The sequence below is a fragment of the Achroia grisella genome, unplaced genomic scaffold (genome assembly GCF_030625045.1).
Source record: "Achroia grisella isolate CSIRO2021 unplaced genomic scaffold, CSIRO_AGI_Agris_v1 utg842, whole genome shotgun sequence".
Taxonomy (NCBI): domain Eukaryota; kingdom Metazoa; phylum Arthropoda; class Insecta; order Lepidoptera; family Pyralidae; genus Achroia; species Achroia grisella.
The window spans coordinates 80,030-152,118 of record NW_026713040.1 but is presented as its reverse complement, the minus strand read 5'-3'; positions in this window follow the sequence as shown (position 1 = coordinate 152,118).

The following is a 72,089-nucleotide window of genomic DNA, read 5'->3' as shown; positions in this document are numbered from 1 at the left end:
AGCTTTAGCTAGCTTAACTTGGGTCTAGATGGCGCTGTGTGAATTTTCCTGAGATTATTATTTTTATTTTTATAGCAATACTTATCTCTGCTTGTGTGGACTGGTCTGCTCTAATCACTATGACTTATTTTCTCTTATTAATTGTTTAACCAGTTGTTTTTTCTATTTTATTATTTCATCGAATTAGTCCTAATCGGTAGTTTGTATTCACACACTTAAACTTAAAGTGTAAGTAAGAATATCAATTAAATTGTTCTTCTTGTGATGAGACAGCATTCCGAATGAGCGGTAGATTAAAAAAAAATGATATGACTATTCAAAAGTGCTTCAATGTAAGTTTATTTGAATAAATGATTTTCTATTCTATTCTATTCTATTCTTAAATGCATACATAATATACATAAAAAACGAGGACATAATCAAACATCATGAACTCAAATATGAACCCACGACCATCAGAAGAAAGGCGATATGTTAAACCCGTAGATCACTAATGAAAATATCTACCTGTACTTTAGTATCTATACTACAATCTCTACTTAGTTTTAAACGAAATGGCACCATTAATTTCAATATGGCTTTAAAATAAGAGAACCACTCATTTATTTTCAACTATTCATTCATTTCAATAACGTAAAAACCTTTCAAACGACCGCAACAAAATCCCCAGAGTCTGAACAACGCAGAACTGAAATCCTCATGCAACGGGGCATGAAACGACATTGAATAGGTTCTAAACATGTCTAGAAGACCGAACGAGATTAACAGTACCCTACCTCGAGAGTGGTCCTTCTGTACACTGAGCAACTTTTAGTTGCTAACCATCACAACATGCGATACGTGAGTTGTTTAGGTGGTCGATAATCTGGACCTAACTAACGATATGTTGGAATTTCCCTTAAATAAATTCAAAACATCTGTTAAATCATATTTACTGGGCAAAGCCACTTCACTAAACGATTAATTGAATGACGAGTGTGGATGCAATAGTTGTTCATGCACTGGATTTCATTTAATGTTAGACATAGATAAATATACATTGTAAATAAACTGGCTTAAAAAAAAGTAATTCAATTGAGTTTCTTGCCAGTTCTTCTCAATCTCTATAAATCCATATATATCGAACTGGGAAAAAATAAAATTATAATGTAAAAATTTGACGTTCATAAGCGGCTGAAATATCCTACATGCATAAATGATTTTTGAATTTGAATTGAATATCTCAGGATAGTTCACACAGCGCTGTCTATTCCCAAGCTAAGCAGAGCTTGTGTTATGGATACTAGATAACTGATAACTTTTTAAAATATACTTACGTAAGATATATAGAAAACACCCAGAGTTTGTACGGTGCGAGGAATCAACCATCGGACTAAAAGCGGTGTGCTTATGGCGGATTTACCATCATCGTGTGGCAATACCGCTGCTAGCTACGATGGAACAAGAAGAATAACAAACACCAATCTTAAAACTCCGAAAATCCAATGCGTAATTTAAAATTTAAAAATTATCTTTGTTATTGTTATGTGTACCAAATAAACTTATTTTCTTTCTTTCAAACTTGTCATTTTAACTGAATCGTTTTCTTGTGTACGAATGTGTGTATTTTTTCATTAATATAAACATGTACAAGCTAAACTACCGAGCCTGTCAAATGTAGCATTTAATAGTACACAGTACTGTTCATGCTAAGAATATAATAATGTAGTTGCAAGTAAGCGATTATCAGTTGCCGTGAAGTCACTCAGCGTGCGAACAAGTGAAAACTTAGGTAGAAGTGAAAGATAAAGATTAAGTTAAAACTTAAATACAAGTGAGCGATTATCACTCGCCGTGAAGTCGCGCAGCGTGCGAGCAAGTTATAACTTAGGTACTAGTAAGCGATTATCAGTTGCCATGAAGTTGCGGAGTGTGCAAACAAGCTAAATCTAGCCGCATATAGTCAACATAGACGTTAACGCCGTCAGCTTGGCCACCTTTATCACTTTTACGGGGCCGCTCACTCGTTCGTGAAATAGATTTTTTAGAACTGTGAAAGTCGTTCTGTACCCTCTATTTCTTCTATGGGCTTTACGATTATCCCAACTGGTTTATTTCGGGGAACGTAAAGTATATACATTTTAAAAGGTATTTTTGTTTGTATTGCCTCCTTTTAGGATTCAGAACTAAAAAGGTGAAATGGGAAACGCATGAGACGACTTTATCCGTTCGTTCTTTACCATTGTAAATGTAAATAAATAGTAAATTGGGGATGTAAGGGAGCGCAAACACTATCTCAGTGCTCAGGGGCAGATCTACCTAAGGTCGTTTTGGGCTGCAGCCTAGAGCTCCGATGACACAAAGCGCCCCTAGTCCCCGAATCCCCGACTGAAACGATATTTAGAATATAAAAAAATATCTAGAACGTTAAAAAACCTATCATAAGGTTGGCAACCCTGAGATCAATCAACCCATGCAAGTGCGCGTCTATCGAAAGGAATGGGGAATTTCTGGTCGTTTGTTTTTGATCGGCGTATTTTTTTAGTTGAGTAACATAATTAGGTATAGGTAGGCCTCTAAGTAGATTTAGCCCAGGGCCACAAATTGACGATCTGCCCCTGTTAGTTCTCCAAGCCTACTTCATCTACTCGCGGTACATCCTGCTACAACAGACGAGGCTCTGGGGCCCCGTAAATGGCGGTAAAGCCATTCTACTTACACAGTTTCAAATCTCACAGACTGATGATGGGCAGCAAATTCTTCGGTGCGAGAAATTATGTACTACGATCGCCAATCAGCTTGCCCAGCGTGACGATTATGGACACATTCCTCCCATGGCAGGTCCTACACAACCGTGGCCCCTAGTTCCCAGCCTTTCTGCTATTCCTGGCCAAGGTGGTGGTCATGCTAACGGCAGAGCAAGGTGTGCTAATACCCGGGCTATGGTACGCCGACAACACCACTGATCCTGGCTACGTATAACTGGTATAACGGACGCAGACTGCGACATGACGAACAGAATGTTTTAGACACAGAAATTGATTTAAAATAGCTCTACATGCGTACGTTATGCACTGCTATTTCCAATAGAATTGTTGTCTGTAATACTAAACGAATGATTAAAAAAGCCTGAAAAATATTATTATCTAAACATATAAATAAAATTGGAGAAATGAAAATTTTGCAGCAACATTCCACATAGCAATATGTAGATTAGAAACATATTTATTCAAATAAACTTAACATAAGCACATCTGAATAGTCATATTTTTTTATACTACCACTCATTCAGAACGCAGTCATCAAGAAGAACGATCCAGAAACTTCCGTGCTGTCCTAATAAACGAAACGATATAGCTTGTAATATCGCACATGTGCTCACAAATATACTCTCGATTATATATAAGTACTAGCTGTACTCGCGACTTCATCCGCGTGGAATTTAACTTAATTTTCTAAAATAAGAGTAGTCTAAGTTACTCCTTATTACATCAGCTACTTGCTAAAAAAAATCCCGTCAAAATAGGTCTAGCCATTTCAGAGATTAGCCGGAACAAACAGATAGATCGACTGAGAAAAATTGTAAAAAATGTTAGTTTGGTGTATGTACCGTATTTATATTAATATGTAAGTAGTAAAAAATGGTTATTTCAATATTACAAACAGACACTCCAATTTTATTTATATGTATAGACAAGCTGCACCTGCGACTTCGAGTGGAATTTCACTTTATTTTTCTAAAATAATAGATTTTATCTACAATAAATGTAGCATAAGTTACTCCTTATTACATCAGCTACTTGCCAAAAAAAGTTCCGACAAAATTGGTCGAGCGACAAACAAACAGACAGACAGACAGACAAAAATTGAAAACAATGTTATTTTGGTGTATGTACGTATTTATATTCATATGCATGTAGTAAGAAACGGTTATTTCAATATTACAAACAGAGATGATAGACGTAAGCTGACGGATATCTGTTTATTACATGATATAGTAAACAGATTGTCAGATTTAGACATACAATGACAAAAACGTTGACGCAACACTCCAAAAAATGTTATTTATAACGATGTTTTTAGTGATGATATACCTATTCATTTATATTCATATGCTACAAAGTTGTAGTAAAAAACTGGTTATTTCAATATTACACAAACAGACACTCCCTTTAAATACTGAATATTGTAATTGTGAGAAAACCTTTTATATATATATATTATTTATATATGTATATATATAGATGTACAGATAAATGGATCATGAGTTGGATTAACACGCTTCTCAACGAGTTTTGAGCACTGTACATTTCTCCAAAACTTCCGCCATATCGGTTCAGTATGTGACCGAGTTATATTGGGGCTATCCAATAACAATATCCTTCACTGAAACGGTTATGGCCAGGGATACCAACTGTAGTAATATATACATGACATTTTTGGCCTACAGTACAAATATGAAAATAATTGTGAAATAAAGATCTGTACTCCCAAATATATCTTCAAAATAATAATTCTTAAAAAAAAAAATTGTAAAACATCTATGTTAATGAAATAAAATTATTATTATTATTATTATTATAAATAATTCTTCAATTCACAATAGTTACACACAGTACCAAATTTAAATTCAAATTCAAAATATCTTTATTTATGTAGGTCTATAACAGAATCTTATGATATGTCAAATCTACCGTCAGTTCGGAATGATTTCGAGATGATAAGAACTGACAAGAAACTGCTCGTATTTTTTTTAAAATGTTGTACATATTTACAATAATACAGCTTCATTTAAATTCAAATTTGGGAGAATATAGTGACCACCAGCATATGTTATTAAAAAAAAACTAGTCCCTACAAGCAGCACCCGTTCACGAGTATGATGGATGAGCCAGCCATCATTGCACTCAACCATATTAGAGCACATCGACCCGACCCACCACGCCGCCACAAGTTTGAACTTTATAGCGAGCATGACTGTTTATATTATTTACAGCATACGTCATTTATATTATTTACAGCATAAACTGTACCAATCACAGTTTTCACCCATTACAATATGTCATTACTAAATCTATATATATATAACTCAAAGGTGACTGACGTAGTGATCTATCAACTCACAGCCCAAACCACTGGACGGATCGGGCTGAAATTTGGCATGCAGGTAGATGTTATGACGTAGGCATCCGCTAAGAAAGGATTTTGATTAATTCTACCCTCAAGGGGATAAAATAGAGGATCAAAGTTTGTATGAAACTTTGTCAATTTTAAACCGACGAGACTTTGCATGCATAAATCTACTAAGACGTAGGCATCCCCTAAGAAAGGATTTTGATAAATTCCACCCCTAAGGGGATAAATTAACGCGAGCGAAGCCGCGGACAAAAGCTAGTTTACAATAAGTTTCTATAGTGTTTATTACATTATCTATGTCAATGGGAAAATATACATACACACCTCCTAATCATGAATCTTTTGAATTCTTTAATAATTTACCAATACATCTAAAAACTGTTTATAATTTCACATTGTTTAAGACCAGATTGAGGTCATTTTTATTGAATGAGTTCCGTAGATGATTATTATAACGATGTCCATAAAAACATAGAAAGAAAAAAATGTTTGGATAGTAACAAAAAATGTTTATATTGTATTCTCGAATACAGCCCTTCAGCCCCCTTCTTCGTCTCCAGCGTAACAGTACGAAGTTTTAAACCAATATACGACATTTTTGAGCTCCTTTGTGCGAGGCAAAAAGTTAACACTGACAACCCTGTTTAAGACTGCTATCTCGACTGCCGAAATATACTCGAGCTCTCAAAAAGACTTTAGTTCAAAATTTGTGACGTACTAAATAAGATTTTAATTGGCGCCCCTCAAGGCAGTGTGGTGTTACCGCGAAACTGTAGACTGACTAGACCGTTGTGACACTATTAACCTGAACTTTGAGTATTTAACTTTTTCTTTTATACTATGATGGTGGCAATCAAGCATACGGCCCTTCTGATGGTAGACGGTTACCGTAGCCTATGAACGCCTGAAAAACCAGGGGTATCACGTGCGCGTTGCCGACCTTTAAGAAACCTTAATATACCCTTCTTGAAAAACCCCATGCTGTAGTCTCGTGGGAAAACCTCGGCAGGAAGTTTATTCTACAATCTAAGTGTACGCGGGAAGAAACTCCTCTGAAACCGCACTGTTCGGGACCACTTAGGTTCCAGTGTGTGGGGATGAATTCCCTGTCGATGGCGAGCGGTGCGGTGGTAAAAGGTGGCTGTCGGCATCATGTCGAACAATTCCTCAGATCACAGTCCTTTGTATAATCGGTAGAACACACAAAGCGAAGCGAAGTCTCGCCTCAAGCTAAGTGACTCGATACCGCCAGAGATTGGGATCATCGAAATAACTAGTTAGGTAGTTAAAATAACAGAAATAGTGTTTTTTTTTGTAGAGCATACATTTTTAACTCTTAGCTTCTGCGTTTGCGCTTTCGGGATACGCTCGCTTTAGCAGGGTATGTGAAATGCAAAAATAGTGGTAGGTCGACGGCTGCCATTTATTATCATGTTTGTGACTGCAATTTTATAAAAAAACTAGCTAAACCGGTAAACATTATTTTGCCATAGATATAAATTAACTTCCCACGGTTTCTCCCGCTTCAAATAGTTTGTTAATCAATTTTTTATTTTTGATTTTTTTTTTGTTTATAAATTTTGTTATATTAATGTAAACCAACAGTTTCATCAAAATATTTATATTTTCAGTAATTTTTTACATTATTATGTTATTCTGAATAAAATATTTTTCTTATTTATATTGTATTTTTTACATTGCACTGAATAAAATATTTTCCTTTCTTTCTTTCTTTCTTTCTCTCATTCAAAATCCGTTCAGTACTTTTTGCGTGACATAGTAAAAACATGCATCCATACTCACAAACTTTCACGATTATAATATCAATAAGATACTATTATATATTTAATAAATAGATAGAAGTAGGATAGGTTATATAGAAAACAGGTCCCTCGCCTCTGAAGTTACAGGCAACAGTAAGTGTACGAGCTAGCATCGTACATTATTTCACAACATTTACATTTTATTTTACATTTCACATTTCATTAAAATCAGTTCGCATTCGGTCATCAAGGACGCCGCGCGTACTCATTACAATCATTAATCAGTTATATTTTAAGTTTCAATATACAGTTTTAATCAAGTTTCTATCAGTATCAGTTATCAGTTTTACCTATCAGAATCTTTATAGTTTCGGTACAACCCGAACATTGGTCCTTCGAGCCGGATCAAATCAAATTCAAATTTATAGCTGAGTATTGTTTATGTAAGTATATAAAATACAGTAAAAAGGCAATCTCTCTTTAGATAACTCACTTACGAGATAGAGATAGCTGAATAAAAGAGTAACAAACATCCATCCATACTCACAAACTTTCTCGTTTATAATATTAACTAGCTTTTGCCCACGGCTTCGCTCGCGTTATCCCCTTAGGCGTGGAATTTATCAAAATCCTTTCTTAGGGTATGCCTACGTCATAGTACCTTTATGCATGCAAAGTCTCAGCCCGATCGGTTTAAAATTGACAAAGTTTCATACAAACTTTCGTCCCCTATTTTATCCTCTTGGAGGTAGAATTAATCAAAATCCTTTCTTATCGGATGCCTACGTCATAACATCTACCTGCATGCCAAATTTCAGCCCGATCCGTCCAGTGGTTTGGGCTGTGCGTTGATAGATCACTATGTCAGTCAGTCAGTCACCTTTGAGTTATATATATATTAATAAGATTATCGTTCTTGACCTCTAATTAAAAATTATTCAACATCAGTTAGACTCGTCTACTCTTTTTTCTCTTTTAAACTTTAATACGAGATTTAGATCACGCAACCGTAATTACAACACCTTCTATCTTCAGGTTTACTCAAATAATACTTCATATTATAACCCAATATTGTTAACCCAATAATGTAATTGGAAGTCTCACATAGATGCATTATGTAATAACCTTGACCGATTCGTTCATGCAATAAGAAAACTGCGTTTATCAGTTTCCAAACAGGCTGCATTGAACGCATATCATGGATATGTTTCTTCCAAGCTATCCAATAGATTAATAATATGGGGAAACTCTGTAGATGCTACTATGTAGATCGTGCAAAAGAAATGTATAAGAGCTGTGTGTGATGCCAGAGAAAGAGAAAGTTGTCGATCTCTTTTTAAAAAATTAAACATCCTTCCATTGCCATGTATGTATATTAAAGACATTTGTATATTTGTAAGGGAACATCCTGACTATTTTAAGAAATTAACAGACTTAACAGACACAACACTGCGAGTAACGAGACCTAATGATAGACTATACACACCAATGTGTCGATTAGACTTACATAAGAGAAATGTATACTGTATGCCAATCAAAGTGTACAACAATCTTCCAAGAGAGATTAAAGAACTGCGGTCTCATACGTTATTCAAACGCAAACTAAAGAATTGGCTGTCACTTGGTAATTTTTACAGTGTCCAAGAATATTTGAGTGGCACAAGCGCCTTCACGTAATTTGCATGCCTGTATGGTAAATATTGCTGATCAATGGATTTCATGTGGCATCGTATTAATTATAGTACTGTACCAATATTTCGCAAATAAATTATTTCATTTCATTTCAATAGTTCGAATGTGTCGCCAATACAATGAAATTCTTGTCTCGAATACAAATATAGATATTTTCCATTCTACACTGGTCCAGTTTCGGAGACAATTAAATTTCCACCGTAAAGAGACAAATTATATTTAATACTAGCTGTTCCCGAGACTTCGTCCGCGTGGAATTTAACTTTATTTTTCTAAAATAAAAGTAGCCTAAGTTACTCCTTATTACATCAGCTACCTGCCAAAAAAAGTTTTGTCAAAATCGGTCCAGCCATTTCAGAGATCAAACCGGAAACAAACAGACCGACAGACAGATAGACAAAAATTATAAAAAATGTTATTTTGGTATATATACCGTATATATATTATATTCATATGCATGTAGTAAAAAACGGTTATTTCAATATTACAAACACACACTCCAATTTTATTTATATGTATAGATTATACCAATTTTTCTTTCTTTAATATAAATAAATTCTATTAACGTGATAGTTCATTGTATTACGTACGTAGTTACATATTATTTTCTGTTTAGTTTACTTTTCATTATATAACTTTATCTAGCGTATATTGAATACGTCTATATAATTTAGCTTTTAGGCATACATAGTGTTGGATTACAATCCAGTTTTGTACTGAACTACACGCTCCTAGTTATATTATTATATTGACTGTAATCTGTATTGTATGCTAATAAATAAATAAATACAATAAATAAATAAATCTTATACCAAATGTAATATCTTATTTACATACATGTTTCGTAAAAAGAAAATGTCCATTATGGGATATGCTCAAGAAAAGCTACATCCTAGGTCTTACCATCATTTACCATCAGATGAGGTAAGACCCAGCGCAAACCCATTCTTAATAAAAAAAAAATACTGTACGGCACTCCTCTACTCATAATTTGTGCAGTTTCTCATCTCATATGTTAACTCTCTGTGCCAAAATGTTAAAAAATATGTATATATATAGTCAATAATCACGTAACCTGTATGTTTCGGAACGTCTTGAGGCCAGAGTCTCGAAGATATCTATGTTTCATTGACAAGTGGATTAACACAGTTCTATTTATTTTAATTCACAACATATGTTAACTATCGTGTGACGCACCATTAATTAAAAATGGTAAGTCAATAATTCTCTAAAAGGCCAGAGCCAAAAACTGAAACAAAAAAAAAAACGTAGGCAGCGGGAGTTTTGGAGCGAAAAAGTTGGAGTGTTTATATTATTATTAAAACAAATAAGAGATAGGTAATTGTGAATATTGTAGGCATTGAGGTGTTTCTCTCCCTGACCAACAGGCATTACGTCTTAGTCGTCAGGATACTAGTGATTTTAAAACATATTAAGTGAAACTGTACTAAGTTTCTTCTTAGATTCACTCTCAAGGCAAGGCATAGATTATCTAAAGTAAGTCGTTAAATGCATCTAGAGAAAACAGTACGGACTTTGCTGCAATTTGGAAAGATCTAAAGTTCTAAGCAGTAAGCGGATGTCAGGACATTATTCAGCTCTCAGGGTAGTTTATGGGGCGACGCTGAGGTGGAACGAACTGCAAATGGCAAGAAATTCCTAGTTTGCCAACAATTCTTAAATTCTAAGACGGCAACTATGACTGTTGGAGTGAATAGGTTAGAAAGGACAAAGGAGCTCACCGGTGAATTCTTTCTTCGACTTCTCCCGATGATTCTCGGCGCTGGTTCTCATTTCTATTCACTAAGACTAATACTTTTATGTTTTTCTTAAAACTTCTTGATCAACAGACACAACACATTACGGATTTATTCTCACTTTATGCGTTTTATTGTTTAATAGTTTTGGAAAGGCGGATAGAAATTGAGCAGCGTTAGCAATGGCGGCCGGCGTTGAACTTGAACTTGAACTGACTAGGCGGAAGTCGTCTTTCTATTTCTTCTTGTCCTTTGACATATAACATGGTTTCAGGAAGTAGGACAAGGAAGGACATATATGGTATGAGTATGCGTGAGTGAGACAGCTATGCAAATTAAAACGCGTGCTTATGTTTCTATTATATTGGTAGTTAAAAATGAATGAACGAGATGCGTGGCTGCGTGTGAGTGAAATAGAGTATTGGTCGAACTATCGCTGCGTAAGGAAAGTATAGGTAAAATGAAAACTAGCCAAGTTAGACCTTAGGCTACAGTATATTATCCTAAGTTATAAGAAGAAATGATATTTTATATTGTTATAAATACATTACAGGACAGACCATTGAACTTGGCACCCATTTAGATCTCATCTCTTTTGTCGTAGAAGTCAACAATCAAGGCATATATCATAATATTAAACTCGGCTATCATTTCACATTTATGTTTTTGATGGGATATCATTACTTTTTGTACATAAATTATACGAGGTACTTATTTATAACTAAATTAATACCAAATTATTTTTGATAAATTACTGTATTTTCGTATATTTACGGGGTATAATTGTCTTTTTTTGTGTTATTTTCTATATTTTCTTGTAACTTTTAAATGTTCAAGTGCAATGCCAAATCAGTATCAGGAATTTTTGGGTAAATCGGGGCGGTATAACGTCCAGACAACATACTCTGCTAAAGCGAGCGTATCACAAAAGTGCAAACGCAGAAGCTAAGAGTTAAAAAAATATGCTCAATAAAAAAAACACTATTTCTGTTATTTTAACTACCTAACTAGTTATTTCGATAGTATAGGTAAAATGTTACGTTTCGGCGTAAACAATTGTTAAGAGGTTTAGCCAACAATCGCAATGCTTTTGCAAAATAATAGTAATAATAGTCAGTACTCGACAACCATACAAGTAAAATAGAAGTACCTACAATAAAACTATCCACAACAAAAAAGAGTCCATTCTGTATGGCGATACAAATATTTAATAAGCTTCCTGACGATATAAGAACACTCTCTGGAATATTATTTAAAAGAAAACTGCATGAATGGTTAGTTTTCAAATGTTTTTACTCAATTGAGGAGTTTTTGGAATATTAAAATAATAAATTGTTCCTCATGACATTTAGATTTATATACAAATTGACATATACATACATACAATAATTCATAATTATATAAACAATCAATAATTTAATTAACTTAAAATTTTTACGCTTGATATAAGCAGATTTTGCAAGGGCCATGTTTTTGTATAACATCATGTATGTATGTACCCAAAATCTATTGCAAATTAATTTATTATTATTATTATTATTATTAATAAAAACTTTACTTAGCATCATCCAGTTAAGCAACTTATGATACGGATACTGAACAACTGATATAAATATTTATATATTTAGGAGCATTTCACCATATCAATATATGTGTAACCCTTGTTATAGTATTTATGTAGTATAAGTAGTTAAATAATATAATTCAGCACATTATTTACAGTTTATTCATACTTTATATTTTGATAAAAAGTTCGAAGTTAATTATTTATGTAATTTTTTAGTAATAAGTATAGTATAAGTAAGGAGCCAACAGAATATCAGCGCTGCAGAGTTATCTGTAGCATTATGCTGAGTTGGCTGCCTTTTTACTTTTGCGGCACATAAAGTCACCTACATTTCTTTTATTAATTCGTGTTTTTTCTGTATCTCATGTATGTTATGTGTCTGTAATTGTGAATAAAGAACTTATCTATCTATCTATGTATTTATTGTAAACGCATAATATACATATCAAACACTTTGACCAATACAAACAATCGTCGTTAGTAATGCTTGCACCAGGAATCGAACCCGTAATCATCGGCAAGTAAAATTAAACCACTAGACCACTGAACCGGTCAATTGTTTGTTTTTCATTCCGGATAGTTACAATAATCTTTAAGGTTAATAGAAATAGAAATAATGTTTATTCAAATAAACTCATCACAAGAAGAATAGAATAGAATAGAAAATCATTTATTCAAATAAACTTAATTTAAGCACTTTTGAATAGTCATAACAATTTGTTTTTAATCTCCACTCGTTCTCTGTCTCATCACAAGAAGAACGAGCAAGAAACTGTGTGTTGCTCATAATCACAAGAAGAATGAACAAATTACCAACTAATTTTTTGGGGCAAATATAAATATGCAATAAGATTAAATCAGTCGTAGTGATAAGAGCAGACCAGTCCCTACAAGCAGCACTCGTTTCATGAGTATGACGGAACGAAGAATGAACAAAGAAACTTGCGTGTTGCTCTTTTGAGAATATTATTCAGAATTTCATCTATACATATAAATAAAATTAGACTGTCTGTTTGTAATATTGAAATAACCGTTTTTTACTACACGCATATAAATATAAATACGGTACATATAGCAAAATATCATTTTTTACAATTTTTGTCTGTCTGTCTGTTTGTTCTGGCTAATCTTTAAAATGGCTGGACCAATTTTGATGAGACTTTTTTTGGCAGGTAGCTAACGTTATAAGGAGTAATTTAGGCTACTTTTATTTTAGTAAAATCTGACGAAGTAGCGGGTACAGCTATTTTGTAATAATTTTGTGTAAAACCGAGTCATTTCAGAGAGAATATTTCCAAGTGTTTTTGTGTATATTATATCCAAAAACAAATGATATTTTATGTTATAAGCACGGGATCCATTTCTTGCACCAAACACAAAGGAGTCTGTTATTGTTAATGACAGCTTTGCTTGAGCATGTCCCATAATGGACATTTTCTTTTTACGAGCCAAGTATGTAAATAAGATATCACATTTTGTTTTACAAGCTCCGTTGGTGTTGAACAATATTGTTTTCTTTCACATTCTAACACAAGATATGCTGAGAAGTAATGGAGTTGTATACGCTTGCAAAGACAATCTAAACAAAACATACTCAAAACTAGAAACGGATAGCAATTCGATTCGGCCAACCATGTGATAGCCCAGCCCCGGATATCCGGTTTTTTTTCCTTATACTAAGCGGTAGAATAAAAAAACTTGACCATTCAAATGCTTATATTAAGTTTATTTGAATAAAGATTATTTCTATTTCTATTTCTAACACTCATCAGGACGATCACCCATGCGATGGACCGATCAAGATATCCACTTCACGAGTGCACCAGAATGGCAGCGAGTGGATATACGGGATTTTTGTCTCTCACTATGTAATACAAGAACAAAAAGAAGAAGAATACTAACTAAAAATAAAGCAAATAATTACTTTAAAATATATTTTGTTTACTCATATTTTATTTTAATTCGGCCGAATAGTAATTATCCGGTATTCGGCCGGATAGTATTAAGGCCGCCGGATAGTTACCGGATATCCGTTTCATCTCTACTCAAAACCGCCTCAAGAGTCGTTAAGATAGAATATGTATAAAGTCCTTAACATCCTCATTACTATAATAATAATAATAATAATCTCAGGACAATTCACACAGCGCCATCTAGACCCAAGTTAAGCTAGCTAAAGCTTGTGTTATGGGTACTAGAAACTGATACATATACATAGATATTTTTTTTTGTAAATATATACATATTATACATAGAAAACACCCAGACCGATACAAACAATCATACTCATGAATACAAATGTTTGTGCCGTGCGAGGAATCGAACCCGCGACCATCGGTCGTAAAGCGGTGTGCTAGACCGCTAGACCACCGAGGTCGTCGAAAATACTATAGTCAAAAAGCATGTTTTTGCAAGCTATTTCAGTTTAATAACTACTGAAATAAAACAGAGAAATTATAAAGTAAGGTATAGCATATATGGTCGCAGGCAATGTGGACTGATGACCCCATTTCTAGCAATGAACCATGTCAGGTTGAACACCATGCAGGTACTGTTACAGTTTGACAACCACAGTACTTACGAACGGTTCCGAAATATTGTTAGCATTCTGTATTAATATATTGTACTAGCTGCTCCCGCGACTTTGTCCGCTTGGAATTAAAACTTTATTAATCGAAAATAAAACATTTTTTAAAATAAAAGTAGCCTAAGTTACTCCTTGTTACATCAGCTAACTGCCAAAAGAAGTCCCGTCAAAATCGGTCCATCCATTTCAGAGATTAGCAGGAACAAACAGACCGACAGACAGACAAAATTTGTAAAAAATGTTATTTTGATGTATGTACCTATTTATATTCATATGCATGTAGTAAAAAACGGTTATTTCAATATTACATACAGACACTACAATTTTATTTATATGTATAGACTAGCTGCACCCGCGACTTCGTTCGCGTGGATTTTAACTTTATTTTTCTATAATAAAAGATTTTTTCTACAATAAAAATAGCCTAAGGTACTCCTTATTACATCACCTATCTGCCAAAAAAAGTCCCGTCAAAATCGGTCCAGCCATTTCAAAGATTAGCCGGAACAAACCGACCGACAGACAGACAGACAAAAATTATAAATAAATATTTTTTTGCTGTATGTACATTATTTATATTCATGTGTATGTAGTAAAAAACGATTATTACAATATTACAAACAGACACTCCAATTTGATTTATATGTATAGATGTGACTGATAAGAGATACTGAGATTAATAAGATAATAGCAATTCATACATTCCTTTACAATTACTCGCGGTTTCAGTTAAGACGCAAGGATTGAAAAAGTCAAGTCTCTTACCGATCATTCATTGGTAATCAACGTCTATGTGACAGACTCGACCCATTGGCTTTGCGGCGAGATATTGCATCTCTGTGCATTTTCTACCGCATATATCACGGGGAGTGTTCTGAGGAATTGTTCGGATTAATACCAGCTGCTGAGTTTCACCACCGTACCACCCGCCAGAAACTGAAATACCATCCTGATCATCTGGATGAATGGCGGTCTTCCACAGTGTGGTTTTCTAGAAACTTTTTGCCTCGCACAATCAAATTATTGAATCACCTTCCAGCAATGGTATTTCCGAACCGATACGATATTGAAACCTTCAAGAAAAGAGCTTATTCCTTTTTAAAAGGCCGATAACGTACTTGCAATTCCCCTGGTGTTGCGTGTGCTCATGGGTGGCGGTAATCACTTACCATCAGGTGAGCCGCATGCTCGTTTGTCTCCTGTGTTATTAAAAAAAATCTTAGGTCGTGCTTTTCTTTTTAAGATTTAAATAATTGTTTTTTTTTAGTTTTAGACCCACTCCGTTGGAAGTGTGATAAATTCCTAGTGAATTGCTCATGGGTGGCGGTAATCACTTACCATCAGGTGAGCCGCATACTCATTTGTCTCCTGTGTTATTTTAAAAAAAATCTTAGGTCGTGCTTTTCTTTTTAATATTTAAATAATTGGTTTTTTTTTAGTTTTAGACCCACTCCGTTGGAAGTGTTATAAATTCCTAGTGAATTTGTCACGATGGGCTAACTTGCCTGACCTCATGCTCATCTTGTTACCTCCACTGGTGCCCCGCCAATGTAAATCGTTAGCGCAGGCGGATCCACCATTGCATTATCATTACTTAAAAAACAACAAGTATATGGTTTCGCTGGCATCCTACTACATCGGAAACAAATATACCTAAAAATAATGTATAAAAAAACAATCAAATCTTATGAACTAATAAACGAATTACTTAAATATATACATATAAATTATACACCTAAGCAAGAGGTATATCAATATATAATATAAATTTCTATGTATTTGTATCAGTTGTCTAGTACCTATAACACAAACTTAGCTAGCTTAACTTGGGTCTAGATGAAGCTGTGTGAATTGTCCTGTGATTAATATTATTATTATTATAATCTTCCAAAATATCTTCTCTCAATAGAATAGAATAGAATAGAATAGAAAATTATTTATTCAAATTAATTTAATTTAAGCACTTTTGAATAAACAACAATTTTTTTTAAATCTACCGCTTATTCACAAAACCTGTCTCATCACAAGAAGAATAAGCAAGAAACTTGTGTGTTCCTCTTTTAAACAATCCTTGTAAGTTCACATTTTACAAGTCGAAATGTGTGAATACAAACTACCAACCAGCACTAATTTATTTAGGCTCAAATATAAAAACACAATAAGATTAAATCAGTCGTAGTATGATAAGAGCAGACCAGTCCCTACAAGCAGCACTCGTTCACGAGTATGACGGATGAGTTCGGAAGAGATCGTCATAGCTACTTAAATTTATTATATCTAAACTCAAAGGTGACTGACGTAGTGATCTATCAACGCACAGCCCAAACCACTGGACGGATCGGGCTGAAATTTGGCATGCAGGTAGATGTTATGACGTAGGCATCCGCTAAGAAAGGATTTTGATTAATTCTACCCCCAAGGAGATAAAATAGGGGATGAAAGTTTATATGAAACTTCATCAATTTTAAACCAATCGGGCTGAGACTTTGCTTGCATAAAGCTACTATGATATAGCCATCCCCTAAGAAAGGATTTTGATAAATTCCACCCCTAAAGGGATAAATTAACGCGAGCGAAGCCGCGAGCAAAAGCTAGTGGTAGTATAATTTTTCAAATGATATGTATTATAGGATTACAACAGTGTAATGGTGAAATTTAACTTCACACGTGCTCGCAGGTATGCGTCGACCGTGAAATTGGCATTCACTAAATTGCTCCCAGAAAATTTTATATTGCAATCCTTCTACATAAATTTACGACATAAATTTAGTCCGTCTGTACACGCAGCTGTCTTTATTGCAGTCGTACTCATAAATAAGTGTAATAGCGTATTTTTTATTACAATGATACACTCACCTGTATTAATTTATATTTATAAACATTTTTATCTCATCTCTAGCTGTCCCGGCAAACGTTGTTTTGCCTTAAAATAAAATACAAAATTTAGGGGTGGACTACCCCTAACATTTAGGGGGATGAAAAATAGATGTTGGCCGATTCTCAGACCTACTCAATACGCTCACAAAATTTTATGAGAATCGGTCAAGCCGTTTCGGAGGAGTATGGAAACGAAAACTGTGACACGAGAATTTTATATATAAGATTTAAATGTAATATAGAACGTCGTGGAGATCTTTGGGCGAGGTCTTTGTTCAGCAGTGGACGTCTTCCGGGCTGAAATGATGATGATGATGATGATGATGATGATGATGACGATGATGATGATGATGACAGAACATTTATGCCAAATGTGCTATCTTAAATTGACGGTCTCGGTGGTCTAGCAGTTTAGAATACCGTCTTACTTTCATTGGCTCCGGGTTTGAATCCTCGCACGGTACAAATATTTGTATACAGGAGTAGGTGCAAACTTTTTTTGACAAAAAAACATTTTAATAAGTAAAAATAAAGTATTAGTAAATTACAAAAGTATTTTAACTTTTTTTTAATTAAAAACGTATTTTTGTGTGCATTTAACATTTTATCACATTAAATGTCACAACTCACAATTGACATCTAACATTTCGTTCAGTAATTATACATCGTTAAGTACCCCTAATGAGAATTTTGTTTTACGCATCACAGTGAAGGTTGAAAATAAAGTATTTTTGCATACTTTATATAAATGTATAAAGTATAATTACCAAAAATAAAGTAGGATATGTTATTATAAAGTATAGTTGGCTACCCTATTCAGGACTAAGATTATTTGGGCATTTTCTACGTATATTGTGTATGTACTTAGAAATATTGTGAATTTATTTAAATACAAAATAGATCTATTTTGATTAGTTGTCTAGTACACGTAACACAAGCTCTGCTTAGCTTGGGACTAGATGGCGCTGTTACGATTGTCCTGATATATTATTATTATAATACTTGCTACACAACCTGGCTTCGCACGAGTGAACATGTATTACATATATATATAAACCTTCCTCTAGAATCACTCTATCAATTTAAAATTTTGAATTGAATGACGAGTGTGCATGGCAATAGTTGTTCATGCACTGAATTTTCATTTAATGTTAGACATAGACACCTATATAAATATACATTGTAAATAAACTGGCTTTAAAAAAAAAAAGTAATTCAATTGAGTTTCTTGCCAGTTCTTCTCAAGTGGATCTATATACCGAACTGGACGGTAGGGAAAAAAATAAAATTATAATGTAAAAATTTGACGTTCATAAGCGGCTAAAATGTCCTACATGAATAAATGATTTTTGAATTTGAATTTGAATTTGAAAAAAAACCGCCTCTAATAAATAGTAGTTTTAAAGGTTTAAGCACACATAGGGACAGACAGCGACAGTGGATTTTGTTTTATACTTTTTGATGATTAAATGGTATTTTTAAATTATTATGCATGGTGGTTATTTTATTTTATTAGGCGGGGTGGCCGGTCGATGTCGCTCCCTCAAATATGGTTGAGTGCAATGATGGATGACTCATCCGTCATACTTGTGAACGGGTTCTGCTTGTGGGGACTGGTCAGCTCAGGTCTTTGCGACGGCATATGCTGGTGGTCATTCTATTTTCCAAATTTGAATTTTAATGACTGTGTATTATTGTAAACATGTTCAACATTTATTTGAAAAAAATACGAGCTGAGTTTCTTATCAGTTCTTCTCATCTCGAAATCATTCCGAACTGACGGTAGATTTGACATATCATAAGAGTCTGTAATAGACCTACATGAATAAAGATATTTTGAATTTTGAATTATTTTAAGAAATTGCGCATCACTTCTTCGAATTCCATAGCTAACGATAACAGAAATGTGTATCTGTAAATGAATATAAACTAAACGAATTCTGAGTAAAAGAAAATGATTAAAATAATTTTATTAGGCAGTTTAATTTCCAAACAAAGTATTTTCCGAATGAAATAAATTTTTGTTAAAAAAATATGTTAACTTTATATTGATGTTTAAAGGCATTTCTCTAATTTATAGAAATGTATTGTGTCTATATAACTTATACATATATGAAATTCTCGTATTTAGTCTATTATCATCATAAGGAAAATTATTCCTTAGGATGAGATAAGGAATAGACATCGATTATTATTCGGACTACTCTAATGCTGTCGGCCGCAGCTGGCCTTTACAGCTTCACCTGACGACAGGGGGCGAGTGCAGGTGGCACTCCAAATCCACGAGAGGACTTTTGAGCGACTATATACCAACTCCCACCTGACGAATACGACATTAGTCCGAGAGCACCACCTTGGCTCAGGCCGTCGTAAATTCGATCCAGATTTGAATTGGACGGGGGATCGATTGGAGGGCATATCTTATAGTATTTATATATATATATAGATAGTATATCTTATACATATATAAAATTCTCGTGTCACAATTATAGTTACCATACCTCCGAAACGATTTCACCGATATTTATAACGTTTTATGATGATGATGTGATCCCGGCCGATTTCCGGCTACTGTCTTCAACTCCGGTTTTGCCGTATTTTTTTTATTAAGTATTTTACGGCCCTGGAAATTTCATTTCAGCCAAACAATTACAAATCAGCTATTAATTACTAGTTACATCTATAGCGTCCTTATAGTATTGAGTATGACGTCGTATAAAAATGGTTAATGTGCTCGCATGTGACTTATTTAGCCAATTTTGTTTGTGAAAATCCGCGCACATGAGATGCTGGGGGCATGAGAGCACACCGCTCAACATTTTATATGCATGTATGCAGTAGGTCTGAGAATCGGCTACTATCTATTTTTCATACCCCTAAGTGGTAAGGGTAATATTCACCCCTAAATATTTTTTTTTCTTTTTATTCGTTTTATTATTATTTAGGATTGAAAAATACATACAATCCTAAATTTTCACCCATCTATCACCAACCCCTATTTTTTAATAGCGATTTTAATTTATATGGCAAAACAACGTTTGCCGGGACAGCTAGTATATCTATATATATATGTCTACTACTATATAACAGTATAATTATGTTAGTTAATTAATTAATCACTTACATTCTCTACTAGCTGTACCTGTGACTTCGTCCGCGTGGAATTTAACTTTTTTTTTTATACTATGTTGGTGGCAATCAAGCATACGGCCCATCTAATGGTAATCGGTTACCGTAGCCTATGAACGCCTGAAACACCAGGGGTATCACGTGCGCGTTGCCGACCCTTAAGAAACCTTAATATACCCTTCTTGCAAAACCCCATGCTGTAGTCCCGTGGGAAAACCTCGGCAGGAAGTTCATTCCACAATCTAAGTGTACGCGGGATGAAGCTATTCTGAAACCGTACTGTCCGAGACTACTTAGGTTCCAGCGTGTGGGACTGAAGTCCCTGCAGATGGCGAGCGGTGCGATGGTAAATGGTAGCCGTGAATATCTTGACTATGCTATTTTGTAATAACGAATTTATTACAAAATGGCATAGTCAAGATATTACGTTTACGATTTTTTATTATTATTTAACTTAATTTTTCTAAAATAAAAGTAGCCTAAGTTACTCCTTATTATATCCGCTACCTATAAAAAAAAGTTAAAAATAGGTCTGGGTGTTTTCTATGTAGTTAGAAAATCCTTTACGTAGTTTTAAAGATTTAAGAATACTAGCGACAGAACGACAGGGATAGCGACTTTGTTTTATACTAACTAAATACTCGCCCCGGCTTCGTACGGGTTACATATATATATCTTCTTGAATCACTCTATCTATTAAAAAAACCGCTTCAAAATCCGTTGTTAAGTTTTAATGAGTTAAGCATACATAGGGACAGACAGCGACAGCGCCTTTGTCTTATACTATGTAACTAGCTACTCACCCCGGCTTCGTACGGGTTACATATATACCTATATCTTCATGAATCACACTATCTATTAAAAAAACCGCTTGAAATTTCTTTGCGTAGTTTTAAAGATTTAAGCATACATAGCGACAGACAGCGACAGCGACTCTGTCTTATACTATGTAACTAGCTACTCTCCCCGGCTTCGTACGGGTTACATATATACCTATATCTTCATGAATCACACTATCTATTAAAAAAACCGCTTGAAATTTCTTTGCGTAGTTTTAATGAGTTAAGCATACATAGGGACAGACAGCGACAGCGCCTTTGTCTTATACTATGTAACTAGCTACTCACCCCGGCTTCGTACGGGTTACATATATACCTATATCTTCATGAATCACACTATCTATTAAAAAAACCGCTTGAAATTTCTTTGCGTAGTTTTAAAGATTTAAGCATACATAGCGACATTAGCGACAGACAGCGACAGCGACTTTGTCTTATACTATGTCACTAGCTACTCACCCCGGCTTCGTACGGGTTACATATATACCTATATCTTCATGAATCACACTATCTATTAAAAAAACCGCTTGAAATTTCTTTGCGTAGTTTTAATGAGTTAAGCATACATAGGGACAGACAGCGACAGCGCCTTTGTCTTATACTATGTAACTAGCTACTCACCCCGGCTTCGTACGGGTTACATATATACCTATATCTTCATGAATCACACTATCTATTAAAAAAACCGCTTGAAATTTCTTTGCGTAGTTTTAAAGATTTAAGCATACATAGGGATAAACAGCGACAGCGACTTTGTTTTATAGTATGTAATGATAATGATGCCAATGTACAGATCAATAAAGTTATTATCTTTATCTGTGCAACAGTAAAAACGATTTTTGTTTTTATCACGGATCGTTGACAGTAAATGCTGAAGAAGAATCTGCGCTTGACTTCTTCAGGAGTCTTCAGAGTAAATACACAGACGTTGAATGATTTGGAACTGTTATTTGATATTAATATTTGACGGCCTCAGTGGTGTAGCGGTTTAGCAGCGCCTTACTTCCGATGGTCGCTGGTTCGATTCCTCGCACGGCACAAATAGTATTAATGAGTATGATTGTTTGTATCGGTCTAGGTTTTTACTGTGTATATTATTTATATATATATAAATACATATACAATCTTAGTTAAGAAAGGTGTTACATATGAATGTGGATGGTTATAAGGGCAGAGGAAGGCCGAAAAAGAGATGGATGGACTGTGTGAAAGATGATATGGTAAGAAAGGGAGTAAATAACGAGATGACTGCGAACAGAGACGAAGGAAAGAGAAAAACATATTACGACGACCACAAATAAATGGGATAAGGAAGGAGCAGATGTTGATGAATCTGAGTTAAGTCCATTTTGTATCTGTTTTTTGCACAATAAACTTATTAATATTATTATAATCATTTCAATATTTAAAAAAGAAAAAAATTTCATATTTTTTTTCTAAAAGTACATACACAAATTTTATAACACAAATTGTAGCTAGGTTAACTTGAGTTAACTATATATTATATATATATATTTATGTTATGAGACAGCGATACTCGTATATTATACTCGTGTACTCGTTTATTTATTTTTCATACTGCTTTCTTGATATATGATAGCGTAGCGGCTTTTGTATTGATTGCCGCATGCATCCTCATGTAAAGTGCGAATACTGTAACTACCATATAGTAATTTTTGTAGCTGTGACGTGGTCGAGTGGAATGAGTAGTCATGCTCACTAAAATGTCCAGACATGTGGCGGCGTGGTGGGCCGGGTCATTGGGCTCCCTAAAATGTGGTCGAGCGCAGTGATGGCTGGCTCATCCGTCATACTCGTGAACCAGTGCTGCTTGTAGGGACTGGTCTGCTCTTATCACTACGACTGATTTAATCTTAGTGTGTTTTTATATTTGAGCCTAAATAAATTAGTGCTGGTTGGTAGTTTGTATTCACACGTTTCGACTTATAAAATGTGAACTTACAAGGATTGTTTAAAAGAGCAACACACAAGTTTCTTGCTTCTTCTTCTTGTGATGAGACAGCTTTCCGAATAAGCGGTAGATTTAAAAAAATGTTGACTATTCAAAAGTGCTTAAATTAAGTTTATTTGAATAGCTGATTTTCTATTCTATTCTATTGGTTGTGTCTCTTCCATTGCTGTTCAGGTGCGTGTACCCCCGCTATCTCCTCAATACATTTGCTCGCGTATTGTCTCCAGCAGCCACTTTTATTTACCGTCAGAATAGCGGCCATATAAAACGTCATAAATATTTTATCTGGTCGGAGCGAGACAGGGCCTGAACCAACATACAATTATTGGAAACACGTACGCGTGAAGTGGCTCCACCTTTACAATACATTACGTATGTATAGCTTTGTGAATGATGGTTATAATTATAGAATAGAATAGAATAGAAAATCATTTATTAAAAAAAAATTAACATTGAAGCACTTTTGAATAGTAATTACTTTTGTTTTAATCTATCGCTCATTCTGAAAGCTGTCCCATCTCAAGAAGAAAGAGCAAGAAACTTGCGTGTTGCTCTTTTAAATAATTTTATTGTTACTTTACATTTTTAAGTCTATTTTAAGTATTTACCGTACATTATATATAGGTAGCTTTGTGAATAAGCGTTATAATTATAATCCATATATATGTGTTTGTATTAGTATCCTAGTACCCATAACACAAGCTCTGCTTAGCTTTGGTCTAGATGGCGCTGTGTGAATTGTCCTGAGATTATTATTATTATGATATTCTCTCTGTACTATCTCAATTTTAGCTAAATGTGTATTTATGTATATTCATTTATTACATACTAGCTGCACCCGCGATTTCGTCCGCGTGGAATTTAACTTTATTTTTCTAAAATTAAAGTAGCCTAAGTTACTCCTTATTATATCAGTTACCTGCCAATAAAAGTCCCGTCAAAATCGGTCCAGCCATTTCAGAGATTAGCCGGAACAAACAGACAGACAGACAACATTTGTAAAAAATGTTATTTTGGTATATGTACCGTATTTATATTCATATGCATGTAGTAAAAAACGGTTATTTCACTATTACAAACAGACATTCCAATTTTATTGATATGTAAGAAAGATACACAATTGTATAGTGCTACGTGGGCGCTACGGGTACCTACATTATTATAAATAATGATAATTTATGCTGAACGTTTGTTTATCAACTTACGGAAGCCAGCATTGTTTGAGCGCACTTGTAGTCAGCACAAACTGCAAACTTAATGTTTATGTTTGTCGGTATGTTTGTTTGTTTGTACCCCGCTAACTGGCAGCTGCGACCCGCCGCCCGCGGTTCTACACCTGCCTACTTACGTTAAATGAAACTTAACTTAACTATGTTCTGTATGAATAACGATCTCAATAATGATAATAATGTTTTAGATAGATAAATTCTTCAAAATTCATAGCGCTGACAATGTTATCTGATTGAACAAAGATTGAGTGCGTAGCCGTTTCTACATATGTTGATTGTCGCATGCCTAATCCTTGTTAATGAAAATCTATATAGAAGAACACTTATTTAAAAAAACAACATTCAGAAACTTGTATGTTCTTCTATTGCTCATTCTTCTTGTGATGAGTATGCATTCCGCATGAGTGGTAGATTAAAAAAAAATGACTATTCAAAAGTGCTTAGAAGTATTCAGTAGAACATAGAAAACGATGTGAAATCTTGGTTTAATGTAAGTGCTTCGATACCGCTTGACATATTGGGATCATCTACAATATTCATAGCAGGTCTCTGAACTGAGTCATTTACGATAATATCTGCTAAAGAAAAATATTGACAGTTTCATAAAAGTAAGCAATTACACTAATAAAAACTTATGTAATATTATGTTATCTGTGGTAATAACAACAAACTGGTTTTACCTAAGTGCCGTTCGACGAAAGTTAGTAATTCGTTTTATGGGAATTGCGTAAGGTTTTACAACAAACTGCCAGTCTAAATCTGCCAGAAAAAAGATTCAATTGTATTATAAAACACTTTCTTTGTAAAAACAGCTTTTTATAAAATTGAAGAGTTTATAAGTAATAATGTTTTTGTAGAAAATATCTTAATTAATATTCATTTCATCGGTTCGGGACGTCTTCTATGTATGTATTTACAAAAAAATATCTAAGTATTTGTATCAATTGGTTAGTGCCTATAACACAAACTCTGCTTAGCTTGGGACTAGATGTCGCTATGTGAATTTTCCCGTGTTATTATTATTAACTTATTAAATTCTGAAACTTCGACATATCTCAGAAATCCCTTAATATTTCTCGAGCGTATAAGCAGTGGCGTAGTTAGGTAACCAAGGGCCCTGAAGCACTGCTCAGCAGTGAGGCCCAATTTTTCTAATGTAGGGCACATTACAGTTTTATTAAAATGCACATATCGCTATCCGTCAAATTGACAACACTACCAACCCACAGAAAGAATTTAGATAGATTGATAGATAGATAGATATATCGTTTATTTGTTTGTTACTAGTCACACACATAACATGTTCATAAGAATATAAAAATACATAATACAACATAAGATTTATAAAATTGTGTTTTATGTGTGATCTGTAGCAATACAAAAAGGTCGAAGCTCAGTGTGGAATATTGTTCAGGGAACAAAACACTGATTTTCAGCTTCAACCCATTTGAGGGTACGTGAAAATAATAATTAAAATAAATATAAAATAAAAAGGAGCAATATTATTAGTGATTGTCTGTGTGGTGTGTTTATAATAAAAATAATGTAAATAGTTCAGAGTATAATTTGATATAATTTTAACTGTAAGGATCAACAAAAAGATCAACAATTTAAGAGAATTCCGAAGGTATAACTTTTCAATTTCTCTCAACTGAGTTGCCATGATTGAAGTCGGGTTGGGACCTATCATATGTATTTTGAAAATGGGAGAAATTTTCAAAAGTTCAGTCGATCGAGATTTTCTGGTAAGGGTTTGAGAGCCCCCTGAGCTTGAGGTAGGTTACTCCGCCTTGGATAGGCAGCGGAAAGCAATGCCGCGCTCCTTGGCCCGTGCACCCGCGCCGGTCGGCGGAAGTGGAGGGGAGAGGATGGACACGTAGGGTCCATCTAATCCAACTTGGGCCACAGAGCGGCGGATGGGTAGGGCCATCCAAAGCTCCAAGAAGGTCAGTGGCCCGAGCGGAGGCGCCCGGCGTATACCCCGCGGCGCCTTCCGGGAGTGTCCATCCGAACCCAGGGCGGGGAAGCAGAAGAATGTCTCTCTGTTCCCGCGTCCTCGCCCGCCACGGGCTGAGAGGTATACCATCAGGTTTTTAGCCGGTAGGAGTCCGGCAGTACCCATTCGCTCCCTATAGCGAATGGGTCTCCATGACGGATTTTCCTGATGTAAAAAAAAAAAAGGTTACTCCGCCTTAAATTAATCGTAAAACACCCGCAACAATTTCTGGGAAGGTGTAAAAAGTGTATAAAAACAGAACATGTCCCGGGAAGACAGTACAAGTGAGGGTGGAGTGAAAAAAATATTTTATTAGGGCAAAAGAATTGCAGCGCGGTCGGCCGTAAAACACATAAAAATGATTTAGCTAGATGGCGCTGCGGGCGCGTTCGGCCGCCGTGAGTTATTGCTTAATGTGTTTAAGTCACAAAACTTTTAGGTGTACGCGCGTTTCTAAAAATGTATACGTATAGGATGTAGTGGTTTAGCCAGGGGCGGTTTTTGGGCTGCAGCCCAGGGCCCCGAGGTTACAAAGAATCCCAGTCCCAACTGAAACTATATTTAGAATATAAAAAATAATTAGAACGGTAAGAATTTTTTTTTTTTCGCACGCCCCGGGGGAAGCGTGGGGGTACTGCCGGACTCCTACCGGCTAAAACCCCTTGGTGTCCTCCGAGCGCTTTGGTGCTGGGGTTACGGGATCAAATGATATTCAACCGTAAACCCCGACAGCGCGGGCTCTTCAGCCCAACTCCTGAGTGGCACGCGCGGACACCACCCCGCCCCCGCGTCAGCTGCTGCGGGAACGGTAAAAAACCTATCATAAGGTTGGCAACCCTGGTATCAATCAACCATCCAAGTGCACGTCTATCGATAGGAATGGGGAATTTCTGGTCGCTTGTTTTTGGTCGGTGTAATTTTTTAGTTGAGTAATATAATTAGGTAGTAGCTAAGTAGATTCAGCTCAGGGCCCCACAAATTCACGATCCGCCCCTGAGTTTAGTACAGACTTTCACTCTCTGGAGAACTGCGGGATTAATTCTTCAACATTTTTTTTTATTTACTTATTAATTTCATTTAGGCTACATGGCAAATGTTATAAGTATCATACAGACTACCATACATTTTTACGGCTTCTGTGGTCTAACGGTTTAGCACATCGCTTTATTTCCGATGATCGCGGGTTCGATTCCTCGCACAGTGGAAATATTTGTATTCATGAGTAAGTTTGTTTGCACCGGTCTGGGCTTTTTCTATGTATAGTAAGTAAGTAGTTTTGGATTAGATCACGCTGTGTGAATTTTATATTTTTTTTTTAATGCACAATAAAACTTGTACAAAGGTGAGCTTAATGCCATATGGCATTCTCCACCAGCTGACCTTTAGGTATACAGAAAGCGTTGTTGTCAAAAAACAATTACAAGGTTACTAATAAATATTATATAATATATATGAAATGGAAATAAATATATAGTATACCTGATTTTACTGAAATATTATTTTATTTTGCCTCTTTCATGTCTATTACTACTACACCAAATTGGACTAGAGGGAGGCCCTCGCCACTTGGTGGAATAATATTGAGAAGCAGATGGACCAGGACAATCTTACTACTCAGACAACCCAGAACAGGATTCTCTAGCGCAGATGTATAATATTGTTATAAACAAAATGTAAAAAAATTGAGTTTCATAATTCAACGCAATTGATATGAAAATTTTTACACTTTTGTTACCTCTTACCTGCCAAAGGAACCATCTAGGTTTCATGTGTGGGGATTATTCTTACCTGCGTTGGGGATATACATGGAAGCACTTTCACATTTACTAATAAGATGTATGACTGGCCATCATGGGCTTCTGGACTATAATAATAATAATAATAATAATCTCAGGACAATTCACACAGCGCCATCTAGACCCAAGTTAAGCTAGCTAGAGCTTGTGTTATGGGTACTAGATAACTGATACATATACATAGATATTTTTTTTTTACATAAATACATACATATTATACATAGAAAACACCCAGACCGATACAAACAATCATACTCATGAATACAAATGTTTGTGCCGTGCGAGGAATCGAACCCGCGACCATCGGTCGTAAAGCGGTGTGCTTGACCGCTAGACCACCGAGGTCGTCAAGTATAAGTATAAGTATAAGTATAAGGTAACCCGATCCCAGATAGACTGGGTAAGCTTGAGTTTTTTTTATGGATGATAATAAATTTATTGATGCACCCGCCTGCGCTAACGGTTTACGCTGACGGGGCATCAGTGGAGGATGATAAGATGAGCATGACGTCAGGTCAGTTAGCCCATCGTGAGAAATTCACCAGGAAGTTATCACGATGGTTCCCAGGGGCAATCGCGTGACATGGTATATTATTATTGCTAGCAATAAGATCATCAGTCCACATTACTAACAATCCCTTTTCCCCCTGGAACAAGGGTTGGGCACAGAGAGATATCTATCACTACTCTATCTAATATATAAAATTCTCGTGTTGGCCCTCCGAAACGGCTTGACCGATTTTGATAAAACTTTATATGTATATTCAGTCTCGGTCTGAAAAAAGGTTTACAACTAATACTCCTTAGAGTTAAGGGTGGCTCACCGCAATTTTTTTTTTCATTTTTACAATTGTTTTTATTATATGGCATTAAAAAATAAATGCAACCCTAAATTTTCACCCTTCTACCACCAACCCCTATTATACCGTTATTAATTTATGTGGCATAACAACGTTTGCCGGGACAGCTTGTGTCGTATACAACTTAGCACTTTGTTACAGGCGTTTTTCATTACCGGAGAATTAATCTGAGAATAAATTGAGTATCTTAACAAAATTGCAACAAAAGTCATTCAACCAGCAAAATGTACAAGTGTATTGTGTCCGGAAGACGTTTTTAATTGACCCTCCGATCGACTACTAATTGTACCAGCCGGCGTTCCTCGTAATTGCTATCTGGAGAGGCCTCCGCTGCACTTACTATTGTTATACCTCTCTATTGGCTTTTATTAAGCTGACCGAGTTTGAAGCTATGTTTCGTATAGTTCCTATTTATATTTACGAGTGGTCGAATTTTGATCATAATTAATTTAAACAATAAGTTTCAACAATAATCAGGACAATTCACACAGCGCCATCTAGACCCAATTTAAGCTAACTGAAGCTTGTATTATGGGTACTAGATAACTGATACAAATACATAGATTTTTTTTTTTCGTAAATACATACATATTATACATAGATAATATCCAGACCGATATAAACAATCATACTCATGAATACAAATGTTTGTGCCGTGCGAGGAATCGAACCCGCGAACATCGGACGTAAAGCAGTGTGCTAGACCACTAGATCACCGAGGTCTTCAATTTAAACATTGAATAAATGAATGAATGAATGAATGAAATCTTTATTATTACTCTCACAGCAAATACAGTTGTATACACAATCATTATCATTATAATCATCATTATCATTACATAGTATAAAACAAAGTCGCTGTCGCTCTCTGTCCATATGTTTGCTTAAATCTTTAAAACTACGCAACGGATTTTGGAGCGGTTTTTTTAATAGATAGAGTGATTCAAGAGGAAGGTTTACATATATATACTACATGTACCGCGCGAACCCCGGGCGAGTAGCTAGTTACATAGTACAAAATAAAGTCGCTAACGGCGTCTGTCCCTATATATGCTTAAATCTTTAAAACTACGCAACGGATTTTGAAGCGGTTCCTGCGACTTCGTCCGAGTGGCATTTAACATTATTTTTCAAAAATAAAAGTAGCTTAAGTTACTCCCTATTACATCAGCTACCTGCCAAATATAGTCCCGTCAAAATTGGGCCACCCATTTCAGAGATAAGCCGGAACAAACAGACAGACAGACAAAAATTGTAAAAAATGTTATTATGGTATATGTACCGTATTTATATTGATCAGAGTGCTGGCCCGTAAAGGCGACGGATGAAAGACGACTGCATGCAACTGAAATGAGAATGTTGAGGTGGATGTGTGGTGTGACAAGAATGGATAAGATAAAGAATGAATACATTAGAGGAAGTATGAAAGTGGCGCCGGTGTCGGAGAGGTTGAAGAGTAATTGTCTATCATGGTATGGACATGTAATGCGTAGGAACGAGGATAATATTTTAAGAAAGATGTTACAAATGAATGTGGATGGTTATAAGGGCAGAGGAAGGCCAAAAAAGAGATGGATGGACTGTGTGAAAGATGATATGGTAAGAAAGGAAGTAAATAACGCGATGACTGCGAACAGGGATGAATGGAAGCAAAAAACATATTACGCCGACCCCAAATAAATGGGATAAGGAAGAAGCAGATGATGATGTACCGTATTTATATTCATATGTATGTAGTAAAAAACGTTATTTCAATATTACAAACAGACACTCCAATTTTATATATACCTATAAATTTTGCACACCGTGTTCACATGTTCATGTTCCCTTATACTTTTATATTAAAAACTTTAAAACATTTATTTTAAAAGAACCTGTATAGTAAATGTATTAATTATTCACGTGTCTACTATTATTAATTTAATAAATAGGTTTATAATTTTATCTCAAATTTATTGCATATATTAAGATATATAAAATGTATTATACATTACATTTAAAAGTTTAAAACCGAGTATAATGTATGTAAAACTACAAAACCTAGTTTTTCCGTTATAAGCGGATTATACTTATGTTTTTTAGAATAGGGAAAATGGGGTGCAATACTGTCTGTACACTTACCTTCTTCAATTCATGGTTCTGACGTGGCCTGACATGCTCAATTACAATATAAAATGTCATGTTTCGGTTACAAAAATATAACTATATAATAGGAATTGAAATAGAAATAATTTTTACTAAAATAAACTTAATATAAGCACTTTTGAATCGTCATTTTTTTATTCTCTCACTCATTTATGCAGTATTCTTTCTATATGAATTTCTGAATGGATGTTTGTCACTCAAAAGTGCTTCAATGTAAGTTTATTTGAATAAATAATTTCTATTCTATTCTTTAGCGCAAAAACTACGGAACGCATTTTAATGAAACTCTTCAGTAACAGATTATATATATAGGCTATAAAGGTCACGCGGATGAAGTCGCGGGCACAGCTAGTGAGTTAATATAGAAAAGAATCGTAAGTAGAAAGAAAGAAAGAAAGAAAGAAAGAAAGAACGAAAGAAAGAAAAATATTTTATTCAGTGCAATGTAAAAAATACAATATAAACAACAAACGAAAAAAAAGAGCAAATAAAATGTAGCATTGTTAGTTGTCTAGTATACATAAAGCGTACCTTGAAAGTAGAAGCTGTTTATGGTAATTTATGTACACAATCCTTTGATAAACAATTTTTTTAACTAATCTCACCCCGCGGCGAGACTGAAACGCGAGTTCAGTTGGAGTGGACAGTTTTTAATTTCATTCAACAACACAATAAAGTTGATTAAAATGTATTTACAAGTTCTGCAGCTAGCTCGTGCAATCTTGGTAGTGGTACGGACCGAATTACCCAACTAGGGTTATGTTTATCTGGTTATACTCAGTTATTAAACCTTATCTAAGTGCCGTTGAACGAAAGTTAGTAATTCTTTTTATGGAAATTTCGTAAGGTTTTACAACAAACTGCCAGAGACTGTACTCAATTTGCTAGAAAAAATGTCTTATAAAATATTTTCTATGTGAAAAAGATTGTTATAATATTGAAGAATTTATAAATGATGTTTTTGTAGAAAATATCTAACTTAAAATTCATAGCGCTGACAATGTTAAACGGCAATTAAAATTACAACAGTTTGTTGATATTACGTAAGCTTTTATTAGTGAAAATACCTATTTTTTTAAAACTGTTAAGCCTACAAATTAAAACGTTTTTTTTTTTTCTGAAAGCCGATCAAATTAGGAAAGCTCTTTTTTTCGAGGCGGGGGCGTTCAGACAGTTTAGTTTGATGAATATTTTAAGCTGAAATTTTATATTTATACTGTCCAAATATGTGTTAATAAATGATAAAAAACTTGAAGCTCTAAATATTTACTGGTCGTAGAAAAAAATCCTAAAATATCCCTAAAAAACAGTCACATAGGAAGACCCCCTGTTTTTCCTGGCATACATGATATTTTCGTAGATGTATTGAGAAGCAACGGTGAGGATATTTGATTCTTTAAAACACACACGTAACATTTTTATTAATTGAGTTACGAACTTCTTAGCATTTCATTGATTCACGGATTCACGCGGATGGTGGGTCCATCGTATGGCAGAGAGGGAACCTCTGAGCAGTTCCTGGAACTTGTGACCCGGGTGTACTCACCTTCACCGATCGTGTTTTTCTTCCTGCACAGCTAAATCTATCCGGTTTTTTAATATTCCATGCGACCTTTGACTGCAATGACTTATTTATTTGGATTTCTATTAAGTTTCAAATATTTAACTTTTATATTTAACTAGGTACTCGCCCTGGCTTTGCACGGGTGTACATGTATTATATATATAAACCTTCCTCTTGAATCACTCTATCTATTAATGTAAACTGCTACAAAACCCGTTGCTCAGTTTTAAAGTTTTAAGCATACATAGGGACGGGCAGACAGCGACAGCGACTTTGTTTTATACTATGTAATGATTAAGAATAGTTAGTTATAATCAAAACGCAACAGTTCAGTAACATATGCCATGCCTAGGATTAATTATTTTACTCTTCTTTAATACTATTGTATTATAAACAACATTTGTATTCATGAGTATGATTGTTTGTATCGGTCTTCTTTTCGATGTTTTCTATGTAAATTATGTATGTATTTAAAAAAAAGTATATGTGTACATATTATAATCTATGTAATATTTATAATCTGTATATATATCTATATAACTAAGAATATACGTAATATTTAGTTTTTATTATTTATTTATTTAGTATTAGATGGCGCTGTTTGAATTGTCCGATATTAATATTATTACAATTCTCTTATAAAAAAAAAGATATTACTGGTTATTACCAGATATTTGATTGTATGAAATAGGCGTTACCGACCACAAGAGCAATTACTGGAGTATAATGAAAATATTTATTGAATATCGGCATATTTGCCGACTTGCTTTTCGAGACTTTATATTCTGATCTGGCAACCCTACAGTTAACACAATCTCTTTTATTCACCGGTTGGTTAAAATTAAATTGCAAGCTCTGCTCGCGGTTTAGTTTTTTTATTTAGAAAAAATGTTACACGAGTTTATTTAAATGGAACGTGGTTCAACATCTTGAATACTGTAGTGGCTGAGTATTGCTTAAATAAGTCTATTATTAATAGAATAGAATAGAATAGAAAATAATTTATTCAAATAAACTTACATTGAAGCACTTTTGAATAGTCATTACATTTTTTTAATCTACCGCTCATTCGGAAAGCTGTCTCATCACAAGAAGAACGAGCAAGAAACTTGCGTGTTGCTCTTTTAAATAATTTTATTATTACTTTACATTTTTAAGTTTAAGTGTGTGAATACAAACCACCAATTAGCACTATATAATCATCTGAATGGTTCAACATTTTTATCATGTTTATATCTATCTATTCTACAAAGTCATCTATACACATAAACATAATTGGAGTGTCTGTTTGTAATATTGAAATAATCGTTTTTTACTACATGCATATGAATATAAATATGGTACATACACCTAAATATAACATTTTTTGTCTGTCTGTCTGTTTGTTCTAGCTAATGTCAAAAATGGCTGGACCGATTTTGACGGGACTCTTTTTGGCAGGTAGATGTAATAAGGAGTAACTTAGGCTACTTTTATTTTAGAAGAGCGCGTACCTCCCGCGTTTCGGCCAGTATAACCGTGAGGTTGGAATGGCCATGGGTTGGTTGGAGGTTTTGTTCCTGTGTATACTTAAATCTTAAAAACTACCCAACGCTTTTTAAAGATAGAGTGATTCAAGAGGAAGGTTTATATGTAGTATAATACATGTACTCCCGTGCGAAGCCTAACAGCAGAAATATTATAATTCATTCATTCTAGTCATTGTAAAACGTTATTTTTAAACAAACTTTCGAGTAATCCGTCACGTCTCTCCCAGCGGTTTCTCTCAGTTACATCCCTCAAATGATATTAATTCCCCGAAACTCGAGTTAAAGAATACGATATCTACACGAATCAAAAGCACCTCATGCATATTAAACCGTTTATGAACCCCAAGCGGTCTATTCTTAAATGTAAACTTGATTTCGCAATCACCGTTTAAATGTTAGCGAAGTGCAACTAATTAGAAATTGCAGATATTTAACAATAGATCCTATTAGATTTTATTATATATATTCTTTATTGCACAGATAATAAAAAGATATTATAATTTAAAAAAAATCAATCATAAAAACAAAAATAATAATAATAAAAACATAAATAAAATAAGACAAAATATCAAAATAAATAACAAATACTACAAACTAACATTCAAGAAATCTATATCAATCAGTCAACAAATCAACCTATATAACAGTGGGATATGTGGTAAACTGAGTGGGTAATAAAAAAAAAAAAAAAAGTACGGCGGTGCAAACAAAAAAAAAATGTCAAAGGATAGATACTAAATAAATTTCAAAGAACAAATTGTATAATCTAAAACAAAAGTAAAATACATAAATACGAATATACATAAATATTGTATTCTTTGTTTATTTTATTTTATTGTTTGTCATATATTACTAGTATTAATATTATATAAACACTAAATTTTTATATGCACTCTGATCGCCGTACCAATGTAACGTTAACTGTCAAACCTGCATTGATTTCCAAGATACAGGCATAGCCTAGTGTGGGGTCATAGTTACAATGTTACTCAAGTTATATTTTATGAAATAAATGTTATTCTATTCTATTCTATTTATCAACATTATCATTACATAGTATAAAACAAAGTCGCTGTCGCTGTCTGTCCCTATGTATGCATAAATCTTTAAAACTACGCAACGGATTTTGAAGCAGGTTTTTTTAATAGATAGAGTGATTCAAGAGGAAGATTTATGTATGTATATAATACATGTAACCCGTGCAAATACGGGGCGAGTAGCTATATATATATATATATATATATATATATATATATATATATATATAACTGTAGTACTGTGATTAGAGCGGAAACACTCAAATCAACATCAAATATATTTTTTTTGAGATAAATATAGTTATACATATGTCATGATTGTAAAATATAATATCTTATTGGTTTGCCTCATTAAGCTTGCATTAAATTTATTTCATATATAGCTTTACTCGCAACTTCGTCCGCGTGGAATTTAACTTTATTTTACTAAAATAAAAGTTGCCTAAGTTACACCTTGTTACATCAGCTGCCTGCTAAAAAAGTCCCATTGAAATTGGTCTAGACATTTCAGAGATTATCTGGAACAAACAGACAGACAGACACAGAGAAAAATCGGTCCACCCGTGTATTGTATACATAGACATTTCTTTCGAATCCTCTATCTATTGCTGAAAACTGTATTAAAATCCGTTTCGCAATTTAAAAGATCTAAGCTGACAGAAAGCTGAAGCGACTTCATTTTATACTATACTAGCTACTCGTCCCGGCTTCACACGTGTGTACATGTATTATATATATATAAACCTTCCTCTTGAATCACTCTATCCATAAAAAAAACTGCTTCAAAATCCGTTGCGTAGTTTTAAAGATTTAAGTATATAGAGACAGACAGCGACAGTGATTTTGTTTTATACTATGCAATGATGATGATGATAAAGATTACTATATCATCTTATATGTCACATTACATACAGTTCACAAAAAGCATCACTCTTGTGTGTATTTATTTGTTTTAACAATTTTGAGGCGTTTTACTGTATAGATATTTTCTCCTTATGATTGTTTTGTAGCTCCGAGATTTAGATTGGAGTTTATCGAAGCTCAATCTCAGTCCAATTACCGTTGACACAAGCTATCGACATGTGACATAGTCACATTCGATCACATTGAGGCGGGCATGTTGCCGCGCGACCTGGCGACCGGCCGCCGCCCGCCGCGACGAGCGGCATCTTGTCGCTCGGGGCGATGCCATCCAATCAGACAATTTATATCAGCGTTGTATCGAAACATGATGCACTAATCGTTCGGAGGTGGCTCTTGATCTATACATATAAAAAATTGGAGTGTCTGTTTGTAATATTGAAATAGGTTGGTAGTCGTAAGTAAGGTTAGTCGACATCACAGAAGACCGAAGAGCTGGCAGATACCTTGGTCCGGACCAGATCGGTTTAAAATTGACAAAGTTTCATACAAACTTTCATCCCCTATTTTATCCCCTTGGGGGTAGAAGTAATCAAAATCCTTTCTTAGCTTCTTTAAAAATTTCAGCCCGATCCGTCCAGTGGTTTGGGCTGTGCGTTAATAGATCGCTACGTCAATCACCTTTGACTTATATATATTTAGATTGACATATACATATAATAATTCATAATTATATAAAAAATCTATAATTTAATTAACTTTAAGATTTGTACGCTTGATGTAAGCAGATTTTGCAAGGGCCATGTTTTTATATAACATCATATATGTATGTAACCAAAATCTATCACAAATTAATTTATTATTATTATAAATAACCGCTTTTTACTACATGCATACGAATATAAATACGGTATATACACCAAAATAACTTTACTTACAATTTTTGTATATCTGTTTGTAATTAATAGAAACTAATACCTATACTTTATTAATTTTGTCTTCATTCATTTTAAATAAAAACCCACACATTATTTCTGATTATCATATAAAAATGTAATTCATATTAATTTCCTATAGTGTCACAACCCTATTTAAAAAATATAAAAACCTAGGAATATTGGAAATGTCAAATGTGTCTCTGGTATTAAAAAACAGACTATACTATGAATATAACTAGGCCTATGCACGACAAAAATCTGCAGATTCTGCCAAACTGAAGAGGAAACGCCACTACACATCCTATGTGGTTGTAGCCCACTCATGCATGAACGAAATATCTCCTTTGGAAAGTTTACACTCTTTCCCGAGGAGATAAAAACCATCTTTCAATTCTTGTCTCTGACGGGTCTAAGCAACGAACTTTAAAAAGGGCGAGCACATAGATCTATGTAGGTCGCAGTGCTACAGGTGCTACAAACATCTGACAATAGCCCAAACAACCCAATAAAAAAAATGAGTATTAACATATAGTTAGGTGTAATATATCCAGGGCCGGCGGAAATGGGCATGCAACGCATGGGGGCGGGCGCCTCGTCGAAGGGGCGCCATCACAAGATTCGGATATATACTATAATTTTATTAAAATATATAATCTATAGAATACTTAATAAATTATAATAAATAATGTAACTTAACTATGAAAACAGGCGGGCGTCGAGGACACTAGCGTCAGCACTGTATATAACTCAAATGTGACTGACATAGTGATCTATCAACGCACAGCCCAAACCACTGGACGGATCGGGCTGAAATTTGACATGCAGGTAGATGTTATGACGTAGGCATCCGCTAAGAAAGGATTTTGATTAATTCTACCCCCAAGGGGATAAAATAGGGGATGAAAGTTTTTATGAAACTTTGTCAATTTTAAACCGATCGGGCTAAGACTTTGCATGCATAAAGCTACTATGACGTAAGCATCCTCTAAGAAAGGATTTTGATAAATTCCACCCCTTACGGGATAAAATTGGGGATGAAAGTTTGTATAAATCTTCTTAGATTTTCGACTGACTGAACTGAAATTAAAGAATGGAGCTACTATGGTGAAAACGTTCGCTTAAATAGGATATTGATAAATGCAACCCCCATGGGGATAAAATAAGGGATGATGCAGGATGTAAATGTATTAGTTTTATTACTTTTATTTTAGAAAAGTAAAGTTAAATTCCACTCGGACTAATCGCGGAAACATTTTACATTTAGTGTTAGACTAGCTGTCTAACACTAAATGTAAATACTATGCATCAACTATACACGCATACGCACGGCCAGAAAAGCAAATGCCTACTCCATGTGCTCACATAACGCGTTATTCTTGTGCCAAGAAGTTTTGATTTACTAGTAATAGGAGGAGCGCCATGATCTTTATGATTCGCAATCTACGATCGATACAGAACAAGCAGCTGAAGACAAATTTAACTACTTGGTTGACGTAAAGAATTTATGTCTGCTTTCGTCGCGACTACAAAACGAAATTGTTTTTACTTTTTAAACAAGATTGAATAAGGTAGAATAAAAGAAAATGAATACAATTGAACAAGACTAAAAGAATGTTAATACAAAAACTATAATTTTTAAACAAGATTGAACAAGACTAAAAGAATGTTAATACAAAAACTATAATTTTTAAACAAGATTGAACAAGACTAAAAGAATGTTAATACAAAAACTATAATTTTTAAACAAGATTGAACAAGATTAAAAGAATGTTAATACAAAAACTATAATTTTTAAACAAGATTGAACAAGGTAGAATAAAAGAAAATGAATACAAAAACTATAATTTTTAAACAAGATTGAACAAGGTAGAATAAAAGAAAATGAATACAAAAACTATAATTTTTAAACAAGATTGAACAAGGTAGAATAAAAGAATGATAATACAAAACTACAAACTTGAATTTAGGACGATATCATTTCAAAAATACTATTAAATTAACAATATTTCATAGAAATATTATGTTATGTGAACTAAAATTAAACAAAATATTTACCTGTATGTTAATTAAAAAATTGCCTATACATTTAAAGTATGTAAATATATATATGTTATAAATATTTGACCTATAAACTTATAGTAGATATTGGAATATGTAATTGTTATAATATCTAGTCCGAAAACCTTTAGTATTCTTATTTTTAACAATATATAATTTGTATTTTTGTACTGATTACGATTACGCTATTGGTTTTGAAATCAATATAAATAAAAAAAAAAACCACCGAAATTACTTAGCAACCCAGGAAATCCTTACTAATATCATAGCGAAAGAAACTCTGTTTGTCTGTCTATCACTGATAGTCTAAGAAAGGATAGATTACTTTTTAAAGCGAAAAAAGGGTTGTAAGGGGTTGAAAGGTCATATTTAAGCATCGTAATTTTAAAAGCTAGAATCTTTAAGTTAGTTTAGTAAAGTTATTTTTTAGACTGTTAATTATATATAAATATAACATTGAAAGTTTGTAAAAATGTTACCTTTGAAATAAAATAATAGGCGATGAAAGTTCGTATTGTCGCGTTTGTTAAAAGGCAAATTAAGTTTATTAAAAAAAATGTATTCATAGTTAAAAAAATAAAAGAAGGGTTGTCTAAAGTCAGGGTTGGGTAAGCCTAGGGTCACAAAACATCAATCCGAAGCTCACCGGGGAGGCATTAGGGTCTGGAGGTGGCGTGCAGAGACTGTTCCCTGCACGCCTAGATGGAGGTCCCTTCGATGGGAACCATGCCGGTGGTCTTGGTGAATGCTTTGCGTAAACTCTCATATTTGTATATTAAGCGATGCTACAGTATGGAAATTAGTCATTTTTTAAGATAGAACAATGATAGTTTCTTCTGTGGCTTTTGGTTAAGATTATTAACTATTTTAACCTATCTAATTATATGTATTATATCTAATTATCATCATCTGCTTCTTCCTTATCCCATTTATTTGGGGTCGGCGTAACATAGTTAATTAATATTTGTATGTTACATCATCTATACATATAAATAAAATTGTAGTATCTGTTTGTAATATTGAAATAACTGTTTTTTACTACATTCATATGAATATAAATACGGTAGATACACCAAAATAATATTTTTTACAATTTTTGTCTGTCTGTCTGTCTGTTTGTTCCGGCTAATCTCTGAAATGGCTGGACCGATTTTGACTGGACTTTTCTTGGTAGGTCTTTTTTTTTCTTGGTAGGCTCTACCTGATTATCTAATGTAATAAGGCTACTTTTATTTTAGAAAAATAAAGTTAAATTCCACGCGGACGAAGTCGCGGGAACAGCTAGTTCAGAAATATATTTCCTGGAGTATTAAGTTCTTTTAGTATTTTTTCAGAAACTAAACAATCTTCTACAATAGACGGTCTGTCGATCCGAATTGGTCCGTTTCCTTTCCAGTTAATTGCAATCTGCGAAGATGTATCCGGAAATCGTTGGAATTTGAATCTCGGAGAGTTGCCTTCATTGTTTTTATTGGATATTATGGTTACGAGTTCAGTTGTTGACTTATTGTAGACAACTTCCAATGTAACTTCCAACGGTTGCTTGGTTAGATTATAATAACAAGTTGTTATAGAAGAGTCTATGAAAGTCAGACGTACGTACAGTGGACCAAAAATACTCTTATCTTACTCGGCATACCCTGTACGGATTACAGGATTACGTGGTTTATTATTTGTCAGACGTACCTTGACGTACGTACAGTGGACCAAAAATACAGCTCTTATCTTACTCGGCATACCCTGTACGGATTACAGGATTACGTGGTTTATTATTTGTCAGACGTACCTTGACGTACGTACAGTGGACCAAAAATACAGCTCTTATCTTACTCGGCATACCCTGTACGGATTACAGGATTACGTGGTTTATTATTTGTCAGACGTACCTTGACGTACGTACAGTGGACCAAAAATACAGCTCTTATCTTACTCGGCATACCCTGTACTGATTACAGGATTACATGGTGTACTATTTATTTATTTTTAATTAAAAGCACAGAACATTGACAATTAACCAGTAAAGTGATATTTTAGACCGCTTAAATCGTAACGAATGTTGTAGTAGTTAACATACATTATGAAGTATGGTTTGTACTTTAGAGTGTATATACACAGAGTGCATATACACAGTCATATATATATGTTATGGAAACTACTCTCTGCTACCAAAATGTTAGGGAATTTACTATGTATATATATAGGGAAAAGCGTCTGTCACGTACCTGTATGGTTCTGCGGATTGCTTCAGGGTCTCGAAGGTATCTTCGCTAGCTTTCCAGTTTCACAGTAGGTTTAACACAGTTCTAATTTATTTTAATTCACAACAAATGCGCGCGCGCTTCAAGGCCGCTGTACGGTCCGTTTGTTACTAGGTAAGGGAGGGGAAGGAAACGCGCGGGAACAGAAACTAACGGACTGTGTAACTAATAATCTGTGCTTACGATGATACAGGGTATATTTTGAACAATATAAATTCAAATACAAATTCAAAAATCATTTATTCATGTAGGACATTTTAGCCGCTTATGAACGTCAAATTTTGACATTCTAATTTTATTTTTTTCCCTACTGTCCAATTCGGTATATACATCCAATTGAGAAGAACTGGCAAGAAACTCAATTGAATTACTTTTTTTTTTAAAGCCAGTTTATTTTAAATGTATATTTATATAGGTGTCTATGTCTAACATTAAATGAAAATTCAGTGCATGAAGAACTATTGCCATGCACACTCGTCATTCAAGTAATCGTTTAGTGAGTAATAGGCTTTGCTCAGTAAATATGATTTAACAGATGTTTTGAATTTATTTAAGGGTAATTCCAACATATCCTTTGGTATCTTATTGTAAATTTTTATACCTATTCCCATAAAATACCTATTAACTTTTTCTAAACGATACTTGGGGACAGCAAGTTTGTCTTTAAATCTAGTATTAATATTATGAATATTATTGTTTTTTGGAAATAAGTCAAGATTTTTATGAACATATAGGATATTTGAATATATAAATTGAGAAGCAACGGTGAGAATATTTGCCTCTTTGAATTTCTCTCTTAATGAGTCACAACTCTTCATACAGTAGATCGCTCGAACGGCACGTTATATACATATATATGTATATACAAACATACAGTCACATATGTATATATATGGATGTTATGGATATGAAATTTTGGATACGGATAGGTTTTGAATATAGAAATGGTCATTATACCAGATACGGATGCGGATATGAAATTATTTCGGATTATCCGTTAGTTTCGGATAATTTCGGTTACGGATAATATTTTTTTAAGGAATTTCAAAAGTAAAATACAAATAGCTAATAAAATGGTTACATAACGTGTCTCAATTACGCTCCGCCCCTATCCGATATTATCCGAAACTTTTATTTCGGATTCGGTTACGGTTACGGATATTTTTTATATCGGATATCCGATAGTTTCGGTTACGGTTACGGATATCCTTAACATCCCTGATATATAACATATAAAATCTTATTATTGGATCTGTAATTTGCCGGATTACAAGAAACTCGTTTGCAAAAATCCGGACTATAGGGTCTCAGGCAGTACTCTATAATCCGACAGATTTCATAGACCGACACTGCCCTGCAAAATGTTTGTCGGATTACTGGGGGTCCACTGTGTAACTAATAGTAAATGACGACCTCGGTGGTAGAGTGGTTTAGCACACCGATGGTCGCGGGTTCGATTCCTCGCACGGCACAAACATTTGTATTCATGAGTATAATTGTTTGTGTCGGTCTGGGTGTTTTCTATATATAATATGTATGTATTTACGAAAAAAATCTATGTATTTGTATCAGTTGTCTAGTACCCATAACACAAGCTTTAGCTAGCTTAACTTGGCGCTGTGTGAATTGTCCTGAGATTGTTATTATTATTATTAACTCTGTCTGTCAGTTTGTCTGTCTGTCGGTCTGCTGCGCGTTCACACCAAAAGCACTGATTGAAATGAAATTAACTGGTAGTTTGTCTGTCTGTCGGTCCTGCGCGTACATAGCTACGTTAAAACATAGCTATGTACTTTTTTACTTTCAGCATTAAAATGGGAAAAGAGTTGTAAGATGTTGAAAGAGGAGACGAACTGTTGTATTGATGTATCGTTATTTTTAAAGCTACGAGCTTGAAGGTTATTTTTTAGGCCGTTGTTTAAATATATATAATAATAAAGAAAAAATGATTGTAAGGGGTTGAGAGTTGAAATGAAAGTTTGTATGGAAATTCGTCCTTTTTTTAAATTATTGTAGTTCGATGAATATTTTTTATGCGTTTTTATTTATAGTCCAAATAATTAAAAATACTGTCCAAGGTCATTATACCACTCGAACGATGTCGCGGGTACAGCTATGTGTATCAAGAATATAGTCTATACATATAAATAAAATTGAAGTGTCTGTTTGTAATATTGAAATAACCGTTTTTACTACAAGTACATACATACTTTCCTTTGCAAAAAAGCATATTTTCCTTTGCAAAAAAGCATACTATAAAATTGAAGAATTCGTAAACGATAATAATGTTTTTGTAGAAAAAATTTAAATACATAGCACTGACAATATTATCTAATTACACTAATAATGAGTGCGTAGCGATTTCTATGTTGATTATCGCATGCCTCTTACTTGTTACACTGTAATTATTTATATAAAAAGACATCTATTAAAAAGAGCAACACACAAGTTTCTTGCTCATTCTTCTTGTGATGAATCTGCATTCCGAATGAGTGGTAGAATCAAAATATGACTATTCAAAAGTGCTTGTAAAGAGTTTATTTGAATAAAGATTATTTCTATTTCTATTTCTATTTCTAACAAGTATATGAATATATGTATACGGTACATACAGCAAAATAACAGTTTTTACTATTTTTGTCTGTGTCTGTCTGTCCGGCTAATCTCTGAAATGATTTTAACGGGACTTTTTTTGGCAGGTAGCTGATATAAAAAGGAGTAACTTAGGTTACTTTTATTTTAGAAAAATAAGGTTAAATTCCACGCGGACGAAGTCGCGGGAACAGCTAGTTTTATATATATATCGAACCCGCGACTATCGTAATGTAAGGCTTAGTTTATCACTACGTCGTTATCTTTACAAAGTATAAAATAAATAAATAATCCTGGACAATTAACACAGCGCCATCTAGTCCCACTGTAAGCAGATCTTGTGTTATGTGTACTAGATAACTGATTAAAATACTTAGATATATTTTTTTGTTAGTACATGCATAATATACATAGAAATACTAATATAATATTTATATATATATATATATACTTAGATACATATATAATTTAAAAATGATAATAGACTATTAGTCAAAACGGGCACAAATAATCTGTCAAATTCGTTGCTAAGAGTTTCCTGGATGGTATTCGTAAGTTCGGAGTTTACGAGCAGCGGAGTTTACGGGCCGCTCGTGGACCCAATAAAATGTATTATTACGTACAGCTATAAAAGGTAATTTGATGGAATGTAGCAATTCATTAGATGTGAACGCTCTCGATGTTTGTTTACTGGTCCATTTTTTTTCACTGTCGATAGCTCTACACACCTATATAGAGAGTGTATATCCCTCTAATCGACCCCCCGTCCGATCAAATGGGGACCGAAATTACGACGGTCCGAGCCGAGGTTCGAACCCCTTTTTTTTTTTTATCGTGTGGAAAAATCTTCAAAAGACCGTCACCCCGCCGGAGGGATGGCGAGGTGGTGTGTGGGACTCGTACCCACTAAAAAACCACACGGTATACCTCGAGGTGCCGCGGGCCGAAGTCCGGGGATCGCACTTGGCACTCAACCCAGACTTCGGCGGCTTGGCCTGTCCTGTAGATCTTGTAGGACAGGCCCCCTCTCTCCGGTTAGGGTGCTATGACTTGCACCCTACCATCTCGTGGAGGCGCTAGACTAGGCGAGGACACGCGCGCGCCTAAGGGGCCTGATTGTGGGGTGATGCCTCCCTCAAGGCATGCACCCCGGCCCCCGTTGGGGGTAGGCTCGGGACGGAGTTGGGTGCGTCCCGACGCCTACGCCTGGTTCTCCGGCGGTTCGAACCCCTAGCGGTGCCCTCAACTAAAGTCGTAACCAGCGGGATTTGGCCTTTGGTCGCTTCATAAGTTATTCTGCGGGTTTGGAGTTCCATCTGCACTCGCCCCCTATTGTTCGGAGAAGCTGTAAAGGCCAGCTACGGTCAACAGCATTAGAGTAGTCCGAGTAGTTGGCTTTTAGCCGCTCCGTAAGTCATCTGTGCGTGTTTGGAGTACCATCTGCACTCGCCCCCTATTGTTCGGTGAAGCTGTAAAGGCCAGCTATGGCCGTAGCTGGCCTTTACAGCATTAGGGTAGTCCGAAATTAACCGTCAGGTGGGAGTTGGCCTTCAGCCGCTCCATAAGTCCTTCTGCGGGTTTGGAGTGCCATCTGCACTCAACCCCTATCGTTAGGTGAAGTTATAAAGGCCAGCTGCGGCCACAACATTAGAGTAGTCCGAAAGAGCCGTCAAACGGGAGTTGGCCTTTAGCCGTTCCGTAAGTCCTTCCGCGGGTTTGGAGTGCCATCTGCAGTCGCCCCCTATCGTTCGGTGAAGCTGTAAAGGCCAGCTATGGCCTTTACAGCATTAGGGTAGTCCGAAATTAACCGAAGTTGGTCTTTAGTCACTCCATAAGCTGGCCTTTACAGCTTCACCAGATGATAGAGGGCGAGTGCAGATGGTACTCCAAACCCGCAGAAGGACTTATGGAGTGATTAAAGACCAACTCCCACCTGACGGTTAATTTCGGACTACGAAAAAAACATTTTGTTTGAATGAATGATAAAATGGTGCACCCGCCTTCGCTGATGGTATACAGTAGATGGTACCCTTGATAGAGATATTCAGTGGATTACGTATACAGTTGTAAATATAATTTATTTCGTTCCAATTGCAGTTGCACGTTACACACAAACTGTTACTTAGCAACAATACTTATTTTAAATGTGATGGATTATACTTTTTCTACTTCAATCAATGTGCCTAATACGGTCCCTTAATCCATTACATTTAAGACATTCTACATCTCTACATTTAAATAACATACATAATATAAAACAATATACAGAAGAGTAAACAATAGAACTACTAGCAAAAAACATATTCAAAATTAAATCTGTTAAAATACTAATAATTTCTGTTGGACCTATACTGACACTTGAAGCACTTAAAAGTCATCTGCTTACGATCGGTTGGTTTTTTATATGATCCCGCAGATTTTCGTGCTTTATTTACAGATAGAGCTTGTACTTCACTTGAGTTTCCTTCCGACTGTCTATTCGATTCCTGTAGCAGTTTGGTTTTTATTTGCTCAAGAGTAATTGTTTTGCCACAATTATCCACAGCCATTATGAGCGGGTTATATTCCGCAGTCAAACCACTTAACATGATGGAAATAATCCAATCATCTGATATTTCTGCATCAATATCAGCTAACTGCTGCGATAAGTATATTATTTGCGATATATACTTATTCATAGAGTCGAAATTTTCAAGTTTGCATTGCCAAAGCTGTCGCTGTAACGTGATGCGTCTTCCCCAACCTTTATCCTCAAATGCTCTGCAGAGTCTCAACCATACTTCTCTAGCAGTCTTCGCATTATATACATGAGTAAAACATGAGGAATCTAATAATAAACAAATCGTAGTACGGGCTTTACGGTCGTCATCTTTGAATTTGTCATCAAAGTGTTCCAACTCTATTATCTTCCATAAATCCTTATTTTCAAGATAATTACGTACTTGAAATTTCCAGTTGGGAAAGTCCGAAGCACCCTTTAGTTTCATGATACCGTACATTCCATGACTCGACGTATCGTCATCTGCCATTTTCAGAATTTTGATTTGTTTTCACCACTATATTCTAGAATTCACTAAATTATATTCACTTTAGTGCTAGTCCATAACCTGATAGAGATATTCAGTGGATTACGTATACAGTTGTAAATATAATTTATTTCGTTCCAATTGCAGTTGCACGTTACACACAAACTGTTACTTAGCAACAATACTTATTTTAAATGTGATGGATTATACTTTTTCTACTTCAATCAATGTGCCTAATAACCCTGACGAGGTACAGTAGAGGATGATAGGATGAGAATGAGGGCAGTTAATATCGGAACATAGACATCAGAAATTTATCACGATGGTGGTCAGGCGGATCCGCGTGAAGGTCAACCTCCGTCGACCCTTGTTTCACTTATTTCAAACACCAAGCAGCATGCTTTGTAAGATGTCTTTCGGTTCAAGGATGAAATAAGGCAAAAGATTTAATCATACATTGGGATTTAATTAGACAGCGACAGCGACTTTGTTTTACATTATGTAACTAGTTACTCTACTTATTATTTAATGAAGACTTCTTGAATAAGTGTATAAATTGCGTTAATTCACAATAAGGCGGCATATGAATCACGGCCGAGCGTAATTAAACCCAATCAAACGGGGCCACGGTAATTGAATGAAAACAAATCAAGCTACACCTCTAGCCTACTCTCCCTACCCTACCCTCTCCCGCCTACCTTCATCGCTAATCAAGTACAAATCAAAAAGTAGAGAAAAAGTTAATTTAACCCCAGTATATAAGGTTGTAAATACGTCCGCACATATTTATTAAATTGTCTTATCATTACAATTAATTAGGATATTTGCGTTTTGCTTAGCCATCTGTTTGGTAATACTGCCGACATGTGGAAACATTGGCACATGGCTCCAATTATTTGTTATCTCCACGTATTTATTATTTACTAGCTGTTCCCGCTACTTCGTCCGCGTGGAATTCAACTTTATTTTACTAAAATAAAAGAATTTTCTAAAATATAAGTAACCTAAGTTACTCCTTATTATATTAGCTACCTGCCAATTAAAGTCCCGTTAAAATCGGTCCAGCCATTTCAGAGATTAGCCGGAACAAACAGACAGACAGACAAAAATTGTAAAAAATGTTATTTTGGTATATGTTCCCTATTTATATCATTCATGCAAACAAGATTGAAGACACTGAAATATACGCAAGCAAGGGATAGCGAGGTATGTTCGGAGTCTGATATGCTCGTCGCGGGTGGGTTCGGAAATTGACCACGTTTTAGCCGAACCCACGTTGACGCGCGACAGGCCACCCTGAACTTATTACGCCTATTCAGAGTCCCACGATAAGCACCGAACTCAAGAAACTTAGCTCCAGTTCTAAATTGCATCTGTCGGGGTTGCTACAGTCATCGTCCACAGTTAGGGCACGTAGGTTGACTGCAGAGGTACAGTTAGCTCGACAATCTGGCTGGCTCATCCGTCATACTCGTGAACGAGTGCTGCTTGTAGGGACTGGTCTGCTCTTATCACTACGACTGATTTAATCTTATTGCATGATTATATTTGACCCAAAAAATTAGTGCTTGTTGGTAGTTTGTATTCACACGTTTCGACTTGTAAATGTAAACTTACAAGGATTATTTAAAAGAGCAACACACAAGTTTCTTGCTCGTTCTTCTTGTGATGAGACAGCTTTCCGAACGAGTGGTAGATAAAAAACAAATTGTTATGACTATTCAAAAGTGCTTAAATTAAGTTTATTTGAATAAATGATTTTCTATTCTATTCTAATCCATGGAACAGGAGCAATTCGAGCTTGAGCACCAGTTCGCCATGCAGCTCGCTCATCGAAAATTTCAGTACGAATGCAAGCTCATTCATCAAGCTAGACACGTAGAAGAACTGGAGATGAAAGCAAAGCTAGCAACACAAAAATGTAAACGACGCTCTATTTGATTGGTTATTTCATCTTCCCATTCATGTGCTGGGTCCCAGATAAATAATCTTCTGCTTCTTCCTTATCCCATTTATTTGCGGCGTAATATGTTTTTCTCTTCCATTCATCTCTGTTCGCAGTCATCCCGTTATTTACTCCCTTTCTCACCTTATCATCTTTCTCACAGTCCATCCATCTCTTTTCTGGTCTTCCTCTACCCTTATAACCATCCACATTCATATGTAACACCGTCCTTAGGATATGATCTTCATTCTTACGCGTTACATGCCCATACCACGATAGATGATTACTCTTTAACCCTCCGACATCGGTGCCACTTTCATACTTCCTCTGATGTATTCATTCTTTATCTTGTCTATCCTCGTCACACCACACATCCATGTCAACATTCGCATTTCAGTTGTATGCAGTCGTCTCTCGTCCGTCGCCTTTATGGGCCAGCACTCTGATCCATACAAAACAGCAGCCCGGATCATGGTCTTGTAAATTTTGCCCTTAAGTTTAATGGGAACTCGTGAGTCGCACGTCGTCGCCGTAACTTGCCGCCACTTCATCCAACCTGAGTTAATCCTGTGCTTTATGGGTCCCAGATAAATGAAGCTCATAATAATTTTAGTTGTCCGTTTATAGACAACTGTGTAACTGTAGTTCCGAAACCTACGACAAATGATAGTGGTCGTGATTTTCCGACTGATTCGATTCCGAAATCTATTTGCGAAGAACTTAGTTACGTCAGTGACTCACAATCATTTCATCGCACATCGGAACATTGTAATTTTATCTGAAAATGCATACTATTATAATCACGCTAAAAATCTGTCTGTCTGTCTGTTTGGTCCGGCTAATCTCTGATATGGCTGGGCCGATTTTGAAGGGACTTTTTCTGGCTGGTAGTTGATGTAATAAGGAGGAACTTTGGCTACTTTTATATTTAAAAAAATCTTTTATTCTGGGACAGCTAGTTATTTGAATAAAGATTGATATGAGATATGAAAAAGTCATTACTATGACGTACAGTACAACGTTTAGTTGCTGGTGTAGGTGTCACTGGCTCGGTTACTAAATCACTTGTCAACAGATAAGTTACGAAGTCATTGCTCTTTATATACAAACTGCCTAGGAAGAATGGCGGCTTATCTAGTGGACATTTTTCACCTAGCCGACGTTATGGGCATAGTTAACATTTTTTTTTCAATTTCATCATTTTGTATGTTTCTGTAGTACAGTATTATATTATATACTAGAGGTACTCGCGACTTCGTCCGCGTGGATTTTAACTTTATTTTTCTAAAGTAATATTTCTAAAATAAAAGTAGCCTAAGTCACTCCTTATTACATCGCAGCGCTGGTCAGGTTTCCACACCGAATATTCGTAGTCTCAAACATGTTAATTGTAGCGGAATTAAACAAAATAATACAAATCCATCGAGTATATATATATGTTTCAAAATTAGTTAACGTGTCTTGGATGTCGCGTGGGATTATTTTCGGTTTCTTGTAAATGTTCAGTAGATATAAATATATATAACTCAAAGGTGACTGACGTAGTGATCTATCAACGCACAGCCCAAACTACTGGACGGATCGAGCTGAAATTTGGCATGCAGGTAGATGTTATGACATAGGCATCCGCTAAGAAAGGGTTTTGATTAATTCTACCCCCAAGGGTATAAAATAGGGAATGAAAGTTTGTATGAAACTTTGTCAATTTTAAACCGATCGGGCTGAGACTTTGCATGCATAAAGCTACTATGACGTAGCCATCCCATAAGAATGGATTTTGGTAAATTCCACCCCAAAGGGATAAATTAACGCGAGCGAAGGCTCGGGTAAAAGCTAGTTATCAATAAAGACCAAGCGAGACAAAGACATAAAATGTCTTCTTAGTCCCTGAGCCACAGATTACATACTGTAGTTACACCTCTTCCGTGTAGACAAGTACGGCGCTCGATTTAAACTGTAGCGAGGTATACCTGCACATACAGCTATAAACTAGTCCAAAATCTATTTTCCGTTAATTTTTCACATCACATCCATATCATTTGCTTTAGAATTCAGTGAAATGCCTCTTTTTAATTGGTATTACATTTTTAATTAAACAAGAGATTATTTGTAGCTTTGCGTAGCCAATTATTTCGCGGGTTTTTTATTTTTTACATGGATTATCTTATATATAAAATTCTCGTGTCACAATGTTAGTTACCATACTCCTCTGAAACGGTTGTACCGATTTTTATGAAATTTTATATGCATATTCAGTAGGTCTGATAATCGGTTACTATCTATTTTTCATACTCCTAAGTGATAATGGTTGTCCATCCCTAACATTATTTTTTTATTTATAATTTTTTATTATGTGTTATTAAAAATACATACAACCCTAAATTTCCACCCTTCTATCACCAACTCCTATATTTTAGCTGTCCCGGCACACGTTGTTTTACCTTAAAATAAAAAAAAATTAGGGGTGTACTACCTCTAACATTTAGGGGGATGAAAAATAGATGTTGGCCGATTCTCAGACCTACTCAATACGCTCACAGAATTTCATGAGATCGGTTAAGCCGTTTCGGAGGAGTATGGGAACGAAAACTGTGACACGAGAATTTTATATATATAAGATTAATATATATAGCAAAACAACGTTTGCCGGGACAGCTAAAATATAGGGGTTGGTGATAGAAGGGTGGAAATTTAGGGTTGTATGTATTTTTAATGACACATAATAAAAAATTATAAATAAAAAAATAATATTAGGGGTGGACAACCCTTATCACTTAGGGGTATGAAAAATAGATAGTAGCCGATTATCAGACCTACTGAATATGCATATAAAATAGAAATAGAAATAGAAATAATCTTTATTCAAATAAACTCATTACAAGCACTTTTGAATAGTCATATTTTGATTCTACCACTCATTCGGAATGCAGATTCATCACAAGAAGAATGAGCAAGAAACTTGTGTGTTGCTCTTTTTAATAGATGTTTTTTTTTTTTTATATAAATAATTACAGTGTAACAAGTAAGAGGCATGTGACAATCAACAACAAACGTTATATTATAACGAATTCTTCAAATAGTAATGCATAAGCGTGTCAGCCTGTCATACTGTCAGTCGTAGTATAAAAAAACAACTGTTTAACGTTCATAATTCAAATTTCTCTTATTCGTTTAACATTCAGTCGTAATTTTTCAGTATTCGCGTCCTTCAAAACGCATTAGAGAGGGCCCAATAAAGTACGCTGTGAAAGTCGAGCATAAAGAGCGACGCAAGAAAATCGCCTCGTGGCGTGGTTTATAGCGTCATCTGAACAAAGAGAATTAAACCTTACACATGCATTGTTAAGGTTGGATATCGCTGTATATGTTCATACGGATGCGTACAACATTTGGCATTTGGTAGGAAGTACTAGAGAAGCGTCTTCCGTGGGATGTGTTAACGACTCAGCGTCCCGACTTCGCTCCGCAAATATAAGGGAAATATCACCTTCATTTCGGGCCACATTGAAAAATCTGCGCGGGAATATTTTAAGGTTTTCAACATTTTTATACATTGTCTAGAAACTGTTACGGCGTCTCGCGTGTGGTAAAAACAATTTATGTGTAATTTCATTTCAATGGAGATATTCTTAAGGCCTCCAGCAAGGTGGACCGACGATCTGGTCAAGATCGCGGGAAGGCATTGGATGCGAGCAGCGCAGGACCGAACGTCGTGGAGATCTTTGGGGGAGGCCTATGTCCAGCAGTGGATGTCTTCCGGGCTGCGATGATGATGATGGAGATATTCTTAACCGACTGTCAAAGTAAAAAGTGTATTGTATTTCCCTATGTAAGAATACACTTTTTACGCAATATATACTTGGTGAGCGGCTTTATTTAAATGTAGAGTTACACTTTCTGAAAAGCTATTGAAAATTGTATCACTACATAGTATAAAACAAAGTCGCTGGCGCTATCTGTCCGTACGTATGTATGCTTAAATCTTTAAAACTACGCAACGGATTTTGAAGCGGATTCAATTCGTCACACGTTACATGTATTAGCATTACATATATATAAAATTGGAATGTCTGTTTGTAATATTGAAATAACAGTTTTTTACTACATGCATTTGAATATAAATACACCAAAATAATATTTTTTACTATTTTTGTCTATTTGTCTGTCTGTCTGTTTGTTTCGGTTAATCTCTGAAATGCCTGGACCGATTTCGACGGGACTTTTTCTGGCAGGTAGCTGATGTAATAAGGAGTAACTTAGGCTACTTTTATTTTAGAAAAATAAAATAAAATTCCACGCAGACGAAGTCGCGGGAACAGCTAGTTCGGAATGTAAGGCTTAGTTTATCACTACATCGTTATCTTTACAAAGTATAAAATAAGTAAATAACCCTGGACAATTAACACAGCGCCATCTAGTATAACTGATTACTATAGTACTGAATACTATAACTGATTTAAATACTTAGATATATTTTTTTGTAAATACTTAGAAAAAAAAATATCTTTTATTTAAAAAAAGTAATTTTATTTCATTAAACATTAATTGTACCTACAATTTGAAATTTTGCACACCTCTTACGAGGTTAATGTACGGATCTCAACCACATATTTTTAACACCTTATTGTTTACCTACATTTAGCAAAATAAGTATTATTATATTATTAAAAAAAAAAAAGTTAATTTCTATATATATATTCTATATATATAATAGCTAGTCTAAGAACATGACTGAGGCTAGACGGTGTCACCTTTTTCTAACCTTTTCCAAATGTAATATTGCTATAGTCCAATTTAATTTTCAAAGAGTCAGCATTGTTTCAAAATAACTCTCGTGGTATTTTATGAAGGAGTTACAGTTCAATGGGAGACTACAGACGCGTTTGTATATTTAATAACGTTTCTTTAAAAACAAAATAAACCTAAATATTTTTACTTTCTCACAGACGGGTGTACAAATATATTTTTTATACTACCAACTATGTAGTGGTAAACTAGCGTACGGCCAATCGGATGGTAAACGGTTACAGTAGCTTATGGACGCCTGAAACGTCAGAGGTGTCACCTGCACGTTGCCAACGCTATTATTGTCACAATCGCCTTTGTGCAGAGTATGTACATGAGTCGTTACAGAATATAAAACATCATTACATAGTATAAAACAAAGTCGCTGTCGCTGTCTGTCCCTATGTATGTTTAAATATTTAAAACTACGCAACGGATTTTGTAGCGATTTTTTTTAATAGATAGAGGGATTCAAGATGTAGGTGTATATATACCTTCCTCTTGAATCCCTCTATTCATGAAAGAGGACTACTGGCCGAAAGGTGTGGTATATCGGCGCTACAATGGCAGATTGCCGTCTTCAGTGCCGTAATCACACAGACAATATCATTGTATTAGTTTTTAAATATTATATTATATGTATGTTAGTCTACAAGGTATATATAATATGGGCCTATTTGCTTGAATAAATGAATAAATAAAATAAAATAAATATATATATATATATTATATACATGTACACCCGTGCGAAGCCGGGGCAAGTAGCTAGTATAATAATAATATTTTATATATTATCAAACTTTTTTGCTTATGTTTAGTAGTAGTAGTAGTAGTAGTTAGTATTACAGCTTTCTTAGTTTTACGGCTACTATCTATTTTTCATACCCCTAAGTGATGAGGGATATCCACCCCTAAATACCTATATATTTTTAAAATTTTTGACATAATATTTTATTTTCATTTTATTATTATTTAGGATTGAAAAATACATACAACCCTAAAATTTCACCCTTATAACATCAACTCCTATTTTTTATAGCTATTCTAATTTATATGGCAAAACAACGTTTGCTGGGAAAGCTAGTATATGTATAAGATTACTAAAAAATCTGTCTTCCCCTCTAGTAGGTATTGTAATATTTACCTACCTACCTACCTTTTAAAATGTAAACTAAAAATGTTATTCTTTAGAAGGCTCGGGCAGAAATAATATGAACGGAAAATTTTGGAAAAGACGAGTACAAATAATATAGACGGAATATTTTGGAAAAGACGAGTACAAATAATATGGACGGAAAATTTTGGAAAAGACGAGTACAAATAATATGGACGGAAAATTTTGGAAAAGACGAGTACAAATAATACGGACGGAAAATTTTGGAAAAGACGAGTACAAATAATAGGGACGAAAAATTTTGGAAAAGACGAGTACAAATAATATGGACGGAAAATTTTGGAAAAGACGAGTACAAATAATATGGACGGAAAATTTTGGAAAAGACGAGTACAAATAATATGGACGGAAAATTTTGGAAAAGACGAGTACAAATAATATGGACGGAAAATTTTGGAAAAGACGAGTACAAATAATATGGACGGAAAATTTTGGAAAAGACGAGTACAAATAATATGGACGGAAAATTTTGGAAAAGACGAGTACAAATAATATGGACGGAAAATTTTGGAAAAGACGAGTACAAATAATAGGGACGAAAAATTTTGGAAAAGACGAGTACAAATAATATGGACGGAAAATTTTGGAAAAGACGAGTACAAATAATAGGGACGAAAAATTTTGGAAAAGACGAGTACAAATAATATGGACGGAAAATTTTGGAAAAGACGAGTACAAATAATATGGACGGAAAATTTTGGAAAAGACGAGTACAAATAATAGGGACGAAAAATTTTGGAAAAGACGAGTACAAATAATATGGACGGAAAATTTTGGAAAAGACGAGTACAAATAATATGGACGAAAAATGTTGCTAAATATGAAGACTTGATTTTCACTCCTCGCCAAAACAAACAATATCTTTAAGTACATTAAAAATGTGCTATACGTTGAACATATAAATGTAACATTCAAAACTCTTCCAGATTCCATATAGTTACGAAGGAAAGTGCATTTCCATGTACCTATTAACATTATCTGTAAGCGTATTTTCATTTACAACATTATATATTGCTGTTCATAACTGGAGCAAACTCGTTTGATTTCATTTAGCAGACAGGTCGATGGGTGCATGTGGCTAAGAATCTTTCCTTGTGGAAGTCCAAAAACTGCAGATTTTGCCAAACTGAAGAGGTAACGCCACTACACATCCTATGTGGTTGTAGCCTGTGTATATCTGCTTTGGTAAGTTTACACTCTATCCTGAGGAGATAAAAACCATCGCTCCTAAGAATATCCTTCAATTCTTGTCCCTGACGGGTCTAGGTGGCCAACTTTGAAAAAGGGTAAGCACAATAGATCTATGTAGGTCGCAGTGCTACAGGTACCAAGCACCTGACCCAATAAACAAAAATAGGCAAATTAATATAAAGAAATCTTCTGTAGTTGTTTAGGAGTCTCTGTGTTGATGGTGATGAGGATGAAGTCACATATAAATGGATAAGATTCAGTATTTGGTAGGATATTTGCTGTTTCAGAGGAGCTTCCTCCCGCGTACACTTAGATTGTGGAATGAACTTCCTGCCGAGGTTTTCTCACGAGACTACATCATGGGGGTTTTCAAGAAGGGTATATTAAGGTTTCTTAAGGGTTGGCAACGCGTACGTGATACCCCTGGTGCTTCAGGCGTCCATAGACTACGGTAACTATTTACCATCAGATGGGCCGTATGCTAGCTTGCCAACATAGTAGTATAAAAAAAATGTATATTCTTTAGTTTACACTCTCTCCTGCCACCCTCAGTAATCGCTACTCGATGAGCACGCATTGTAAACAAACATTAATATTGACATTGATAATTTGCTGTGCTGAGTGCAGAGTGCTGTTTGTAGGGACTGGTCTGCTCTTATCACTACGACTGATTTAATCTTATTGTTATATATACGTTTTTTGATAATTCACACAGCGCCATCTAGACCCAAGTTAAGCTAGCTAAAGCTTGTGTTATGGGTAATAGATAACTGATACATATACATAGATATTTTGTTTTGTAATTACATACATATTTTACATAGAAAACACCCAGACCGATACAAACAATCATATTCATGAATACAAATGTTTGTGCTGCGCGAGGAATCGAACCCGCGACCATCGGTTGTAAAGCGGTGTGCTAGACCGCTAGACCACCGAGGTCATCATCCTATTGGACCCTAATAAATTAGTGCTGGTTGGTAGTTTGTATTCACACGTTTCGACTTGTAAATGTAAACTTACAAGGATTGTTTAAAAGAGCAACACACGAGTTTCTTGCTCGTTCTTCTTGTGATGAGACAGCTTTCCGAATTAGCGGTAGATTAAAAAAAATGTTATGACTATTCAAAAGTGTTTAAATTAAGTTTGTTTGAATAAATGATTTTCTATTCTATTCTATGATATTTATACATATTGATAATGGAATATACCGTTAGAGCTGCTGAGTGCAGAGCTCCGGCGAGTGGACACGGCGCGGCGTGGCGCTGGCACACGGCCAGCCGGATTCCATCTTGACGCTTCGATGCACATACCGTATTGAACCTGCCAACTTTTATTGAAATTTGGGTTTTTCCAAATGCACACTATATTGGCTTAAATGTGTAAAAAGCATCCTTTTACAATACCGTTAGTACTATCCTTTCCTTTTAAATGATTGTGGGTTCGATTCCCGTACATGACAAACATTTGTCAATTTATATTAGTATAATATAATTCTTTGTATTGGTATATATATCTATACAAATAATTAAAATTGGAGTGTCTGTTTGTAATACTGAAATAACCATTTTTTATTACATGCATATGAATATAAATACGGTACATACACCAAAATATTTTATTTTTTATTTTTGTCTGTCTGTCTGTTTGTTCCGGCTAATCTCTGAAATGGTTGGACCGATTTTGATGGGACTTTTTTTAGCAGGTAGCTGATGTAATAAGAACTAACTTAGGCTTAGAAAAATAATGTTAAATTCCACAAGGATCCGTATAAAACTCAAAACATATTCACAGTGACCTTTCTGCCTCTTTGTGCACGTCATTTTTTATTTTTGAGAAAAGTAAAGTTAACTTCCAAGCGGACGAAGTCGCGAGTACAGCTAGTTATTAAAATATAATGTAAACTAAATGTAGAACTGTTTTTTATAATTCAAAACCTGTTGTATTCGTAGATAAGTTATCGGGACAAACATCTAGATTTATGTGACAACGAACGGCTGATTATGTGTATAATTTACAGCAAATATTATTCGAAAACGATTCCATTAAAAGTTACTGAATAATTTCTGATAGTATGGTCGAGCGCAATGACGGCTGGCTTATCAGTCATACTCGTGAACGAGTTCTACTTGTAGGGACTGGTTTCCTCTAATCACTACGACTTTACTCTTATTATTATTTAGCAGTGCTACAGGTGCTACAGTCACCTGTCAATAGTACTAACTTTTTTTTTTATAGCACAGGGGACAAACGAGCATGCGGCTCACCTGATGGTAAGTGATTACCGCCGCCCATGAGCACCGGCAACACCATGGGAATTGCAAGTACGTTGTCGGCCTTTTAAAAAGGAATACGCTCTTCTTGAAGGTTTCAATATCGTATCGGTTCGGAAATACCATTGCTGGAAGGTGATTCCACAATGTGGTTGTGCGAGCGAAAAAAGTACTAAACTACCCAAAAAAAAAAAACAGGGCCCCATACCCTAATGTGTCCAGGGTCTCAAATAGGGACAGATTAAGGGCCTGGCCTGTATTAAGGGCGTTTATGCGTTTTTGTGTATTCTCTATCAAGGGCTCCTTGAAATTGTGTTCCATTTTGTGTCACGTGCACTTAAAATTGTTGAGAAAGAAAATTAAACAATCAGATTTCATCCAATTTGATAACCAATGGAGCATCCAATGCTTTATTTTGAAACACGAGTGCATCGCCAAAAGTAATGCATGGTAAAACAAATTGCGCAGTGTCACGTGCACTTAAAATTGTTGAGAAAGAAAATTAAACAATCAGATTTCATCCAATTTGATAACCAATGGAGCATCCAGTGCTTTATTTTGAAACACGAGTGCATCGCCAAAAGTAATGCATGGTAAAACAAATTGCGCAGTGTCACGTGCACTTAAAATTGTTGAGAAAGAAAATTAAACAATCAGATTTCATCCAATTTGATAACCAGTGGAGCATCCAATGCTTTATTTTGAAACACGAGTGCATCGCCAAAAGTAATGCATGGTAAAACAAATTGCGCAGTGTCACGTGCACTTAAAATTGTTGAGAAAGAAAATTAAACAATCAGATTTCATCCAATTTGATAACCAATGGAGCATCCAGTGCTTTATTTTGAAACACGAGTGCATCGCCAAAAGTAATGCATGGTAAAGCAAATTGCGCAGTGTCACGTGCACTTAAAATTGTTGAGAAAGAAAATTAAACAATCAGATTTCATCCAATTTGATAACCAATGGAGCATCCAGTGCTTTATTTTGAAACACGAGTGCATCGCCAAAAGTAATGCATGGTAAAACAAATTGCGCAGTGTCACGTGCACTTAAAATTGTTGAGAAAGAAAATTAAATAATCAGATTTCATCCAATTTGGTGACCAATGGAGCATCCAATGCTTTATTTTGAAACACGATTGCATCGCCACAAGTAATGCAGTTAGCAATCCGAGGTTAATGGTAAAACAAATTGCCCAGCGGCCTGCGAGTATTAATTAACGGACATGGAGTTGTTCCAGGCATGTCTATCGAGAGAGTAATCCAATTATTTTATGTTAAAAGTTTGTCCATATGCAACGCGCTGTTTTTATTGGCAATTTATTTTTTAATCTTACTAGCTCTGCCTGCGGTTTCAGTCGATATGGATTTATCATCCTTGCGTTAGGTGGGTCCATATTAGTCTGGGACATACGTCAACATTCACCTACTGCTACTCCGACGGACTTGGCCAGCATAAGAGAAATAACCTGAAGGTATTACTACTGTCCCGCCCAGGGCATACCAGAACCAAACCATTGCTCGACCACCGTTCGCGGACGTATCCACGAGGATGCGGGATCTCCCAATGGCTGGAACAAACGAGGAGGTTATCTGATCACAACGCCCATTATGCATTAGTGCCTAGCTTAAGTCAGTGACGCTGGTGTAGATGAGAGTATATCGTGTTAAACTGGTCCAACTCCCTTACTAATACTTAATGAAGAAGTGCAAGTACCAACTCTACAATTTGCTCATACAAAACGATTATTAAAAAAAACGTTCCATTATTTCCTTAGTTAGCCGCAAAAATTAATGTAATTTTTGCGGCCAGCTAAGGAAATAAGCAAAAAGGAAATAAAAACAAAAAGAACATGGAAAAAAAATCGACGACCTCGGTGGTCTAGCGGTCTAGCACACCGCTTTACGTCCGATGGTCGCGGGTTCCATTCCTCGCACGGCACAAACATCTGTCTGGGTGTTTTCCATGTATAATATGTATGTATTTACGAAAAAAAAAATCTATGTACTTGTATCAGTTATCTAGTACCCATAACACAAGCTTTAGCTAGCTTAACTTGGGTCTAGATGGCGCTGTGTGAATTGTCCTGAGATTATTATTATTATTATTAAAATCCAAAACTCCAAATCTACAAAAACGACAGATGAGTATAAGAAGCATGATAAAGAAAATAATGAATATTTCTCAATTCATTACCAGGAAATCTATTGGGACCGAAGACCAAAAACTTTATATGTTTAAAATACAAAAATTGATCACGTGAAACTACAAATTCAAATTCAAATTCAAATTCAAATTCAAATTCAAATTCAAATTCAAATTCAAATTCAAATTCAAATTCAAATTCAAATTCAAATTCAAATTCAAATTCAAATTCAAATTCAAATTCAAATTCAAATTCAAATTCAAATTCAAATTCAAATTCAAATTCAAATTCAAATTCAAATTCAAATTCAAATTCAAATTCAAATTCAAATTCAAATTCAAATTCAAATTCAAATTCAAATTCAAATTCAAATTCAAATTCAAATTCAAATTCAAATTCAAATTCAAATTCAAATTCAAATTCAAATTCAAATTCAAATTCAAATTCAAATTCAAATTCAAATTCAAATTCAAATTCAAATTCAAATTCAAATTCAAATTCAAATTCAAATTCAAATTCAAATTCAAATTCAAATTCAAATTCAAATTCAAATTCAAATTCAAATTCAAATTCAAATTCAAATTCAAATTCAAATTCTTTTTTTTCCTCGACTGGCAACATTACCGATAACTGTCTTTGTCAGCTGGCCCTAATAATTAAATACTTTTATCTAATTTATTATTCAATTTTTTTAGTGTAATTGATATAATTAGTGAGTTTAAGCTATAAAAAGTATCGATTGTTGTTTGTGTTCATTTTTATATAGTATTTGTGTACAAAAATCGACACATAAATATTTCTTACCGGTCAACTGTCAAAGTTCGTAATAAACTTATATTTACATCAATCTTGTACATGTTATCGCGTAATTCAATTTAAATTATTATAACATTCCTTTATTATTACTTATTTTGTGTTACATGTTAATTTTGTGGTAACTTTAAAAGTGAATTACAGTTGTGCGTCGAGGAAAAAAAAATTACCCACTAACCAAATATTGTAAGTACTAACTGAAATATAATTAATTCTTACATTAAAATACTCAACAAGAGAGTGAAACTTTCACTAATTTAAATAGTTATTTATATATATTTCAATAACAATACTGAATCTTCTAGAATTGGTTGTTTTTAATTCTATTATTTGAGCTTGTGTAGTACCCCAAGAAACCCATTCTTACAAGTAATAATATTTAGTATTGTTATTTATAATTAACAAATTTACTAAAATTACTTACATATTACATATTACATAGGTATTATATATTTATAAATAAATATATTGTAAGGAAATAGCACACATTCTAAATTCCATTAAGTTCCTTTATATTTAAATTAATTACTCAGCATATTTAATAATGATGTCCCGAAGAGCCTGTGATCTTGATGCTAAACTTAAGGTGGCACTCGTTGAATTAAAGAAAACCCAAGACTTGAATAAAGTGTTGTTACAGGAACGGGATGATAGTGAAATAGAGATGAAATCTCTATTTGACAAATATGTGGCCCTGAAGGGGGAACTTGTAGACATTAATGTGTTCTGTGAGGACCTACGCGTTGACAGGGATAGACTTCAGGAACTTGTTAATGAATATGATCACTGCAGGGACACATATGAGTCAAATTTACAGCGTATCACTCACCTCGAGAGACACCTTGAGGAAGCACAAGCACATAGTGAATCTATGTTGGAACACAAACGGGTGAGTAGCTACAATAACACCTTAGATCTGTATACAGAATTGTTAAATGTCACTTGTGATCAAAAGTCTACTCAGCCGTTGGTGACCATAGATTTAACTAATACACCCAGCTCAAACAGTTGTATTAGTCAATTTAATAGTGTCAATAAATTAAAAAATATATAAAAATAAACAAATTTATTAAAAAGTCAGAAAAGTTAGTGAGAACTCATACTAAATGTTTAAAATCTATAAATATTAGAAGACAAAAATTAGACCTGTTACAAGAACTTCAAAATTGTAAAACAAATTTACATGATAAGGATTTAGAACAAAATAAATTAAAGAGTAAAATTCAAGAGTTAGAATCTTCATTATCTAATTTAACAAAAAAATATGAGTGTGCTCAACTTGAAATTAATAATTATAGTAAATCGCTGGATAAATTAATTGAGTTGGGAAATTACAACATGGAGCGGTTCACCTCATTGACAGAGAAATGTTGTTGTGAGACACCTGAATCTCCTAAATCTTGTCAGTATAGCCCTAATGGAAATAACAATAAGTCAATTACATCGGTTTTGACTGAGTCAATCACTCCTTGTTCTAGTTTACTCAATTCTAACTTGTCTTTAAAAACTGATAATTGTAATGTTGCACCAGTACGAAGGACAATTATTTATTCAGATGAATATGGTAAGGGTCTGGGCCCTTCATTATCAGAAAGTCTATATCAACATGTCATAAATAATTGTCTTCCTGGTGCTTCATTGCCTAATATTTTAAATAAGGTGGTTAATGGTAGGTATGATAAGTTAACCACATTAGTCATTGCTTTAGGCAACTGTTTATATGTAAAAAAAAGTCATGTAATTAAACTTGTAAACTCTTTGCTTAATATTGCTGAGCTGGGCATAGGTAAAATAATATTATGTGCATTTCCTTACTGTCGTTCTCTGACCATTGAACAAAATAAGTTCATATATTATATTAATAATTTAATTTATAATATGACATGTCGTCATAATGACTTTTTATTTTTTGATAGTAACAAATTTGTTACAAACTTTTGTATGACTGGAGATAGATTTTATCTGCCTAAAAAACAAATAACAAATATAGCTAGTTTACTAGCTTATAATATAAATGACCCCATTATAAGTAATATAATGGGTTGCATTAATCCAATTAGTAGTACTTGTACTAATGTTAATACTAAACATACTGAAAATATTGACATAAATATTGATTCTAGTAAGAATCCTTTTATTTACAAAAATTTTAATATGACTGCAGATTTAAACTGCTGAAAAAGACAAAGGGAAAGCTATCAGAATTGAAAATTGTTCACCAGAACATACAAAGTTTTCTCGGCTGTGAATTAATTATTCAATTGTTCTTAGAAAAAAATAATATAGATGTTCTATGTTTAACTGAACATTGGCTCAAAGTGAGCAATATGATGTTCAGCTTAAACAATTATAATATTGTCAGCTGCTTTAATAGAAAAATAGTAAATAGAGGAGGTTCTATGATATTGGTGAAAAATAATATAAAAGTAAAAGAACGTAGTGATATTGGCAATCTTTCTGTTGAATGTTGTATTGAAATTTCCTGTGTGGAACTAGACAATTATATAGTTATATGCGTATATAGACCTCCAAATAGTGATTATAATTTATTTGAAGAGGTAATGGAGGATATTTTAAAAAGAGTATTTAATATTAACAAAAAAATTATAGTATGTGGTGATTTCAATGTTGACATTTTATCACATAATACCACAAAAACTAAATTAATGAGTTTATTTCAATCTTTTGACTTGAGTAATGTCTTCCACGAACCCACTCGTATCACTGCCACGTCTGCTACTTGCTTGGATAACATATTTAGCAACAGTGAGTATTTAGATAAAATAATAATAAACAACCTTCCTTCTGATCACTGTGGTCAAATAGTTATTTTTCCAAATCACTTAAACAAAATTGGGAAAATTAATTTATTAAAAAGAGACTTGACTAGTTATAAGATAAATAAATTTAAAATATCAGTTCGTAGTAAATTAGATTTTTATCTTCCATCTAATGAACCTAACAAACTTTATACAGATTTCTTCAATATTGTTTCTAACGAATATAATAAGGCTTTTAACAAAAAAACTATCAGTATTATTAACAAAACAAAATTTTCAGAATGGGCTACAAAGGGAATTCTTAAAAGTAGAAATATATTATTTGATTTATATGCTCAAAAAAAATACCGTTTCGATAGTACATTCGTAAATTATGTAAAAAGATACTCAAAAACTTTTAAAAAGGTATGTAATGTAGCAAAGTCTAATTATCTAAATAAAAAAATTAAAGAGTCCAAGGATAAGATAAGGACAGTGTGGAATATTATTAACAAAGAAACTGGCAAAGTTAAAAGTCCATATAACGATTTTACGTTAAATTATAATGATAAACTAGTAACGTCCACAAAAGAAATTGTCAATATTTTTGAAAATTTTTTCGCTAATATTCCAACTGATATTACTTCCTCTTTGGACTCTTCTCCTAGTACAGCTAAATCATTCCTTATTGACAATGTTGTCTCTTGTCCGGTTACATTTAAATTTACATTTATTGACATTGCTACAATTACTAAAACATTTAAACAATTAAATTTAAAAAATACTGAAGACCATTGGGGCATGTCTGTTAAAGTTATTAACACCGCTATAGATGTTATTGCTCCATATTTAGTAATTATTTTCAATAAATGTATTTCTGATGGTGTTTTTCCCAATTTAATGAAACATAGCAAAATAACTCCACTCTTTAAGTTAGGAGAAAAAACTGTGGTAGGTAATTATAGGCCTATATCTATCTTACCAGTATTGAGTAAGGTGTTTGAAAAAATTATGCTCAATCAAATGCTGCAACACTTTAAAGTAAATAAACTGCTTCACAGTCGACAATTTGGTTTCACGGCCGGTAAATCAACTACTGATGCCGGTGTAGCTCTCATTAAATATATATTTGATTCTTGGGAGAGGTCTCAGGATGCAGTCGGTGTATTTTGTGATCTTTCAAAAGCATTTGATTGCGTTGAACATGAAACACTTTTGCTCAAACTTGAACATTACGGTATTAGATATGAAGCACAAAGCATGATGAAATCCTATCTAAATAATAGAATGCAAGTTGTCGAAATAAATGGTGTAAAGTCTGAGGGAACTAGTATTAAAATGGGTGTTCCTCAGGGCTCTATTTTAGGTCCTTTCTTATTTTTAATTTACATAAATGATCTTCCTTATGTGGTAGAAAAGATAGCTGACATAGTTCTGTTTGCTGATGATACTTCATTAGTATTCAAAGTCAATCGACATATTGATGATTTGGACGAAGTAAACGGTGCTCTTTCTTATGTTTTAAAATGGTTTACGGCTAATAACATGTTACTAAATGCAAATAAAACTAAATGTATCAAATTTACTCTCCCCAATGTAAGGCCGGGAGATTCAAAAATCACGTTGGACAATAAACCTATTAATTTTGTGGATGATACTGTATTTCTAGGTATCACATTAGATTCCAAGTTGCAATGGGGCGCTCATATTACTAAATTAGCGAGTCGACTTAGTTCCGCCGCTTATGCGGTAAGAAGAATTAAACAATTAACAGACGTGGCAACGGCTAAACTTGTGTACTTTAGCTATTTCCATAGCATTATGTCGTATGGTATTTTGTTATGGGGCAAAGCAGCTGATATAAATACAATATTTATTTTACAAAAGAGGGCCATTCGCTCCATTTATAGCATGGGTTCCAGGGAGTCTTTGCGAGAGTGCTTTAAGGAATCAAATATCCTCACCGTTGCTTCTCAATATATTTATGAAAATATCATGTATGCCAGGAAGAATATAGACAGTTTCAAAAGAGTTAGTGATTGCACTAATAAAAGCTTACGTAACAATAACAAACTGATTTTACCTAAATGTCGTTTGGCTAAAGTTAGTAATTCGTTTTATGGCAATTGCGTAAGGTTTTACAATAAAATACCAGAGTCTGTTATAAATCTGCCAGAAAAAAGATTTAAATGTCAAATAAAACACTTCCTTTGCAAAAAAGCTTACTATAAAATTGAAGAATTCGTTAACGATAATAATGTTTTTGTAGAAAAATTTTAAATACATAGCACTGACAATATTATCTGATTACACTAATAATGAGTGCGTAGCGATTTCTATGTTGATTGTCGCATGCCTCTTACTTGTTACACTGTAATTATTTATATAAAAAAAAACATCTATTAAAAAGAGCAACACACAAGTTTCTTGCTCATTCTTCTTGTGATGAATCTGCATTCCGAATGAGTGGTAGAATCAAAATATGACTATTCAAAAGTGCTTGTAATGAGTTTATTTGAATAAAGATTATTTCTATTTCTATTTCTATTTCTATTTCTATTCAAATTCAAATTCAAATTCAAATTCAAATTCAAATTCAAATTCAAATTCAAATTCAAATTCAAATTCAAATTCAAATTCAAATTCAAATTCAAATTCAAATTCAAATTCAAATTCAAATTCAAAAATCATTTATTCATGTAGGACATTTTAGCCGCTTAAGAACGTCAAATTTTTACATTATAATTTTATTTTTTTCCCTACCGTCCAGTTCGGTATATAGATCCAATTGAGAAGAACTGGCAAGAAACTCAATTGAATTACTTTTTTTTTTTAAAGCCAGTTTATTTACAATGTATAGTTTATTTACAATATATAGGTGTCTATGTCTAACATTAAATGAAAATTCAGTGCATGAACAACTATTGCCATGCACACTCGTCATTCAAGTAATCGTTTAGTGAGTAATAGGCTTTGCTCAGTAAATATGATTTAACAGATGTTTTGAATTTATTTAAGGGTAATTCCAACATATCCTTTGGTATCTTATTGTAAATTTTTATACCTATTCCCATAAAAGACCTATTAACTTTTTCTAAACGATACTTGGGGACAGCAAGTTTGTCTTTAAATCTTGTATTATTATTATATATTACAGTGTTGGGTCTTCTTCAAGTGACTATTATTTTGAATTCTGCAAATGAAATGATACCTCGTTCGTACATAGGATATTGTCCGCAATTAGCTCAGCTCTTGTCCGTATTTACCCCAAGAGCTAAGAGTAATTACTGACACATATTAGTGTTTTTTTTTAATTTAATTAATGTTGATTGTGAACAAAGTACTGTATATATTGGGCTGGTAGATAATTATGTAAACAGAGGTTTTAGGAATTACTAATTATTACTTCGGCTTCGGAGGGGTGTATATGTATTAATTTATACAACTATATAACTATTTTTTTTTATTTTATCTCAGGACAATTCACACACCGCCATCTAGACCCACGTTAAGCTAGCTAAAGCTTGTGTTATGGGTACTAGATAACTGATACAAGTACATAGATTTTTTTTTTCGTAAATACATACATATTATACATGGAAAACACCCAGACCGATACAAACAATCATACTCATGAATAGAAATGTTTGTGCCGTGCGAGGAATCGAACCCGCGACCATCGGACGTAAAGCAGTGTGCTAGACCGCTGTACCACCGAGGTCGTCGTATATATATATAAACATTCATTATATATATAAACATTCATCTTGAACCACTCAGAACCATTCTATCTCTTAAAAAACCGCTACAAAATCAGTTGCGTAATTTCAAAGATTTAAACATACATATGCCAGCTATGTCGGAGCTGGGGTTGCCATATAGAAACTCACCAAATCCGGTACAATTCTAGGATAACGGTGTCGGATCGTAGCCATAATAAAAAGTATGTTGTTTTTTATTTTGGAAAGGTTTGTACTTGATTTTCAAAGGGAAAGGCCATTTATTCTCAAATAAGTAATTTTATTAGATAGCTATCTACGTACATAGTAGGTAATTAACGCCAGTTATAATTTTAAGATGCAGTTTAGACTTAAAACTTTGGTATTAAAGGTATTCGGGACAATGAGGTCTAATTACTGATATTAATTTCATAATTGTTTCATCAGCATGCATTTAGTAAGGACTTAAATTTATTTTGTTACCACACTATGTCGTTTTTATTTGTTTGTTGTTTAATATTTTTTGAATTGTTTAACTATAAACTAAACGTGTACAAAACGCTGCTGTATTTACTAAGCAATTTTATTTGTGCAAGAATATTGTCAAGGTTGTACTAAATATTTCAATAAACATTATATTATATTACTGGACACGAGAGAAGACACAAAATTTCACACATCTGGCAAGCCTAGCCGAAGCTGAATTGGGGCAACCTATTTGGCCTTACTCCATTGTGGAATCATCCTACCCTAAGTATCACGGTAGCAGGATTTCCAACATCATCCATAAGGGAAGGGAAATGTTAGTAATAAGAACTAATAACTCCCATTACTAGTTAGATCATAATGTACCATGTTAGATCGACCTCTACGTAGTTCCCCCAGGAAACCACTGTGACAAATTCTTGGATTGGTCACGATGGGCTATCTGATTTGACCTCATGCTCATCTTATCATCCTCAATTGGTGCCCCGCCAGAGTAAACCATTGGTTCCCCCTGGAAACCACCGTGACAAATTCTTGGATTGGTCACGATGGGCTATCTGATTTGACCTCATGCTCATCTTATCATCCTCAATTGGTGCCCCGCCAGAGTAAACCATTGGTTCCCCCTGGAAACCACCGTGACAAATTCTTGGATTGGTCACGATGGGGTAACCGATTTGACCTCATGCACATTTTATCATGCTCCATTGGTGCCCCGCCAGAGTAAACCATTGGTTCCCCCTGGAAACCACCGTGATAAATTCTTGGATTGGTCACGATGGGCTATCTGATTTGACCTCATGCTCCTCTTATCATCCTCCATTGGTGCCCCGCCAGAGTAAATCATTAGTTCCCCCTGGAAACCACCGTGATAAATTCTTGGATTGGTCACGATGGGCTAACCGATTTGACCTCATGCTCATTTTATCATGCTCCATTGGTGCCCCGCCAGAGTAAACCATTGGTTCCCCCTGGAAACCACCGTGATAAATTCTTGGATTGGTCACGATGGACTATCTGATTTGACCTCATGCTCATCTTATCATCCTCCATTGGTGCCCCGCCAGCGTAAACCGTTAGCGCAGGCGGGCGCACCGTTCCATTATCATACACAAACAACAAAAACAGCTATTAAACCATCCCATGAATATTACAGAATAATAGCAAAATATGTATCCAAAATAAAAACTAACGAAATAAATGTTAGCATAGTAACGAAAAACTGTTGAACCAAAACAGCGCGCGCGTTCACATAAATATAAAACGAGGCAATTTGTGACATGTGCCGCTGCAGCCCCGCACTCGTCCCGCACTCGTCCCGCACTCGTGCCGGCGTCGTCCCGCGCCCGTCGCCAGTGTTTTACGACAAAATAAACGGCAACTGCTTGCACCAACACTCGCATAATTTTCACTCGATATTGCCAACGTTATGAAAGTTGAGAGAAATATAATAAAACGTACTTACTTGCAGTTATTTCCATCCATCCATTTTTCTTATGTACAAAATATCATTCGTATCACTCGTACTATTTATGCTGTTTATGTACATGTTGAGATGTCTTTTTTTATAACACAGGGGACAACCGAGCATGCGGCTCACATGATGGTAAGTGATTACCGCCGCCCATGAGCACCCGCAACACCAGGGGAATTGCAAGTACGTTGTCGGCCTTTTAAAAAGGAATATGCTCTTTTCTTGAAGGTTTCAATATCATATCGGTTCGGAAATACCATTGCTGGAAGGTGATTCCACAATGTGGTTGTGCGTGGCAAAAAGTTTCTAGAAAACCGCACTGTGGAGGACCGCCATTCATACAGATGATCAGGATGGTATTTGTTTTTGGTACTTTCTGGCGGGTAGTACAGTGGTGGTCTTCAGTGTGAGTAACGAATGTACTGATGACTACACAGATCGAATTACGATATATATATAATATTTACAGTAACTGGCTCCTGGCTCCAGAAATTTTATTTTTGTAAAAATGTATTTTGTTAACAGATAATCCGAAATAATTTCATATCCGCATCCGTATCCGGTATAATAATCCTTCCTATGTATATCCGAAACCTATCCGTATCTGAAATGTCATATCCCTAACATCCCTGGTAAAAGACATCGATACAAAGTAATCTAAAATAGTTCAGAATACGACAATGGCTCGCAGACAGCACATAAAGCAAACCAACTAAGATGTAGCGGTTCTCAAAGTTATAATATTGTTCCGGCTGCAAGAGCCTGAACCACTAAGCAGATTAAAAACGAAGCAGATTACAAAGTTATGCCCGGATAGATTTCCCCTCGGTTTTAATCTTTCTACTCAACCACGGGAAATCTTCGAGTTTATAAGGTGAAAATAAGAAGCTTTTCAAGTAAGTGAAACATTTTATTTTTATTTATTATAATACCTGTATACCCTACTTCTCCCGGGTATACATGTATTATATGTATAAAACTTCCTCTTGAATCACTCTATTTATTAAAAAAAAACTGTTTCAAAATCCGTTGCGTAGTTTTAAAGATTTAAAATAGGGACAGCGGGTATAGACAGAGACAGCGACTTTGTTTTACTATGTAATGATAATGATGTTAATGATAATGATGATAATGATAATGATGATAATGATGATGATAATGATAATGTGATGATTCTGATTGAGAACAATAGCTACTCCTCGAGTAGTGTTAACTAATTCCGCCTCAGATTTCCCTCTCATTCGACTTCCTTCTATTCTAAATCCTTTTCAAGACAAGATTCAATACAAATAATCGTATATATGTATTAGATGATCCGGCAAACGCTGTATAAATTAATATCGCTATTAAAAATGGTGGTAGATGTTATAAGGGTGAAAAAGTCTTTTCCTTTAATTTATGGATAAACCTCACTAATATTTAAAAAGTGAAATTAGGGATGTTTGTTAGGCTTTCACGCAAAAACTACTGAACCGAACGTCATGAAAGTATGTACACTTGTTCTTGGAGGTACTAGAATGAACATAGTAACTTTTTATAAAAAAAATAATTATATTTTTTACAAAAAACGTAAAAATAAAATATCTAAATTTTGCTACTTCAGCGCCATCTAGCCAGTAATGAAATTAAGCGAGCAAAGCTGTGGGTAAAAGCGAGTAATAATATATAACAAATAATATATCGTCGGTTAAATAGAAAAATGGCAGTATTTTTTTACAAGACAAAAGTTTTGTGTTTTTTTTTCAATTTATATTAATTATTTTTTCCTTCAAATTTTTAAATTTATTATTTTAAAATAATATATAATACTTCTGTATTATATATCATTTAAATTTTTTTGATAATAATTAATTTAATTGACTTACATAAAAGGAGGTAATTCTAGGTTCTAATTTTGATATGTGTAACTTTTCGAAATACGATATATATTATATGTTATTTTAATATATATATTATCAGGCCTACCGAGTATACATGTACAAAATTTCATTAAAATCTGTTAAACTATTTCGGAGTAGTATGTCAACAACCAATGTGACACGATAATTTTATAATTACTAATTGATGTATATGATATTTTATAATTTGATACTTCAATATTAAAACTGAAAGTTAAATTAATCGTTTATTT